General features: G+C 37.6%; 1 protein-coding gene across 1 annotated transcript; it reads right to left on the minus strand.

Moving 5' to 3' along the window:
- Positions 1 to 23,522: 23,522 nt before the first annotated feature.
- On the minus strand, positions 23,523 to 43,431 carry RGS13 (regulator of G protein signaling 13). The gene is made up of 4 exons (XM_026517355.3): positions 43,367 to 43,431; positions 39,722 to 39,783; positions 25,949 to 26,115; positions 23,523 to 24,483 (listed from the first exon to the last, which is right to left on the minus strand). Exons 1-4 carry the CDS (start codon positions 43,429 to 43,431, stop codon positions 24,298 to 24,300), a joined length of 480 nt encoding a protein of 159 aa, XP_026373140.1. The 3' UTR covers positions 23,523 to 24,297.
- Positions 43,432 to 72,089: the final 28,658 nt, after the last annotated feature.

The raw sequence follows: 72,089 nt of genomic DNA on the forward strand, positions 1-72,089 counted from the left end.
GAAACTGGATGAAGAGGGCGAAGGGGGTGGGAAGATGATTTGAAATTCTGAAGTTTCAGACACGCGGCAGCTGGGAGCACAAGGCCATATCAAGAGACAGATGAAGGAGGAAGACTGAATTTGGGAAGAAGAGGAGTTTGAAGATGTGAGGCAATCGATCCGCTTCCGGGAGCACTCATATTGCCGAGGTCCACCTGAAAACTGGGTATGTGGGCTTGGAGTTGAGGAGGATATACAAAATGAGAGATGTAGATTTAGAAGTTGGCCATGAATGTGGGTAATTGGAGATGAAATTGTTCAGAGAATTAAAGTGAAAAGCATCAAACTTCTAAAATATTTAAAATAGTTAAGTTAGGCAATTCATCAAGCTGTTCTGTGTGCATGTGTTTATGCGTGTGCATGCACATGAGTGGGTAGAAATATAGGGCAGGTTAAAAAGGAGCAATCAATGTATACTTTCAAAGTACTAATTTATAGCTTCGTCAAACCCATAGCTGAAGGTGTGAAAGACATAAGATCCATCAGATCTGTCTTTGACACAAAGCAGGTAGTCAGCCATGCTGCAGTCTACTGCAACTCTACCTAGGTAGTGCTAACTAAAATGTAAATTATTAGGTCCAAGGGGTTCTAGAAATCTCTGTGTGAGGCCTATATTCCATTATGTCAAATTCATAAAATAAAAATGCAGGTAGAATCCTATTTTAATCTTATTGATGGATTCAGATTTAAGTTACCATTATTACTAAAATATACCTGGTGAAGTAGAATTGTTTACAAATGTGAAAACACTGCATATATTTAAAAAAACCACTTTTGCTGAAAAACTTAAGTCATATCCTTTTGGTTTCTTCCTTGGGCAATGACTATTACCCTGCAAATAAAAACTTCCAAATATGAGGGGAACTTCTTTACTATTGAGATAGAAGTTGATGAGGAGTATGTTATTTAATAAAGTTCATTATAATCAGACAAACTAAACTTTTTGTTATTATTATACCAGCATATGAAGGACTGTGGAAATGGTCTTGTTTTATAGAACCACAGAAGGGTCATAACAGCATAGCAGGTGGATTTCCCAAAGTGCAATATGACCTTAATCCTCATTCTTCAGTAATGATTTATCCTCATTTTAAAAAGGGCTTGCCTGCCTTAGAAAACACAGATCTAGTCTGAGACCTGAGTTGAATTCCCAAGAGATACTTAAGCTTTCTGAGTTATTGTTTACTCATTTATAAAATGGAGGTTATAATAATAACAGTCTCCTCAAGGAATGACTATAAAAATCAAATATGTTTGTGCATGAGAAAGATGATGTAATGTTACAGAGGATCACTGAGTCAATTAATGCTATATGACGCTGGAATTTAGTATTTTGAAACTTAAGTGAGAATACTTACTATTTTCTTTTTCTTTTTCACTAGGATACCCTGATTTTTTTAAAAAGATTTTATTTATTTTTTATTTATTTTATTTGACAGAGAGAGAGAGCTTGAGGCACAAGCAGGCAGAGTGGCAGACAGAGGGAGCAGCAGGCAGAGGGGGAGGGAGAAGTAGACTCTCCGCTGAGCAGAGAGACCCGTGTGGGGCTCGATCCATCCTGGGACCCTGGAACCATGCCTAATGGACTGAGCCAGCCAGGTGTCCCTGTTTGTTTGTTTGTTTGTTTGTTTTTAATCCTGTTTTGTGTGTACTCCATGATTACCCCGTTTAGCTAGTGAATCAGTTTTTCTGAGCTTTATCAGTTTATGTAAAGAGCAATAATTTGGGGACCTGGTGAATGGAAAAGGGCACAATGACTGCAAAAGCATATGATGAAACAGGAATTACAGAATTTTGAAAATGTAACAATTGACTGGTTTGTGGTGGAATGTTGCTATGACTTCAGGTGTTTATACAGGTCTGCTTTAATCTCCCAAATAAGGTGGATTTTCTCAATCTATATTTAGCATTTCTCTTCTTCCTGGCAAGGGTTTTAGAAGATTGTCACTCACTCACTCAGTCTATTTTTAAAAAAAGATATTAGCGCTTCATGTTTTGAAATGCCTTCCAGGACAGGACTCTCTCCAGGTAGAGGAAATATTTAACTGAAAATAGTAGATGTAGTCATCCCATGCCAAGTATGCAGATTTTGGCTAAAATGCACTCGCTTGTCTATTGAACATTGTATTGTTATAGATCTCTGATATGTGACTTGAATCATACGGCTTTGTAAATATTTCGGGGAAAAAAATTTGACTAAGTATCCAGGGGGTGAATTTCCACTGCAAAAATTTCTTGGTATAAACTTAAAAACAAAAACAAACAAACAAAAACCCCTGAGGGGTGCCTGGGTGGCTCAGTCAGTTAAGCATCCAACTCTTGATTTCAGCTCAAGTCGTGATCTCAGGGTCATGGGATCAAGCCCCATGTCAGGCTCTGCCCTCAGCCAGAGTCGGCTTGTCCTTCTCTGTCTGCTCTCCCCCTGCTCATGCTCTTTCTCTAATATGAATAAATAAAATCCTAAAAAAAAAAATCCTGAAAAATTACTACATAATGATTCCTCTAGGCCTTAGACTGGCAGAGTAAGCCTTTCTTGCTTTGAAGGCAAGATAATTCAGCTGGTTTTAGCATGGTGTCAAGAAAATTGAGTTTGTGAATTTAGCTCAGGTAGGCCAGTTAGCTTCATAACATTACAGAATTACCTTTTTGTGAGTGCCCGTCATTGCCTTCACTGGGAACCAGGTAAGAAATGGAGACACATTAGAAAAATCTTTTCTCTTTCACTTTCCTGGGAATCTCATCATAGTACAGTGAAAAGAGGTCATAGGTTTCATTTGTACATGACAGGGCACTTTTCAGTATGTGAATTATAACATTCCCACTAGAAGTTCAAATTTCCACTTGAAGCATTTTTAAGGACCTTTAATATCCTTGAATCTATGAGAAGTTATAACTTATGGGGAAATTAAGTTCTATGTAATTTATTTTATATAGCTAAAATTATTTTACATTATTCATTTAAAGTGATATTAACTAAATAAATTATAGAACTTAATTAGAAATGTAAATTGTATATAATGTAGAAATTGACAAAATTGATTAATTAAAATGTAAACCCATTTAGATAGAATTAACCAACGACATCCCCTGAATACTGTACCTGGAATACATTTAATGCATAGGAAATATTTGCCCAATGATAATTTGTTTTCATGTTGATCATTAATCTGGAAGTTGTATTTTTCTCCATAGAAAAACATTAGCCCTCCTTCCTTTACAGGGAACTGACTAAAACACTCTTTGCTTTGGCACAAAGAGTCGTTGCCTCACACAGAACTCGGAATGCCACATAAACACAGGATGGGAACAAGTCTTGGTTAGCATGTGAAGCATGCAGCTGACATTTTGCAAAGCTTCTTTGCAGAGAAAACATTCCCTCCTCAGCTGTACCACAAGGCGGTTGAGTATACAGCTTGGAATTAGACAGTTCTGCATCTGAATTCCTGTTTGCCGTTTCCCAACTGTGTGACGTTTGAATCCACATAGTACCCGTAAGCCTCAATGTTCTCAACCACAAAATGATAGTACAAGGATTTACCTTGCAAGGTTCTATAAATGTGATACGAGACAATAGACGTAATATATTTAACACAGTGATTGGCAAATACTGAGTAGTCATTATGAGTAAATATTATTAGAATACAATGATAGAGCTCATAATTGAACTTTCAGTGTGTGAAAAAGAAAGATCCCGATGCTCAATAAACCCACATTCCATAATAGGCCAGCATGGCACAAAAGCAGCGAAATATTCGTTAAAGAAAACGAAGATGCAAAAAAACCGCCAAAAAAACCGCCAAAAAAACCAAAAATAAAACCTCTGAAAAACAACAGAGAGAGAGAGAGAGAAACCGAGACCAGAATGGAGACTATTCTCCTAGCCACATTAATTAAAGTGTTTTACCAGTTCCACTGTGAGAGGGGCATGGAAGTTTATTCAGATCCTCATTTTCATCCATTGAATACTCAGAGATGTTATATATATGATGGATGTTAGTCATTTATGTTATGCATTCCAACATATATAGTAATATCTCTATACATATCCATATATACCTTACTTATATTAGGGAATATTTATTGTCCTATTCTTAATTAAATTTCTGGTTATCTCACTCTCAAGCATAGGAAACAAACTAAGGGTTGCTGGGGGGAAGGCGGTTGGGGGGATGGGGAACAGGGTAATGGACATTAAGGAGGGCACATGATGTAATGAGCACTGGATCTTATATAAGACTGATGAATCACTGACCTCTACCTATGAAACCAATAATGCATTATATGTTAATTAAATTTAAATAAAAATAAATAAATTATAAAAACTAAAGTTCTAGTTACCTCATAAAATTCCGGATAATTTCACACAAAGAACACGTTAGGATGATTATATACACGTAACTGAACTAGGTGGACCCTACTGATCTCTGTACCTTTGTTAAGAGTGAGAAAACTGATGAGCAGTATGAGTAGCTTAGAGACTATACATTTGGAGTCAGGTATGCCTGTGTTTGAGTTCCACATTTTCTACCTAAAAAGTTGGACGATATTCTTAAATTCTCTGAGATTTTGTTTTCCCATCTATAAACTGAACATAACTACCTCCAAGGGTGGAGAGCATATTGTCTCAGAGGAGGTTTTCTTAGAGGTGGAATATCTGGCTGTGCTGTAACATTGTAAAATGTTTGATATAGGAGTAAAAAAAGGAGATGTAGAATGACTTCCATTGGAAAAGGAGAGGGGTGAGATAATCAATGTGCATCATTTATATTTAAAAAAGTAGATAATTCTCAAAGATCCTAACACATTATCTCAGTTGGGGAATATTTCTTTGCACTGTTAAATAAAGGTATTTCCATATAATGTTGCCAAATTTTTATCTCCTTTGTATTTTAGGAAAAACTGTAAAACCTTTCTTACATATTATAAACTGGACTTAGGTAGGACTACTTTTACATGATTCAACCTACCTTTATTATATATGCACAGATATATCATTGCATCTTCACAGCCCTTTATTAATCATTAATTTGTTGTATCTCCTGCCTTGCTGAGAACACCCATGGTTCACCTAATGTTGTATTTTGTTAACATTGGCTTTTATGATGTTCTTGATGTGATATGATAGGGGTTATTTTTAGGAACAAAAGAGATAATTTTTTTTTTTTTAGCTAGGAGTTCACAAATTACATGTACCCTTCACCTAATCCAAACAGCTTCATAGATTGCTGTGTAAATGGACCCTCCCACATGAATTTTTATTAAGAACTCTGTCTTCTGTGGGTGTTGATCTAAAAATTACAGGACTGCTTATACTCTATACTAACCTAGATGAACAATTTTTTAGCCAGCCTACCAACTAGTGATTTCTATAACTATTTTAAAGAATCAATGACTTTTATATATCCTGGTTTAATAGTTTACTTCTGTTAACAGGAGCCAGTTAAGTTGTAGAAAATTTTGACACCAAAATGTGTTGAATTTTTTTTTCTTCAGAGTATAAAACTTCTCCAGAGAAGGAACAGGTGTTAACCTGGTAATTTCATGGAAGAGTGATTTATACTTAATATTAAGGTATAGGTGTCACAGCAAATTCTTATAGGGCCAGGAAGGTAATGTAAATGAGTTAAGTAGGAAGAATTGGGAACTATAAGATAACCAGAGCTGTGGGAACTACAGTGATCTGGAAAGTGCATCACTGAACCAAAAAATCACTTCTGAGAGATTCATGTGGTTTTTTTTGAGGTGCTTGTTGTCTTAGAGGATGGGTCGTATGTGAGTAGGAGAGTGGGGGAGGTAACTTCTAAGACTGGGGGTTCATATGAGCAAAAATAAAGAAAAATAGCTTGGTGGCTAGGGATTGCCTTCAGGAGTAAGCCTAGTTTAGAGCGGTAGTGCTCAGTGTGGTTTTCCCTCTCTGGGACATTTGGTAATGTTTGTAGACATTTTTGCTTATCACAGCTGGAGGAGGGTACTCCTGGCATTTCATGGGTAGATACCAGGTATGTGCTGAATATCGTATATTGCACATCCCCCCCCAATAGAGAATTATCTAGACCAAAATGTCAGTAGTGGCAAGGTCAAGATATCCTGCTGTAGATGAATGTGTATGTTGGGGAGCAGAGGAAGGTATATTAAATGTTCTGCAATTTGTTGTTAAATACTTTAGCATAGAAGGTGAAAATTTAATCTATACCCTAAAATCCATTAGTTAACATTTGAGGTATCTTAGAAATATATACTCCAGAGGTGGTTTGTCAGTATATGAAAGATATGATGCAGTGGCCCCAAATTTAGAGCCCCAGGCAGGCAGAGAACTTCACTATCTTTATTTCAATTAATATCAGTTGCCTTATTAATTCATATAATGGATATTAGAGATTATTTTTTAGTCCATTAAATGAGGATGTATCAAGCTGGAAATTTTGTAGAGGCATGGCAGCTGGTAGTTAAAGAAGGCATGAAGATCTAGTGAGTACGGCAGACCACATGCTTTGGAAAGGCCCTGTAGGCTTAGGATTATGAACCTGTCCTATGTTCAGTTGTTCAGCAGAGGATATTGTTGCCTGACTCAGACCAGAAGGTTAATTGAATCTTGCCATTAGAATAGAGTAGAGGGTGGGGAGATGGGGAGATGTTGGTCAAGGGTACAAACTTCCAGTTATAACATGAACAAGTTCTGAGGATCTAATGTATAGGATGACAATGATAGTTAATCATATCGTATTATATACTTGAAAGTTGCAAAGAGAATAGATCTTAAATGTTCTCACCGCAAAAGAAAAGGGGAATGTGACAGAGGTGTTAGTTAGTGCTATGGTGGGAATAATTTTGCAATAAATAAATGTACTAGATCAACACATTATACATAAATACACAATGTTTTATCTCAATTATATCTCAATAAGGCTGGGGAAGAAATGGAAGAGCGTAGAATCTGCTTCAGGTAAATTTTCCACACGGAACACCAGAAAGAATAGAGAGGTGGACCTTCACTGAGCTTACAGAGCAGGTGATACGGCTGTTTCAGGGTCAAACATCTATTTGCATAGGTAGTAGAAACAACTCTCAGTCTTGCTTTCATTTGGAGGTACTTGGAGTGCCAAGGCTGTGAGAGAGAAGAAGTACAAGCTTTGTCTTTCTCTAACCATTGGTCACAACTAAAAACTACCAAAAAGAAAACACATTGTGAATTAAGAATGGGTCTAGGTTGGTTTAGTAGAGTCAGGTGCAGAAAACCTTGAAAGTGAGGCACAAGAATGTGTACAAGCCAGAAACTTGATGGGATGGGCAGTGTGAGAGCAGGGAATGATTAATTACTATATGTCTAAGATGAATAAAAAGAAAAAAATTGATGGTATGAATACCACAAGCTGTTAAAATAATAGATGTGATGTGTGAGGTGATGAGAGTCAAGATTCTGTTGGATTCAGCAGCGTTCAAGAAAAGACAAAATTGAAGAGTCACGTTGAAGGCATAAATAATAATCACAGCTTAAATTCATAGTTACTTGTTTTTTTGTTACTGTGCTAACAACCCCATTTCATGCATTATCTTACTTGAACCTCAGAATAGCTCTACAAGCTAGATATTATTAGTATCACCATTTTACCAGTGAGGAAAGTCAAGCACAAGAATTTGAGTGGCTTACTTAGGGTCACAATATTAGTAAGTGATGGGCCAGGACATGTGGAGACAGATTAGTACAGGTTTGCCTGGTGGGCCTGGTGTGATGGCTAGTTCCAAAATGGGTATATTGGAGATGAAGCCAATTTTAGTGGGGAATGGGGAAGGGTACCAGTGGCCCTGCCAGATTGGAGAGGGCAGAATGTGGTGGGAGTTGTTGGCTCATGGATGATCTGTCCAGAGGATCTGTCAAAGCTAAGCCAGAATAGACAGCCAAAGCAATAATTTCAAGAAATTAAATTGTCCTATTTTCCTGGATTTGAGTTTCTTGAGTAGATTTATTTAACTTTGAGTGATTCAGTAATTCTAGACTGCAGTTGCCAGTGAGATTTGCTTTCCTGTATGGGCAAGTATAGGAATTAAGCCCTTTGGACTCTGAAGACTTGCATCAAGAATACCAGTTAGGTGTGATTATTAAACATGCATGTCGGATATTCAGACCTACTAAAATGCAACATTTATGAAAACCAGGGCATAGATTTCTATAGATTTTAATCCCAGATGGTTTGGGTTGACTACAACTAATGGTTTTTAGATTATAGTATAGATCAAGCTTCTATTCCTTGCTTTATGTATGCCCTCCCAAACTCAGAAGGTGAGGCAAGGTCTTCCTTAGAATTCTGTGAAAGACTGTTGTGGTTCCTAGCTGGGGCTTAAAAGTATCTGGGGCAAAATTAAATGAAATCATTTAATCTATAGATTACAGTGACCTATAGATCACTCCAAAGTCACAATGGAAAAATAAAGGAAACTACCCCATCCTGTCTTTCATGTTCAAGCCCAGACACTGAAAAGCCAGTGGACATTCTCAAGGATCCTTCTTGTCATGTTTTAGAGACTCTTCCAGACAATTTACAAAATGGTATTTTCTTATAATGTCCTCATAATGAATTTGCTCTGATATTTATTTCCCTAGCAACTTACACTTCTATAAAAGATTTGTTCCATGTGATATCATATTCAAATCTATTTTTCTTGCTAGAGTAGAAGCCTCTTGAAGGCAAGGAATTTGTCTTGTTCGCAGTTATATTTTTAGTTCCTAAATTAATGTATAAAATATTGCAGGAGGTGAGAAATGAAACAAATCTCAGTTCCTGTGTCATGTGATACTGGGACCAAGCAAAAATTTTCATTTTTTGTTTTGCTCCAGGAAGCTAAGACCACAAACTGATTAAAACAGGTGACATATAAAAATGGGTAGCTTGTTCCTCAGGACTGCTTTGAAAAATAGCTTGCTTATCATACTCATTTCAACACCTCAACTTCACTGGGACCACCAATCCAAAGTAATTTCATTAACTCTTCCCAATCCCCACTGGTTCTCTGCTTCTTAAGAACTACCTTAAAATCATTCAGCATGCATCCTATAACCCTGTAACTGATATAACCTATAATCCTATAATTATCCTTCCCTGATTTTCTATCTTTGAAGATTTTAAGACTGCAAAAGTGGTGTACTGCTTGCTGCAGTAAGTTCAGGAAACTTACCTTTTTTTGATCAATAGGCATTTTTTATTATCTTTATAGGGGTTTTTGATGGAGGTAACAAATATTTGTTAAATTAATGAATGGGCAAGAGATAACCTATGGGATTTCCATTTAATTGATGAGGACACTAAAGCTTCATTAAAGTAAGTAGAATGTAAATTCACGCCATTCACTCTTTCTGCAAAGCACAATTTGCACATGGCTCTTTTGAGATTTCTTTCTTCCTTCAAGATTGCCTTAAGGTTGCTTAAACCTGGGTCAGCATGTGTTATTTGGGGGGTGAAGAAGGGGGATAAAGTATGTTTGTATCATGTGCATCATCTTGACTACCTCCTTTAGGGAGTGAACCTCAACTTGGGGGTTATGCCTGTTACTATATCACCAATTTGTATAGGAAACATAAGATATAGAGGAGTTCATGTGTCCAAATGAGAATATGAACTATGGAATATGAGAATATGGTGAGGAGGAAATACAATGAAGACTCTAGTGAATGCATTCTCACCAGGGGTGATGTTGCCCCCATTGGGTGAAAATTGGTTCTTGAGGGACAAAATCTCAGAAATTACAATGGTTTCTGGCCTTATGAAGGGCTATGGTTCATAACCAGATATAACCAGGTATTCATCTGAGGTATCAACATTTCGTGAAGAGGGGGCAATTAGGAAAACGAAGATGTCTAAGAAGGCTCCTTAGGGAAATGACAACAGAACAAAGGTTGAGAAACACTGCTCAAGTGTTTCTTCTAGATGGCCATGATTAAAAACTCTTCACATTCAGTTCAGAGTTTTCAAATCTAATACTGGGTCTGGTGTAATTATGCATGGACCCACAAAAGCCATTTGGTTGTCAAAAAAAAAAAAAAAACCCCAAAACTGAACATGTTTTAAAAAGATATTCTTAAGTAGGAAGAAAGAATGTACATACAGTAGCTAGGATTTCTTAGTACCTCCATAGGTTTGGTTATGTATGTTGTTAAGTCATAAACTTCAATGTATGTGTGTGTGTGTGAGAGAGAGAGATGTCAACTTTTCTAAGATAGAGGGCTCTGAGAACTTAGCAGACTCACCTGACCTTAATGATGGGTCTGGTAACATGAAATTCACAGAAATTTATTTGGTAAAGAGATTAATCTGGCTATACCAACACTTTGGCAGATGGTAGAGAAAACTACGAATGAAGTAAGTCGTCAGAGACCATGGTTTCCTTGCCCTGGAAAAAATAACAGGCCCCAATATTTACTGTACTCTAACACATTAGCAAGATGTACCAGTCAAAACTAATCAATCACAGCTGCTGGAGAGCAAATAATTAACATGTCTCATTATATTATTCACCCTCTTGGCGAGCAGAAAGACTTTATAATGCGGTCTCTGTGTGCTAGACTATTTGCATTGAATTTGGATTGTAGTCAGAAAATGCTCAAATATTCTCAAAACATTAAATGGCAAAAAATGCTGGTCTGCACTTACTGACAGAGGATCTACTCATTTCTTTCTAAATAATTAATTTCCAGGAACTATGAGGTACAAAAATACCATCTATATAAACATATTTTTCTGAGGTAAAACTATCCCGAAAAGTGGTCCTTTAAGCACCTTGACTTTGTGTAGGTATGATACAGGAGAGAAGACTTAGTCTATAATGTGTTAAAGACCATAATAATTTGAGTTTTTATGAAGTTATATTCTTTTTCTCCAGAATCCCGAGGTAGATTGTTATTTTAAACAGTGTTATTTTAAACAATTTAAAACTAACAATTATTGTGTTTCATACCTCTCAGATTACAGTATTAAATGACCACACTCTAGGCAGCCATATTTTCCCATTTGCATAAAATCAAAAAATACAGCAATATGAAAAAAATGTATTTGTGAACATTTATTGAAGGCCTATAATAGGCAGGTCAGTTTATGAGATACTTTACATGTATTATTAAGAATAATATAACCTTCACAGCAACTCTGTGAAGTAACTTTTATCCACTGATACTACTTTTTTAAAAAGTCTATTTTGGGGAGGCACTTTTAGGTTTACAGCAAAACTAGAGGAAGATTAGATAGGTGTGGTGGTGGGTACTGGTGGGCCTTGTAGTGCATGCCAAGGATTTTGGATTTTTTCCTTGAGTGCAATTGAGATCACTGCAGAACTTTGAAGAGTGATATAATCCAGCACATTTTCAAATGAAATCTGGCACACACGTGTGTGTGTGTGTGTGTGTGTGTGTGTGCGCGCGTGTGCACGTGGTGGGGAAAGTGGTAAGAATGGCGAGGTTGAAGCTGGAAGGCCAATTAGGAACCTATTGCAATAGTCCAGGCACAATATGGCAGTGGCTTGGGGTAGGTCAAAATAGTGAAGATGATGAGTAGTGATAGACTTCAGGATACATTTCAAAGGAAAGATGATGGGATTGACTGATGCATTGCACGGGGGAATGTGACAGAAAGAACAAGTTCAGGAGGCTTCCACAGTTTGGCCTAAATTTTTGTGATTCACACATTGCATTGACAATGGTTGCTGTGAACATTCAGAAGTGAGAGAGAGGTGATGTTCTAATCTGGGGTGATCATGGAGGACTTTGGGAAAACATGGTAGGACTCGAACTGGATATTGAGAGGAAGGGGTCAGAAATTTCAGGCTGGTGAAATGTAATGGGGGAAAGTGTAGAACTTGGAAGAGGCAACGATGTTTCCTGAAATGAGGAAAATTGAGGAGGGATAGACTTTGGAGGAAGATCAAGAATTTGTTTTTGGATATATTAGTTTTGAAAGTTCTTATTAGAACCCAAACTATTTACAGTTCCTCAAACATTTCATGCTCTTTTAATTTGTAAGAGTTGTTTGTCAGAAGCAGTAAACCAAGAACAGATAGTACTGTGCTCAAAGTACTTTATAATCTCTTTGTCTCTATTTTCTTTACTTATGATTCACATGTAAATGATTTCACCAATTCCAGGTCCTATTAGGAGGTTGTTTAAAAAAACCACTTTTCTCTCGCACAGTGATTTACTTGACAATGATTCTTTTACTCCCTGTTGTACTTTTAAACTGCCTGGTTGTTTTTCAGAATTATCACTAGCTCTGATATTTAGAAATCCTTGTCCACTATTTATAAAATATTTAGAAATCCTTGTCTACTATTTATCATTATTTATTGTAGAGTTCTAGTTCATTATGTTTTCTATTCATGTGATTTAGTTTTTTCCCCTGGAAATTTATATTACTTCATTAAAGTCATGACGCAACTTTAACATCATCTACTTCTTACTTATGGTGCCTATTTCTGAGTGCTTTCTCGTTATTCCTGGGGGATTCAAATACTTGAATGGAGATTTGTTACTGATAAAGAACACTTCTCCTGAAACAATGACATGAAGAAATAGATATTAACATTTTGTCTACTTGGTACTACACATGGGTTCCTACAAGGAGAAATTTAGCATAAAGGATAAAACTTGAGTTCTGATTTTTCCACTTGTGGCTGTGTGGCTAAAATAAATTACTTAACACCTCTCTCTACAGTCTCAGTTTCACCTGCTATACAGTAAGGGTAACAATGGAACCAAACTCATAAGCTTATTGGGAGAATTACTGGAGATGATACGCATGCAGTGATTGGTGCAGCACCTGGCACATAATAAATGCTTAATAAATTATATTATTACTATTATGATTATCATCATCACCAAAGGATAAGATACCACATCAAATGTAGCATTTACTCCTTGCAAGCCACTGATGCAGTTTTTGGTGGAGAACATAGTTCTCTCCAAAATTTTATAATATAGTTGCAAGAAATAGAATACTATTCTTGAAAAAAACAATAATAAAATATTAAAAAGTAGTTCAAGTAGTTCAAGAGAAAAATTATGACAAAATAACACAAGATTTATGGCCCATGAATTTCATTGATAATGGTTGCCATGGGCATTTGGAGAGAGAGATGGGATTCGAACAGGGTGTTAAGGAGGAACAGGAATTATTTAAAGAAAAGAGAAAGGGGCAGAAATCTCAGGCATGTGAAATTTAACAGGGAAAAGGGTAAAACTGGAAAAAGACAAGCTTACACAGAAACAGTATTAAGAGTGCTATGATTTCTATTAAGTAAAGAAGATTTTTTGGATCAGTCATTTTCCTAAAGTTCTATTAGCAAAATAAAGTATAAAAACTAGAAAGGTGAATTCATAACTCATAGGAAATAAACTTGAATAAAAAATTTCCATACTAAAGATAAAAAGTTTAGAAAACTTCAGGAAAGCGGGATTCCAAGCACTCCATATTCGAAATTTTAAAATTTATTTTTCTAACGGCGTAACTATTATGCCTGGGTTTTCAAGGCAACTGTTTGAACGTAGAGAAAAGTCTGTGCTTGCAAATAAAAAACTTCTAAGATCTTTGTTATTGCTACAAGTTTCAGGTCTTTATTTTAGAATCCAAAAGCCAAGACTGACCATTTGCTTTCTGTGCTCTTTCTAAGTGCTCCCTTGAGTTGCTGTTTGTTGTTCACAAAATAAGGCAGGGCCACAGAAATGCAAGTAAAACATCTTGGTTAATATCTCACATTTTTTTTACTGCTGCAATTGCTACCTAGGATTGAGGGTCAGATTGACTGAAATATAAAAATGATAACAGATAAGATAAAATACTTGGTGATATTTAATGCAAGCAATAAATTTCCATATTTTAGACATATAAAATTAGATGTACATGTTTTAATGATTAGAAGTTCCGCATGAGAGAACACGTGTTAGAAGACTGTTACTTTAAAGGGATGACAAATGATTAACCTTTGGTCTTGTAATTTGGAATTTATGAGGCAAGTAAATAAGAAAAGTGCATTTCATATGCGGGAAATGACAGCATGGAGAGAAGACATGTGGGTTCGAGGGGCTTGTAAGCAGTTTCTAATAGCTAGAGCTCACTCTGTGTGGGTGAGAGAGAGTGTGTGTGTGTGGGGGGGGTTGGATGTGAGAGAGAGAGTTGGTGGGTGTGAAAGAGAGAGAGAGACAGACAGACAGAGAGAGCCAGCTCAAGAAAGCATGAGAGAGCAAGCAAATGGTGAGACTGGAATGGTAAGCTACAGTAAAAGTTTTGGAGAGACATGTATCATGGTAGACAATGAGGGATTACTGAAGAACTTGGATCATATATGTTGGATAGTGTTATGGATGGGAGCCACCTCAGACAGAAGGGTGTTTCTCTTTCAGAAGAAAACTGTCACAATCCATGCAAGAATGGTGGGACTAAGAACTCAGGTAGCCATGAAGACGGCTTCATGAGATATTTATTTATTTATTTATTTATTTATTTATTTTTATTAATAATGATTTTTATTATATTATGTTAGTCACCATACAGTACATCCCCGGTTTTCGATGTAAGGCTCGATGATTCATTAGTTGTGTATAACACCCAGTGCACCATGCAATATGTGCCCTCCTTACCACCCATCACCGGTCTATCCCTTTCCCCCAACCCCCTCCCCTCTGTAGCCCTCAGTTTGTTTCTCATAGTCCATAGTCTCTCATGCTTCATTCCCCCTTCTGATCACCTCCCCTTTCTTTATCCCTTTCTTCCCCTACTGATCATTCTAGTTCTTATGTTCCATAGATGAGAGAAATCATATGATAGTTGTCTTTCTCTGCTTGACTTATTTCACTAAGCATTATCTCCTCCAGTGCCGTCCATGTTGTAGCAAATGTTGAGAACTCGTTCTTTCTGATTGCTGAGTAATATTCCATTGTATATATGGACCACAACTTCTTAATCCAGTCATCTGTTGAAGGGCATCTCGGCTCCTTCCACGATTTAGCTATTGTGGACATTGCTGCTATGAACATTGGGGTGTATATGGCCCTTCTCTTCACTATGTCTGTATCTTTGGGGTAAACACCCAGTAGTGCAATGGCTGGATCATAGGGTAGCTCAATTTTTAACTTTTTAAGGGACCTCCACACTGTTTTCCAGAGTGGCTGTACCAACTTGCATTCCCACCAACAATGTAGGAGGGATCCCCTTTCTCCACATCCTCTCCAACAATTGTTGTTTCTTGCCTTGTCTATTTTTGCCATTCTAACTGGCGTAAGGTGGTATCTCAGTGTGGTTTTGATTTGAATTTCCTTGATGGCTAATGATTTTGAACATTTTTTCATGTGTCTGTTAGCCATATTTAAAGTAGAGCAGACAAAACTTGGTTACTGACTGGTCTTGGGGGCAGAAGGAAAGGAAGGAGTATTGGATGACTCCATGGGTTCTGATTAAGGTGACTGGGTAGCAACATTTATTTAGCAAATATTTACATATTAAGTGTGTTTTAAACTATTTGCCAGGCTGACAGATTCTTGGCACATAAAGGTAACTGAGAGTTTAATGGAAGGGTAGGCAAGTGAACATGCAGTTATATTACAGGTGATAAGTGGTGCCATCCATTCTGAGAAAGAATACAGGAAGGAAAGGAAGCAGAGATGAATTACAAGGAGAAACGATGCATTCAGCTCTAGATGCAAAAAATTGAGAGAGCTCTGGAACCCCATGTGGCCATTGGGGGTTATGCTGCAAGGCAGCGAGGACTGGAGAAACAAGAATCAACAAGAATCAGAAAGACCTGGGCTTGAGTTGTTGCCTGGCTCCATCACTTGTTCAGCTTATGATTTCAGGGAAGTAATGATTTCTTCCTCTGAAAAATGGGATTCAGATCCCCCACCTTTCTGAGTCTTTGAGGATAAATGATGATAAAAGGGGGCACCATAAGTGGTCCCCAGGTGTGGTGGCATTGCATAGAGAAGGTCTGGAGTTCAGGTAAGAGATCTAGGCTGGGGGAACATACATGATCTGTGATGCTCGAGTGGGAGACGGGAAAACTGTTCTGGACACGGCTTGCTTAGCAAGGGGTGCCTCGGTGATTTCTCAGCATTTCTGTTGTATGAATGATTATTCAGTTCAGAATATTCAGATCATTCACTTCAGTTTGTCTGAATGATTTCCCTGACTTTGGGAAGACAGGGAATTACTGAAGACAATAATCTCTTTTAAAATCAGGTCTTTATGATTTTTTTTCTTCTAATGTACATAGGAGTGCACATTGCAATAGCTGTTGCTCATTTCATGGAAAGTATTTTCTAACTTGTGTTATCTTTAGGATGATACCTGCAGCCATCATTTTGGTGTCATTTGAATGATGACAATAGCTCATTTGAGATCTGTCAAAAGATCAATCATTACTTAGTCACATGAGAGTCCCCTCAATGTCAGAGGGTGATTTGCAAGCGTGTGACTGAAAAAAGTTGCAGTTTTGGTCTTTAATAAGCAAAAATTTATTTGATTTATGGGAAGAGCACGGATGTGAGTTAGAAAGTTCTGCGGGCTTTGTTTCTTGGTTTCTTGTTTCCTTGAGTGAACGGAGACAAGATTTTAATCTCTTTGAACCTTAGTTTTCTCAAGGTTAAAATGTAGTTAATAATAACTTCTTTGCGCATTTATCGTGAGACTTGAATGAGATAAGAAATGCAAAATGACTATCACAGTGCCTGACACCTAGTAGCTTCCAAGTTTTATTCCTGAAAACAGAACCTCAGAATCCTTTTTGTTTTTTCTTCTCAAAGCACAAGCATCGATGACACTTTTCACCAAAGCTTTAAGCTAATAATAACACTCATTTGTGGCAACCCTAGAAACAAACTGCCAAACCGAAACATAAAAACTGAGCTGGCACATACACTCCAATTTTAGATTTAGTTGCTTGGGATGTAACTTGAGTATGAATCACCTGGCGGCCGGGGTGCTATCAGATAATGTTATGGCGTATGAACAGACTATATTTACCTTACCCGTCTTCTATCATTCTTCTCACCAGTAGAGGCCTGTGAGAAAGAACTCAGTTACAAGTGCTGTCAGAGAAGCACAGTGAAGTGTCTGATACACCTAAATGCATTATTAATTAGAAGATGCAAGATGAACTGTCAAGAAGTCAAATTATCCAGTAGATTTTCCCACCTCTTTCTGTATGCCATTCCTTTTAAAGGATAAGTGGCAAACTAAGGATGTTTATAGATCTGGCATATTCCCTTCTTGCATTGAAAAGTTTCCTTTCCTTATTAAGAATGGAAGCTAACGAATTGGGTTTATCATTACAAGTGCTGCTTATTTACTATCCTAGTGCTCTGGGCAGACAGGGTGCTGATTTCTTTTCACTTTCCCCTCTTCTAGCATTTGACACCTTGAGGATGCTGCTCCCTCGGTTACACTCCTACTCCCTCTCTTTCCCCTTCCATATGTCATTTTGTGTTTCCCTTGCATGTGAACTCTTTCTTCCTTTTTGATTCTCAGAAGCCAGTACTTTCTAAAAGCACAATCCCTGTCTTCATGACCTCCCTTTCTAGGATCACAGCACTCTGCCAGGGACTGTGGTCCGCATATCCAAATCCATCAGCTCACTTACTCATGCAGCACTCTGGCAGAGAAGTTTCCATTACCCCCCTGCTACCGGATTTTTATTTGCCTGCCTGAATCTTACCGCTCCAGCACTGGCCCAGGGAGCAGCAAACACCCTGCCCTTTGGGCCCCACCACTCTTCCCCTCTATGTCTTGAGGATGAAAATAAAACCTGGTAGGATTGTTTGGAGGCTCAAGTAAAATGTGAAAATGAATTATTCTTTCTAAGGTCCATAAACTGCTAAAATTTGAAAGTGTCACTGATCAAATCCTTTTTATAAACATACTAGCTTATACTTGGATAGATGATCTAACCCCTACGTGGCTGGTTCCACATTTTAAGCAAAACTGTAGGGCAAAGCAACAATAACAGGTACTAAATGTTGGGGGGTATCTTTAGAAGGTGGCTGCTATGTGTATGGCTGGCAGATAAAACCACCTCAGATGAGAAAGATGTTGCTTATTAAAATTAAATAAAATGCTCTTATGATTTCCTATTTTATTTTCTCTGAATTCTTTGTCCATACATTCTAGATTCTTTTAGCACTTTTTTGGCTTTGGTGCTTCTAACGACATTTTTCACTATTTGCCCATACCTTTTCCTTCAGGATCTCAAACTGAAGATGCAGGCAGGTAGTACTGACTGACTATGGCCATGACCCTGGTCCTGGATCTCCTGCTTCTTTTTCATCCAGGATAACAGGGACAACTGCATGGTGAGGACCGTGACCTCCAACCTCTTGGCAGGCTCGTAGCTTGGGTCCTCTGCAATCACCTTCTGCTCTCATCCATAAATAATGTGTGTGTTTAAATACTATGTTTAAGCAACATATTTGCCAATTAAACAGAAGTTGTTTCATCCTATTACCAGAACCTGGGCATCATTACATCGGTTCCCTGAAAATTCTTCTTTCGAGCAGAGACCCAAGCATTGATGGCATTTTAAACCAGTTTTCATGAGTTGATTAGCAGTAACTAGAGATAGTTTTAATAGTGATCTTTCCTATTAAAACAGTCTGTATAGTAATGGCATTTTAAATTTGAATGCATATTTTTATATATTAGATCATTGCATATTTACTTTCTATTCAGCTTGTTTGTGGGAGGCCGTACTTATAATGATTAATGGTTTTGAGTTATATAATATGATTGTATTGATTATAATGATTAAGGTATTAGATGGTTAAGGTATTAGAGTTAGAAAAATCTTGGTTCTAGTGAGAGATACTGAAGGAGTTATTTAACTTCTCAAAACCTCAGATTCCTCACCCTTGATTAGGTTTGTCAAAAGGGAGGAGCATATGAATTATGTAGGGAGGATCCCTTGACTATTTTCTCCAGAGCATCCCCACCTCCCACCTTGCTACTCTCTATCCTATTATGTCGTTTTTTCTTTATAGCCAGTATGATTTTCTGTGATTACTATTTTATGACATAAAGACCATGTAAGCTCCTTGAGGGCAGACATGTTTTCTGCTTATTTTGTTGGTGACTTTCTATCTCTGACAACCATATTGGTATACGGTAGGTGCTCCATAACTATTTATTGAATGAGTGAATAACATATCCAAATACTTAGCATAGTACCCACTACATAGTAAACTCAATAAATAAGCTTTATCATTACTGTAAAGGATATGATGAGCTCCCAATGAGAATTTAAGAGTTGTTAATATGTTATCTTGTTCCTTAAGGTTTGATTGGGTCTTTTGGGTTTTTGCTCTCTGTCCTGTACGGTTTCACTATAAGATCTCTTCTGGTCATTGAATCAGCCATGCTAACAATTCCCAGATCTACATTTCTTTTTTTTTTTTTTTAAGATTTTATTTATTTATTTGACAGAGATAGAGATAGCCAGCGAGAGAGGGAACACAAGCAGGGGGAGTGGGAGAGGAAGAAGCAGGCTCATAGCGGAGGAGCCTGCTATGGGGCTCAATCCCATAACACCGGGATCACGCCCTGAGCTGAAGGCAGACGCTTAACCGCTGTGTCACCCAGGCGCCCCCCAGATCTACATTTCTGCTCTGGAATCCCACTTATGGCATGTAGGCACCCTATACTCAATCTGTTTCCCAAACCTGCTTATCCTTCTGAGCTGCTTTTTTCAATTAATGGCATCCTGTACTTATCCTGATGCTCTGATTAGAAACTTTGGATCAAACAGACTGAGGGCTTCAGAGGCGAGGGGGGTGGGGGAATGGGATAGGCTGGCGATGGGTAGTAAGGAGGGCACGTATTGCATGGTGCACTGGGTGTTATACGCAAGTAATGAATCATCGAACTTTACATCGGAAACCGGGGATGTACTGTATGGTGACTAACATAATATAATAAAAAAAAACCCAGAAACTTTGGATCAACCCTGGTCATTCCCTGTATCTGATCTGTTCACAATTTCTCCCTCTGTTTTCCTCATTTGCCTAGCTTAGGCTATCATTGTCTCTCATTTGAACTTTTATAGTAACGAATAAAATGGTTAAATTTTATCAAGCACAGTACAGGACTTTATATGCACATGAGCATATAAAAGGTAGGTGTTCTAGATGTTACTGCTATTATCATTTTACAGATGAAGAAAAAATAACGTTCAGAGAGATTAAACAGTTCCTTAAATTCTCACAGCTGTTAAGTGTTGGAGCCAGGATTTGGACTTAAATTGGTCTGATTCTAGAGCCTCCAACCATCTTTTAAATCTTCTTATGTGCCACAAAATTTCCCCTTTTCTACCCTTGTTCCAGTCTACTCTGTTTTCCCCTTTCCTCTGAGTGATCTCTTAATTATTCTTCAAGAATCATCTTAAACCTGACCTCTTATTTTCTTTCTAAATTCTGCTGGGTAGAAGTGGATGCTTCTGCTGGGACTCCATGGCACTGTGCACATGTCAACCTTGGCTGTTATTATTTTGCATTATGATTTTGTATTTTTATTATCAGCTCACACATCCTTGAGAAAAGAGCCTCACCTAATTAATGTTTGCATGTACTATATCTGTACTCAGTGGGAGCTAGGTAAAGTTTTGTTCAAAGAATGCTTCTATAAATACTATCTGCTGAAAAATTTCATACTTGCTCTTTTATTTCTATAGGAATGCTACTAATTTTTTTCCACAAAAATGTATAATTCGCATTTTAGAATACCTACTTTTTAAATGAAGCCCCCTTCTCCTTTGGTTTTCTACTAACAACATAGGAAGGTTTTAATAAGCAATTCCTTTCCATTTGTGTCCCCAGTTTCCACGTCCTATTTGGTATTTGGTGACTTCTAGTTACACAAATATCTTTGTTCTCTCAGCCTATTTTCCTAGGCCACCCTATAGGCCTACATTCTATTTTTCCAGTTTTACTTTCTGTCAGGCAACAGGTAAAGTGTCAACACTAGTGTTTCATTCTTCACTTACAGCTTGAATTTCAATCCCATTTTTCATCTTCTATGACCAGTAATGGGAATTTCAGGTCCTAGATATGGGGAAGATATTTTTGGGCAGTGGTATCTTAGGATTTTCTTCAAATCACACCCTATTATGTCTTTGGAGAAAGCTTTACATATCTCTTTTCTGTAATCGTTCTTCCAAAATTGGTAAAAAGTCTTTTGCAGTTGATGAAACTATGGTGTGACTGATGAATTATAAATAGGAAAGAGTTCATCCCTGCCAAGATATTTGAATCTGAATTGTACGAATCTCTGTCACTATCTTCTTTGGAGAAGATAAGATTTTATTTTTAGGCAGATACAATGAAGGCTTATCTCATACAGCTCCAGAGTTTAAAAATGTATATCTAAAAAAAGAAAAAAATCATAAATACATCCAGGTTCTGATATTGGAAATCTAACAATGTGTTTTTAACTTATTAATCTCAAAGCACTTATGAAAAAACAAATACCATGTAAAACTGTGTAAATGTGGGCATACCCTTATAGCCATTTGATAAGTATCATCAATTTTTTAATTATTTTAATAATTAAGGAAAATGAACAAGATTTAGTATGTTATTAGGTTAAAATGATCTGAAAGCTATTTTAACTGTTACTAACATAAAACACATATTTGCAATTAGAATTCTTGAAAAGATAGCAGTTTAACTTCTCTGTTCTAAAAAAAAAAAATTCAGGGGCGCCTGGGTGGCACAGCGGTTAAGCGTCTGCCTTCGGCTCAGGGCGTGATCCCGGCGTTGTGGGATCGAGCCCCACATCAGGCTCCTCCGCTATGAGCCTGCTTCTTCCTCTCCCACTCCCTCTGCTTGTGTTCCCTCTCTCGCTGGCTGTCTCTATCTCTGTCAAATAAATAAATAAAATCTTTAAAAAAAAAAAAATTTCAGAACTCCCTCAACCAACGTTAAATGCAAAATAGTTTATTATCCACTTCCTAATGAAAACATTGATTTTTGGAGGCATTCCAAAATGAGTCCAAGCTTGTTATAGAGAAAAAGAAAAATGAATACATTAGTAATGATATGTAGTAAAGCATACACTGGGTATGGCTCAGTCAAGTCAACTAGTCCCATGCCTTTATTTGATAGATGAGGAGAATAAGACCTACTGGCACTAAAGGTACAATGACATCAGGTGGGCGAACAGGAACTAATCCAGTTGCTTTGTACCTCAGTCCAAAGCCTTTTGTATCATGTTACCATGTGGCACCTTGTTTACCCAACATGAAGTGAAGGTGCTGGGATAGCTAAACAGAGGGACTGTATTCGGAACATAAAATCAGTATATAAGCAAAACTGAAAGTTCTGGACTTATCCTGTATTGGAACACAATATTCACCCACTGAAGGGGAGAGATAAGTAGTAAAGAATGCTGATTATTCTGATACCATTTATTAGTTATATCAGTGGCTAATTTAGTATATTTTGAATGATAAGGGCTCAAGGTCTTCTGGAACTGCTCAAACCATGTGTATTATTACCACTTATGAAGAACACTTCCTAAATATGTCTATAAATATACTCATTTCCAGTCAGAATGAGATGAAACTATTGAAACATGTGGATTTTTTCTTTTCTTTTTTTATTTTGGTTTATTATGGCTAAGGATCATCTTCAACTTCAGATATCTAAGATGTCAATCTGTATTCTTATACTGGTATTTTTAAGACAAAATAAAATTCAGTGAGCTACGTAAAATTGGACACTGTAGTAACACTTTCTACTTTAGCTAGAATCTGCATTAATTAGTGATATACTTTTTCACAAAAATATCTCTTGAGGGGCGCCTGGGTGGCACAGCGGTTGGGCGTCTGCCTTCAGCTCAGGGCGTGATCCCGGCGTTATGAGATTGAGCCCCACATCAGGCTCCTCCGCTAAGAGCCTGCTTCTTCCTCTCCCACTCCCCCTGCTTGTGTTCCCTCTCTCGCTGGCTGTCTCTATCTCTGTCGAATAAATAAATAAAATCTTAAAAAAATATATCTCCTGAGTACTTGCTCAGAAATAAACCCTCAAATATTTATTCTGTTATAAAAGCCCTTTGCCGATTGAGAAGAATTACAGTTAATATTCATTTTCATGTTATACGGCATAGGTTTATAGGTGTTTTAAAATACTAATGCTATTTCAGTCAAATCTGAGACCTGAGAAACACTTTTCATAGTAAAACTAAAAATCTTGAACAATATTTTCCTATAGTTAATTCTTTGGCAAAATGATATTAAATATTTTATGTGTTTTATTCTTCATCAAAAACATCGAATATTTATCCATCTGTATGGAATATTTATATGTTATGCTATATGCTAAACAAAACAAGTGAAATAGACATGAGTTGCTTCCTCTGGAATCTCCTAACAAACTCTAGGAAACTGCTATGACAGGACAGATAAAAAAGCGGTCTTTTGTTGGAAAAATAACTTCATTGTGTCTTTGAAAAAAAGCATAGATTTATAAGTTTTTAGTTTATATTTGGATTTATTGATTATCAGGACCATGATAAATTCACATTGTGAGGAAACAATACTTAAAATATAGGAACCAAATCTTCTACCCTCATATCAATATAAGAATAAATGAAGAATTTTATACATTCTTAATAGCTTAGAATCATCAGGAATTTTTCACATGTAGAAGATACTTGTGATATAGAAGTTTAATTATGAATATAATAGTAGGAAAATTTTACAGATAAAATATCTCTCAAGAACACATCTTTTTATTGCTCATAATATTAGACCATTGATTGTACTTCATATACTAAGTTTGTCTACTAATTGAAGTTATTACAAGCACTCCATCTATACGATACACTCACGCTAGAGACAACTCATACGGCTACAATTTTTAAAGAACTGATCTGTGCATTATGACAGCAAAATTTCACTTATAAGAAAACATCCATTAATTGACTACTGCGGTAAAAACTTTATAATATTGGTGTCATGAAGATCTTCCTTTTTCTTGTGTGTTAACTGAGCTATGTAGGCATGCCACAAATTGTGTTTTTCACGTTTTAACTGTTCTAGAGTCCCTCCTTTTGGGGATCTGTTTCTGTTTGAGAACTAGAAGAAATTAATTTGTAGTTTGATTTCTTCTATTTCATTCCTGTTCTATTTCTGATTGTATCTGTGTGTGTGTGTGTGTGTGTGTGTGTGTGTGTGTGTTAATCCAAAAAAAACAAAGCCAGCACTTTCAATACACCGTCTTCAGTTTAAACTTTTGAGTGGTAGTTAGGAATTGTTGTTGGGCTGAATAGTCTTCAAAAGTTTCTGGTACATTTCTGACTTTAGAAATCTGGGATAGGAATCCCTTTCCATGTGCGTATACACTATCCTTTGAGCCTCTTCAAAACACGTTTGAGTGGGTTCTTGAATATTCCTGATGATAGTTTCTCTTGTTGAACTGTCAATGTTAATCTGAAAAGTGAAATTACATGTAGAACATAAGTAGGTATAATTGAAGATAGAAACCATAATGGAAAGGTCTAATTTTCCCCCCTTTCCTTTTTTTTTTTTTAACTGGAAAAGGGTAATTTTGTCTGAAATTTCATAGATATCTAAAAAGACTTTTAAGAGACAATCTTTGCTTTTGTAAAATTAAACATCCACCTCTATATCCCAGGTTAAAAACCAAAACAAAACAGAAACACACAGCCCAAGACCAGGGAAATGTCAGAAACCATTGCTTACTTAGGCAGATGCAACTGGTTTGTTAGTGGAGTCTACAAACAAGGAAGTTTATGAGATGAAGGTCTCTTTTAAGGAAAAGGGAAGTTGGTGCTATTTTAAAGTTTATCTTTCTTAGTAGTCATGAATGTTGATTTCACTGAATATGCCCTGAGATGGGAAGAGAGTGAAGAGAAGTGGAGAAATAAAGGAGAGAAGTGGTTATTTCAATAAGCCAAGTATTTTCCAGATAATAGTTTTGAGGAACAAGTCAATAATGTAGGACTGTCTTGTGTAATAGGAATCTCATATATCATCATCTACCCTATTCCCTTGACAAGAATTTTTTTCCGGGAAGTATAATTTATTTCAGTTTACACTGTGAGTGGGGCAGAACTGAGATTTGAACCCAGAGTCTACAAGATAATAAGCTCTGTGCTCTCATCACTGCTATTACCGTGTATCCCAGATCCTATCATTTTTGCAGTAAAACCATTTTAGTTGTCTATCATATACATTTTTATACTCTCCTGATTACTTCCAAAAACCCATGTAATAAAATACATTATAATAAACATATAATAGCAAAGCAATTACAATAAAGATAAAAAAGAAATCAAAAGCCCTTTGAGGCAGGGCTGAATTTTCATTCCTTATTCTCTCTCCACCAGGAGGGGTCCCAGTGTGTCATGCACTCATGACTCTCTATTTTCTTTAGGACATTGTAAATGATTGGCGGTAGTATCAGTGTGAATGTTTGCTGATTTGCTGGTTTGGAACTGAGGTGAGCAGTGAGTTTGGTGCGAAGGCACAGACTTTTCCCAAACCACTGGGATTGTCAACATGCCAATGTATGGTATCTGTCGTTACCTCCAGCAAAGTTGATTCTTCTTACAAGGACTTCTTCTCCTTTTCTTTTTTTTAAAAGAAACTTTCCAGGAATTAAGATAATTTAATGAGAAGAGGCTCTGGAGCCAGACAGGCCTAACTTTGAATCCTAACTCTCCCACTAATCTGCCACATGACATGGAACAAGCTAATTAACTTCTCAGATTCTCAGGCTTCTTATCTGTAAAATGAGGTCAACAGTACTGACTTTGTAGCATAGTAGGAGATACTGGATATGAAGTGCCTGGCACATATGTGTGCTTGAGAGATATTGGCGCCCTCCCCGGGATGTACTGATTTCCATTAGCCATCACTGTCACGTAGTTACCTCTCTAGGGGACTGTGGCTGGATGTAAATCTTATAAAGCTTTTTTGCCCTAGAAATTCTGCTCCGCCGTGAGGCAATTTTCTTATAGGTTTCACATGCCATCCAGAATTTAATATTCTCGTCACTGTGCTCCATTTTTAAGTATGCTGCATAGACTACTGGACCATCTAAAAGTAATGGAGAAATCAGTTTATTTTCATGGGTCAAAATCATTAAAAATTCTGAACAATATTTAATGCAGGTTAAAACTAAAGTCTGAATCAAAGCTCCCAAATTATTCAACAAGTGAATATTATATCAATACACATATGCCACACACACACACACACACACACACACCCCACATCACACTTAGATCTATACATCTGAAGGATATTTTGACAATGCCAGTCAGTGGAGTGGTCATCCCTTCATTCCTTTCTTCTGAGTCACTCAGAGGAAAATGTCCACTGTGTGTCTGGCTTTGGGGTAGGAGAGGTCACAGGGACTCAGAAACAGGACTTAAGTTGGAACAGTGGACGGAGCTTTGGTCATGAAACTGACATGAAAAATCTAAGCCCTCCAGCCAAACCGGAGGGTCAGAACCAGGTTTAGAATCTCAACAGGCAGGTCAAGGTTGGAAGGAAAATATCCAATTCATGTGGAAGTAATAAATTGATCAGATTGTATAGCCTGGGGTGTTTCTCAGTATCCAGTCAGAGCAGGAGAACATGGATGGAGGAAAAGTTCAACTTTATATTCATGCTTTATGGTTCAAAGTAGAAATGAAGGACCAGGCAAATAATGGAATTCAGATAGGGGGTTGGAAACTATCACAAAATCGAGAACAAGACAGTAGGTATGTGCAGCACTACCATCAAAGGACACTTGATGCCAAAGATGGTCATCCTTCATTTTAGTCTTAAGCTGTATTTTTGGAGTGGGTAGATAAGGACATACATGTGGAAGGAGCTTTTCTTTTTCTTTTTTTAAATTTTATTTAAATTCAATTTAATTAACATGTACAGTATTATTAGTTTCAGAGGTAGAATTTAGTGATTCATCAGTTGCATATAACACCCAATGCTCATTACATCATGTGCCCTCCTTAATGCCCATCACCCAGTTACCCCAGTCCCCCTTCCACCTCCCCTCTAGCAACCCTCAGTTTGTTACCTAGAGTTAAGAGTCTCTTATGGTTTGCCTCCTTCTGTTTTCCTCTTATTTTATATTTTCTTCCCTTCCTCTATGTTCATCTGTTTTGTTTCTTAAATTCTACATTTGAGTGAAATCGTATGGTCTTTGTCTTTCTCTAACTGACTTATTTCTCTTAGCATAATACTGTCTAGTTCCAGCCACATAGTTGCAAATGGCAAGATTTCATTCTTTTTGATGGCTGAGTAATATTCCATTGTATAGGTATATTATATCTTCTTTATTCATCTGTTGATAGACACCTGGGGTTTTTCCATATTTTGGCTATTGTGGACATTGCTGCTATAAATGTTGGGGTGCAGGTGCCCCTTTTAATCACTGTGTTTGTATCCTTTGGATAAATACCTAGTAGTATAACTGCTGGGTCATAGTCATTTGTCTATTTGTAACCTTTTGAGGAACCTCCATACTGTTTTCCAGAGTAGCCGTACCAGTTTGCATTCCCACCAACAGTGTAAGAGGGTTTGGAAGGAGCTTTTCTGATTGAGGCACTATTTTGTAGAAGAGGGTTAGGCAAGCTCTCGCAAATCTGATACATTAACACGAATCTTTGTGAGGACCAAATATTCTCACTTTTGAAGATGAACACTCTCAGAACTTCTTTTGGTGACTGGGAAGTCTTTTGGCATATCTGAGAAATTGAATTGCTAAATGATGAAAAAAGTAACTTTTATTTGATAGAAATGTGTGTGTACGCACATTAAATATGTGACCAAGCATAGGATTTTGATTAACAACATTTTATTCAGTATTAACTGCCATATGAAATAATAGTAATCAGATGGAATAGCAATATAAAATCAAGTTTTCCTACATCTTCACATCAGAGATTAGGCTGATTTCTCTAGCACTAGAAAGCTTTGACTCCTTGGCTTCTACTGGCTTTGACAGCAGTGATACAGAAATAAAGATAACAACTAAGATATTTTTATTCAAGAGAAAAACTCAAAGAGAGGCAGATCCCCTCTAAGAAGGATTAGGGCTGGGGAGAACTGGCAGTTTGCAAGAAATGTGCCATCGTGAGAATACACAAAATTAGAGCATGTCTGATTATTATAATATAAGTAGCCTTCATGACATTGGGTGGGAAATGGTTTGAAAGGAATGTCACTTGAGTTGAGAGGACAGATGAGATGGAGATAGAGCATGTATAACAATGTAACATAGGAAATGATATGGATTCAATATTTCTACCCAATGGGGGAATATATCTTATCTTAGACGTCAAACAAGAAGTTTATTTTCACACCTACGGAAATTTAAGATGTGCCTTGCCTCATCACAGGCACAGAAAGCTGCGGCCAGCGACAATGCCTGTAGCAAGTGGAGCTCCTATTAGAGAAATAGCTGAATGGAAAGGCAAACCAACAAAACAAAACAAAACAAAACAAATCAAAACAGAAAGACATTTCTAGCTTAACAAATAAAGCTGGAAGCCAATAATTTCAGGTGTGTGTTGAAAGAAATGGAGTTCTATTTAAGAAAATAAAAAGCAATTTGATATACTTTGTACTTAGTAGAATTTTGACAGTGCTTCATGAGGAGCAGAAAATAAGAGTCCTAAAAGAAAGAAATGAGCTATGGAACAGGGAAAAAAAATGAGATACCAGATAAAATCTGTAGATCCTGGAATGAGAGTCAGTCACCAGGCTATTTGGATGGTTGAGTAGGTGGGTGGGTGGGTGGGGGAGAAGGGGATGACTTGGAAACCAATATTAGATTCTATGTTATAATATTCTGAATTTGTGTTTATATTTGTGTTTAGCTTAATTGTATAGTAAAATCTTTAGAGATTCTTATTTCAGAACCTGCCTGCATCTGCATTTGCCTTCTCTAACTTCTCGCTTGACTGAGTAGTGGAAGGATCTTTTGGGGTTGGCCAAATGGTTCAACAATTCTCAATATACCCAAGTCCTTCACTCATGAAGCCATCCATGCATTGCCGTTGATATTTTATATAGATACTTGCTATGGTAGATTATAGTATTGATCTTAGTCACTTCCTGCCCTTCTTATAGGAGGATTACACTTTCATGTCCCATTTTTATAGCCTTGCCCATTGGACTTGTTTTAGCCAACAAAATACATGCAAAGTGCCATGTACAGGTGCAAGAAGCTTTTAAGCAGAAGGTTTAAGCAGGTGGTCTGAGAAGGACACATTCTGGAAAAGAACTGTTCCTTTTGTCTGAAGGTCAGAATGAAGATGTGGAATACAGCTGGAGCTGAACCCAGTCCTTGTGTGACATGAACAAGAAATGAATCTTTCTTGCAAATTAGTGGGATTTGAATATGGTGTTTTACTGCATCATAACCTGACCTGGACCCAAAAGCCTCGGACCTGGATCACTTGAACCTCTTTGATATTTCAGAGAAGGTTCTGGTGCCTAGAATCAGTAGACTCACATGGCTGGTATGTTTTACAGAATTTTTATAAGTTAGTCAAGTAAGCAGCTGATGACGCATTTGTATAAAACTGTTCCAGGAATCTGAATAATAATTGAAGTTGGAACTGAATTGCTCAGTTGAGAATTTCTACTGACTCAGACAACAAGTGAACTTAAAGGTGGAAAAGCCTTTTCCAAGTCAGGCAGTGTGGCCCAAAGTAGCCCGTTCTGAAGTTGTAAATGATACTCCTTCTCGAGCATTACACTCCAGACACCATGATTCTCCTTGAGCAGAGTGAACAAGGAGAAACAACAGAATTGCTCATTAAATTGAGAAGATGGAAAAAATAGGTTTATGTCATATATAGTGCATGCTTTTCTCTTAAGAACGAGAGTGATACTTTTGGGACTCTAGCACGTTCTTTTTAAGCTAGTCACTGAAATTAGTATTTCTATGACACACAAGGTGACACATGTCAGTCTCTTGATGTAGAAGGAAACGTGACATTCCTCTTGGCTCAGTCAGAACAGTGGCCCATCTGTTCCAGGACTGTTTTCTGCAAGGGGAAAAAGCTTACACCATAAATTAAATCCTAACATTTTGCTATGGTGCAGTCTTTCATCAGAAATGTGCCTAAAACAATTTTAGATTTATTTTATTTTCAATCTGTACCATTTGGGATAATAAATTCCATAACTGTACTAGTCTCTATGTGAAGTTTTAAAGTAAATCTGCTTTACTGCAGTTCTCTAGTTTGGCTTCTATGATATTAATCATTTATGATTTTTCTCTTAACTTCTTTTTGCTCTGTTATTATAAAAGTAACTTAAAGTACTATGAGTTGTTTTTAAATACAGAAAACTTCTAATAAAGACAATAACGATTGTTGACAATTTGATATATTTCCCTTTATTCTTTCAGTCCTTTGTTAATGTTTAACTTTCTAATTAGCATTCATTCATCTACACAAACACAGATACACATATATTTATATATGGCATTATACTGTGAAAGCAATCTTGTGTCACTCTTTCATACTTAATATGTAGAAACACTTTCTCCTTTTCATTTTTAAGGGTCACATAGTAGTCATTTGTAAGGCTACCCTATATTATATTTAGCTACCCTGCTACTATTGGATATTTATATTGTTTCTCATTTTTATTTGTAAACTATTCTACATTGAATATTTGGTGTATAAATCTTTGCATTTGTAATTATTTTCTTAGAATTAATTTAAAGGAGTGGAATTCCTAGATTGACAGATGTAGTATTTTTGGAGACTCTTGATGCCTGTTATAAAATGGCTTTCAGAAGGATTTCATTACTTTTCATTACTAACGTCAGTGTCAGTGTCTGCTCACTCTATCCTTTCTCATCTGATGAGGGTAAAAGCAATGACTTGTAATTGTTTAATTTTGGATTTTAAAAATATTAATGCCCAAATATTTTTTTCTTTCTTATTGACCGTATCTTTTCTTTCTGTGAATTTCAAATCATTTGACCATTTTTTGCACTGTTAGTGTTTTCTGCAATTTTTCAGATCTCTTTATATATTAAAGACACTGTTATATTTATTGCATTATCTTCTATTCTTTTTTTACATATTATTTTTGATTATGATTTTTGAGAAGTATATGTAAACCATATAATCCGAAAAGCCTCAGTTCGTCTATCTGATCTGCCTTGAATCTTTTTTTGCACTTTTATCAGAGAAAAATCTGTAAAGCAAAAATCTGGCCACAACCCTTCATTTATAACCTTTCAACCTTTTCCCATTATTGGCCTCATAAGAAAAGCCAGACCTTGGCAGTGGCTTCCGGGCGCATTAGGCTATAATGCTCTCTGCCTCTCTAGCCTCTTCCCTTGTCACTTCTGGAGATATTCTTTGTTTGAGCCTTGCTCCTGGCCAAGCCGTGTGCCAACCCCATGCTGTTGTATATGCAGTTCCTTCTGTGAGGTGGGCTTTGTACTCTGATCTAGGACTAAAGTGAAGTATCTCAGTTTCTGGAAAAATTTCTCTGGGACACCCTCTGCCCCCAACTAAATGTTTCCTGTTGGTTGACAGCACCTAGTTCACCTTATTATAATTACAGTTCCGTCTCTCCCTACATCAGAGTCAGTTGTAGTTACCGGTTTACTTTCGATTACTCCCCCACTCACTGGCTCACCCTTTGCGAATTAGACCGCTGGTCTGTCTTCATAGGCCCAGTGCCTGCGCGCTGCCTGATACACAGCACGTACTGACCAGACAAATGTTTGTCAGTCCAGGCTTTTGGATTCCTCATGCTTCTACGTTTGAAAGTGATTCTCTGTAAGTTTTGAAAAGTGAAGAAGCAGGTGGTAATTATTCAGCATCCAGGGAGCACCAAAGACCAGAGGATTTTTACCTGGCGTGTTGCTACTTTTTTTTTTTTTTTTTTTTTGACAGTGAGACATGTCCTAATTGGACAGCGATGTGTCTAAAAGGCCAGGTTTTGTTGTTTTGTTTTTCTCCCTGCACGAGGAGATAGAGAAGACAAACAGTACTGAGTGGAGGGGCTGCGCCCGGCAGGCTCTGGAGGTAATGTGAGGGCTGCTGAAGGGAACCATGGCAACAGCAAGAGGTTAGCAGAGGGCAGAATAAATGATAGTGGAGGAAGCTGCCAGTCCACAGTGAGCAGCCCAGAATCTCTCACAGATGAAGAGAGCTGAGGGAACGGCTCTGCCTCTGGGATCAGGACGCACGTGACAGAATAACCACATCCATTAGTAACTTCTAATGTCGGCTTTGTGCCAGGGTGAGGATGCACCAGCCATAGGAAATTGGAGCAGTCTTCGTTGCCTTCAGCTGTATGATAATCCTATGGTGTCCAACCTGGCATTTCCAAGGCTGTTTGCAGGTGATTGTGGTAACTGAGAAAGCCAGGAAAGCATACAGTACATTGAAGGATGATTTTGACCCAAATCAATGCTGATGCAAACTCTGATTCAAAACACCTGCCTATTTAGAATGGCTTAACTCTATGTCTGCTCTGAGCGAACTGAAGAGGCCATAGAAAAATAAATATGTAACTGGGCTTTCTCACTTGAAATCATCTGGGCAAATTTTACGTGGGCACTCAATATGACCCAGTCATCCTACCAGCCTTCCATAATATCTTGGTTCTTTAACTCTCCAGAAACGATTTCATAGCTTCTCCTTTCCACATCTCTCCTCAGCTCTGTGCTGATGACCTTGCCTCAGACTTCACTGAAAACACTGATTTAATCAGGTAGAGATTCCCTCATCTTCTCCCTCCTTTCTAACTTTCCTCCTGAAAGGGGAACAATGTCCAAGCAGTTCTTTTTTGGCTTCCACTTTATTATGCTTTCTCCATGGCTTTCCATTTCTCTGTTGCTCTTACAATTGTCCTCACTCTCTTCTATGTCATCACTTTCTTCCTCTCTCATGGTTGCTGTCATCTCTAAGGAAGCTACTGTATTTCCCAAATAAAACCAAACACTGCTATTCACTCTATCTTCTCCGTATTGACCTCATGCCTCCTTCTGTCTCTACTCTTTTCTCTGCTGAGCTTCACCTCAAAACTTGTGTAAATAATTCCCTACATTGTCTGCCTTGCTTCCTCTTGTCCTATCCATTCCCACGCTCCTGTCAAGGCACCACCGACTTCCATACTGCCGTATCCAATGGTCACTGTTCTTTCCTCACCTCACTTGTCTTCCCAGCAGTCTTTGACACAGTTCACAGCTCCCTTCCTGAAATGAGCTCTTCTTTGCCTTTCATGATGATGTACTGTTTTGGTCATCCTGGAGTCACCTGATGCTCCTTTTCCATCTCCTTTGCTGACTCCTCCTCTTCTTTGGATTTGGAAATATTAGCGTGCACCTAGGCTGCACCTCTGGACCTCTCCTCTCCTCTCTCTGACTCTCCCTCTGAGTGATCTCACAGTCCCATGGCTTCGATTAGGGTCTATATGCTAAGTACTCTTGGCTTTGTCTTCCCTGCTGACTTGTTTACATGGTTTTTGGAAATAACCTTCCGTCTGGTCTCTCTGCTTCTTTTTTTCAGAAGAGAACCAGAGGGTATTTTTTATTTTGAAAAGGGGGCAGGGGCAGAGGAATAGGGAGAGAGAAAGAATCTCTGCGCTGGGAGTGGAGCAGGCACAGGACTCCATTTCATGACTCTGAGGTCATGACCTGAGCTGACACCAAGAGCTGGATGCTTAACTGACTGAGCCACTGCCCCACCCCTCTCCCCCCATGGTACCTTTAAAAGCATGTCCACTCTTGTTACTCTGCACTTTAAAGTTGCTCATGCGGCCAGTAAGGCTCTATACTCCTGTCATGATGAACCTCTTTGGTTATTTGAAGACACCAACCTCACTCGTATCTCAGGGCCTTTTGAACATGGTTTTCCTCTGCTTGGGCCCCTCTGCCCCCAGATCCACGCCTGGCTGGCTGTTTCTCATTGTTCAGCTCTTAGCTCAAATTTTACCCCTTCTGACTGTTGTCCCCCAATCATCCAATTGAACTGCCCTCTTATACCTGCCTTTCTTCGCCATATCACCTGGTTTTGTTTTCTTCAAAGCACTTATCACTTTCTGGAATTAATGTATTCATTAATTTATTTGCTTGTTTGTCTGTCTCCTCCCTCTAGAGGGAGCACATGAGCTGATCACAGTGACCTTGTAGGTCTCTTTCACCTCTGTCCCAGTGCTGGGAAGGTTTACCAGACATATGGAAGGACTGAATGAATCATCCAAGGAAGTTAGTTGCAGTTTTACTAATTTCTTTCTATTTATATTAAACATGCTTTACTCAAATGTCAGTGAGTGACCTCTACCTTCATCTTTTGAGATTTAGGGGAGATATATATATATATATACATACATATATATATATATATATATATACACACATTTTTTTTCCTGGCACCATTTAAATTATTTTTTTAAAAGATTTTATTTATTTATTCGACAGAGAGAGAGACAGCCAGTGAGAGAGGGAACACAAGCAGGGGGAGTGGAAGAGGAAGAAGCAGGCTCATAGCAGAGGAGCCTGATGTGGGGCTCGATCCCATAACGCCGGGATCACGTCCTGAGCCGAAGGCAGACGCTTAACAACTGAGCCACCCAGGTGCCCCTAATTAAAATTAAAAATAAAACTGACTAGTCAAAATTTTGATTTGATTATTTTTCACTCAACCTTTCCAGTAGGTAGAGCTGTAAATTTTGTAAAACCTGAGGAGGTTTTAGGTAATCGTTGGTCCCCTTGTCATTTCAAATGCACGTTTCTGTATCTTTTCTAGTTCTATTCGATTTAGCCATCAGAACTACAGATTTCTGCTAGGTTTAGCTAGCAGAAATACTCATGGGATTTTCTTTCTGTTTTTTGCCTTGATGATGCCTAACATTTTGATGATATTTTGAGGTACAGTGTCAACTTTTGGGTCAACATCATTTAAGGAAAAATTTTTGGTAATTCTCAGGTATTTTTATGAAGATAACTAATAGCTCTGACAAATTTTTTTCTGATCTATTTAAAAACTTATTACTACTTTTACATTCATTCGCAAATAATGTAACTCTCCTAAAAAATTGGGTGTTTGGAAACTTGGTGGACTTTCTATCATTTGCAGACTTGGAAATTTTGCAGGGTACTTTCTGCTTAATTCATTATGGAGATTTTTTAACGAGACCAATTTTTACACTAAATCCTGAGGAATCCTACGCATTATATCTCTTCCTTCAAAGAAGCATTTATCTCTACTGGACTTCTAAAACAGTTGACTATTTTTAAAGTATTGCCAGTCAGGCCTCCTTATCATTTTACAACAGTCTGAATCAAGTTCCAGCTCAGATTTGCCTCTTGTGAGAAGCTTTCCCAGGAGACCTGCCATCCCTCCCCATCTATCTTCACCCCTTAGCACAGACCTAGTATGTATGTGCTACAGACACACATTCTAGGCCTGTGCTAGGTGATCTGTTATTTCTAGTCTCCCTTTATAGTTGTTCACAAACTGCTTATGGTGCACATATATTTTATTTATCTTTAATTGTGGATGCCTTCAGGAAAGTACTTCTGCCGTCCCTGTATCATACACAGTTGGAACTCAACTAGACGCTTCACTGCTCAGGGATCACACCTCACACAGTATGCTAAAACTCAAAGCAGTTTGTTCTCAGCAGTTGTTTGAGCAATCTGTTCAGCCCCCAGATTCTCCGCCTTTCACATAGGGCACTTCATAAGTACACATTTTTCTCCAGTCACAAGCTGCACTTCGGAAATACATTTTAAGTGCTGATCTTCTATAAGGCTGTCCTAACTGGACCTTGCAAGTAATTTTATGTCAAAGAAATGTGTATCTATGTTTTTCTTTCTATATCTAGAACTTCCTTCTGCTTGTTGAATGTAACAATAGACTCTTCAAGGGAAAGGCAAAGCTTCATAAAACCATCTTTACTCTGGAAGCGAAAACCAAAACCGAACCACACCAAACCCAACCAAACCAAACCCTGCCAGTCAGCCCTTTATATAGCCTTTGGTGAAAATGTTGTCAACGGCTATTATTTTTAAAAAGTCTGTGTTTGCCTTGCCTTTGAAATTCCATTCAGGATGTTACTAGAAGTAACAATCACCATTCTCCACTTTACCGCAATGTGCTATCAATAGCAGGCTTCCCTGTTCTCTTCTGGGAGATTTTCAGTTTTGGAAAAAATCTACCTTTTTCCCTGTGTTATTTCATGTGGTACATGGGTGCAGGGAATTTTTTTTTTTTTCAAGCACATTGCCTGGTACCTAAGTGCTTAAGATTTAGTGAATGGATGTTGAGCACACATACTGTTTTTTTTAAATTAACTTGTTTGTCAATAATGTATCATTAAATAACATCTAGACTATTAGCATTCTTAATTTCTAACCGAGGTCTTAATTTTGACAGGGTTCTGTTCTTAAATTGATGATTTTCTTGGATCCCCTCTTCCCATGAGGAAGTTGAGCTTAGCTGTATTGTGACAGCTAGTACTTAATAGCTGTCCAGCAAACATCTCTTAAACCAATTCCTGTTCATCCATTGAGACCATGCTTAATACATTTCCTTCCTCAGCGGAACTGCATGTCTTAGTAATAGTCTTTTAATCTATGTACAAAGAGGTATCTACATATCTTAGCTAGAGAATGCATCATTTCACTAGTACCTTTGTTAATGTAAACATACTTTATCCTCTGGCACATTCAACTTTTTTTTTTTTTTAGTTTTATCTTTCTGATTGGATGTTCCAGAGAATGAATTGTTTTATCACCTTTTTAATCATGTAATTATTAAATTTTTACATGATTTTCACAGTAATTCAATTTCTCATAAGATTTGTATCCTGCTTTTGCTGGTTTTTATAAAGAGCAGTATGCTGTCTTCCTGTCCTCATCTTTCTGTAAACTTTGCTTATTCTTATGACACTAGATCTCTAAATAGCTAATTGTAGCTAGGCTCTCACTTGAGATCCTTACCAAACAATTAACTTTATTCACTTTGTTTATGAGGCCTTCAGGACTGGCACAGAAAGTTTTACATAATATGGCTTGGTGTTTTGATCTTTTCTTAACTAATATTTGTCTTGTATTTATTCATTGAACATTTATTGTATGCCCATTGGATACAAAGCACATTTTTAGTCCCTGGGATGGGAGATGAAAGGTGAATGTGCAGTGGTCTGTGTTCTCAGGGAATTTGAGATCTACTAAGAAAGTGTCTGTGGAAAAAATCCAGTACACTAAATAACTGTGCTTAGAACAAATAATAATACTAACAGAAGAGAGGGGGCAAGTATTTCCAAGAGGTTGCAGGAAAAAGGTGGAAGTTGAACTTTACTAGCCAGGATGGGCAGATAACAAAGTAGACAGGGGACTTTGCACCGAAGCTTGGAGCAGGTGTTTTGCAGGTGTAGGAAATGGAGCAAGGGTCACCCTGGTGAAGGGTGTGTCATGTGAAGGGGTGGAGCTGCAGCTAAATCCTAGAAAGTGTGTTTGAGTTTGGGTATAGAGAATCTTGAATGCCAAGTTAGAGATTTTGAACTTTTTGGTAAGCCGCAAAGAAAAAGGAATAATAGAGACACGCACTTTAGTACTAATTAAAATAACTACCAATTATTGCAAGCCAAATCTGCATTAGCCATTAAGTTAGGTGTTTTATGGCTAACCTGAACAATGGTGCTGAAAAGATGGGTGATATTATCCCCATGTTACAGATGGAGAATTTGAAACTTCGAGAGGGAGATTAACCTGTAATGTTGCAAAACATGGATTGCAAGGGGTTGGGACTGAAATCCAAATTATTTAGCAGAGGATCAATCAATATAGCTGACTGAACATATGCTTTTGTCTTTTCCTCTCGTTCCAGTGTCCTAAAATTGACCCAAAAAATATATTTTTAAAAATTCATAATCATGCTGGCAAACTGGATCACAAACTATGAGGCATACTTGAAAAGTAAAAGGCAGGGGTGATTCACAAGAAAACCATGGCCTCAGATGCTTATTGGAAAGGGCTGTTAGGATAGGTGAGAGTTCAGGTGTTGACCCAGGTCTGGAGGTATGGATCCCAGTACTAAGGAAAGGCCATGAAGTAATTTCCAAAATAGTTGATGAAGGTGTTCATGTAGGAGGAGCCAGGGTCTGGGTCAGACAGTGATAGCTGTCTCCATACTAGGAGGGGCCCTTCCTCAGAGAGAGCAGGAAGTGCCCCAGAAGTATGGCCACCCTCCAGGAGTAACAGGAAGTACTCTATCCAGAGTTACCACTGGCACATCCCATCAATTAAACCATCAACTACAGACGTAGTGAAGAGAAGGGCCATATGCACCCCAATGTTCATAGCAGCATTGTCCACAATAGCTAAACTCTGGAAGGAGTGAGATGCCCTTTGATGGACGAATGGATAAAGATGTGGTCCATATATACAATGGAATATTACTCAGCCATCAAAAAGAGCGATTACCCAACATTTGCAGCAACATGGACGGGACTGGAGAAGATTATGCTAAGTGAAATAAGTCAAGCAGAAAAGACAATTATCATATGGTTTCACTCATTTGTGGAACATAAGGGATAGCAAGGAGATCGGTAGGAGAAGGAAGGGAAGAATGAAGGGGGTAAACAGAAGGGGGAATGAATCTATGGAATCTGGGAAACAAACTGAGGGTTTCGGGGGTGAGGGGTGGAGGATTGGGCTAGGCCCTGATGGTATTAAGGAGGGCACGTATTGCATGGAGCACTGAGTGTTATACACAAACAATGAATCATGGAACACTACATCAAAAACTAATGATGTACTGTATGGTGACTAACATAACATAATAAAAAATTAAAAAAACCCATCAAGTAGCATAGCTAACTCCCCCTCCATAGTCAATAGGTGTAAGCAGATGAAATATTCACAGAGAGTCTAATAGGGAATCTCAAAGAAAAAGAGGTCTATAGGCAAAAATTAGCAAACATTTGATGGGAACAAACTCTATTTAAGAAAAATACCAAATTCAGCAAACAAGAGTTTTCTTTGAGTACCTACTACACTTTTTTTCTATACCTTTCTTCTGGTATTTATCAGTTTCTCAATTTTCTACCCAAACACAGTTGACTGCTCCCATGAATGCACACACTTCTTCATATTTCTTGCGTTGAGCCTATGACCCTATCTCTCTAATATCCATTTTTTGTTAACTTTCATTTATACCATCTGAATATTGATACTTACATACTATATGCAGACTTATACAAAGTCCCATTAGATCAGACATTGATAAATTTGAAAACTAACTCTGAGGAGTTTCAGAACATTAAGACTCAAACTTATTCTTACTTTTGAAAGCACTAAGAACAGCAAATTATTGAGTTTTCTAAAATTCTAACTTTAGAAGTCCATGGTAAGGCAGTATATTTCGGTACGTGTTACGATTTAAGCATATTTTCCAAGGGATTTTACACATATACTTGTGAAAACTAAATATTCCCAGTGACTAATCTTGTTTTAATTAACACCAAAGAAAATAATAGTGGTTGACATGAGAAACTATTTTCAGGTTTTCTTTTTTTAACTGGGGGCAGTTGCCATTTAGAAGGCTGTGAGAAGAGCGGTGTACATTCATCACCTAGTGTCGCCTTTTTCTGTTAGGAGTGAAACTGGCTAGTTATTCAAAGATGAAATATATATAATACTCACATTTTGTAGCCATCAGCTTTTCAAAAGACTGGCCCCACTGTAATACTTCCTCCAAAGTAATGCTTTGAAAAGAAACAAAACGTGCTCATCGCACCAATGTATTCTCAAGGTTTTGCTCAACTACATAGAAATATATGATCCTGAAAATAACACCAAAATATAGTTGTACTCTATTTGTGTGTGGTTTTGGATGGAAATTTACCATTCTGTGATCTTCTACATTTTATTTTTACTTTCTAAATTGTTAAAATTAAAAAAAAACCTGTGGAAGTAGTGTAAACTTGAAAATATGATAAGATAAATTTTTAAAAGATAAAGATCCATAGTCCTATAATTTCCTTATTCCCAAATTACTACTATTAATGTTTTGATTTACTTCTTTCCAGTGTTTTTGTTATTTGTGTGTTTGTGTGTTTTTAACTAAGAAGTAGCCATACTCTGAATGTGTGTTTGTGTGCATGCATACTTCGTGTGTGTGTGTATACATATATATGTATATATTCACTTTTTTTTAAGATTTTATTTATTCGACAAAGATAGAGACAGCCAGCGAGAGAGGGAACACAAGCAGGGGGAGTGGGAAAGGAAGAAGCAGGCTCATAGCAGAGGAGCCTAATGTGGGGCTCGATCCCATGATGCCGGGATCACGCCCTGAGCCGAAGGCAGACGCTTAACCGCTGTGCCACCCAGGTGCCCCTATATTCACTTTTAATAAGCTTTTTATATGTCATCACAGTTGTCTTAAAATCCATTTATAGTGTTATGAATTATAATTATAAAATTATAATCTTTGATAGTCAATGTGGAGTATTCTACGAGGGGGCATTCTTTTTTTTTTAAGATTTATTTATTTATTTGAGAGAGAGAGAATGCAGACTGGGGAGGGATGGAGGGAGAGAATCCTCAAGCAGGTCCCCATCAAGCACGGAACCCAACATGGGGCTCGATCCCAATCTCATGATCCTAAGATCATGACCTGAGCTGAAATCAAGAGTTGGCCGCTTAAACAACTGAGCCACCCAGGCTCCCCTATATGGGGGCATTCTATAGCTTACATATTAATTATTCTCAATGGGCATCTTGGTTCTTTCTCGTTTTTTATCATAAAAACTTGTGATTAAGGCTTGCTATGTTCACATAGGGTAATTGCTTACAGGCGGGATTAGTAGAAGTAGAATTAAAGTGGGTCAAGAAATGCACATTTTTAAGGTTCTTGGTATTAACTGCCAAACTGCATTTGGGTTTGCACTGTGTGCTGCTGGCACCAGTAATGTGTTTGCCATTTAACTATTCACGTCGTAGAGCTTATCCACAAAGTCTATTTGCATGCATTCATATAACAAAGTTAGTAACCCTGTACCTATTATATGCGGATATTTTCTCTATTATTTGCTGTATTTTTTTTTACATGCTCAGGTTTGAATTTTTGTTACAATGAATAATATGTGAATAAATAGTATCAAAACCATTTACCATTTCAAAAATATCTGTGAAAGATACTGGGTTTGAAGCTTCATTTCTGTTCATCTTTAGGGGCTTTGTGAGGTGACTTGGCAAGTGACTATGGAGTCTTACATATAAATCATTTTGTTTTTTCTCCTTTAAAATACTTAATGTGTTCATTGCCATTCAGTTTATGATTGCTTCAGTTTATGATTGGTTCACTCTTAATTTTCCTGTTTTCAATGACGTCCGATATCAGCTAGCTATAGATACAAGCAAGCACTGTCCATTGGCTACACCTGGTGTAGGTAGCACCATAATTGGTGTTGAGGGAACAGCCATCAGAATTAGGAGGTACTTAACACAATGAAGGAAGATTAGTCAAAGAGGTTAAAGAATGACCTAGAACATGTAAAAATATCAGGATTCTTAAAAAGGTCAAGTATCTTTTGTTTTCTACAAATTCGGATGGTTCTTGCCAGTTTTAGGTGGACTGTGTGCATCAGTACTGAGGCTTAGCAGTATACTGCCATTAAGATTGCTTTCAAAAAACATTTCCATGAAATGCTGTCTGACTCACTGTTCTTTTCTCTTATTAGAACTTTAAAAACAGTAACCTAAAGTAACCTTTTCCATCCAGTGAAATGGTAAGTGGTAAGCAAGTTTTGTGGCATGCCTCTCTGTTCCACCTGTTTGTTTCCATTATATAGGAAAAAATAAAATCTTCAACATGAGCGAAGATGCCATCCTTGTCTTGGTTTAGCTTAAAATAAAGTGTTGATACTTTGTTGGCGGGAGAATTCTTCTGTCTCTAAGATTCAGGAGATTTATGGAGATAGATCATGATCAGAGTGATTATGGTTGGGGTTAAAGTTGTGAATGAAATTTTGCTTGTAATTTTTTCTGAGTTTCTCATTTCATGCTGCCCCATGGCTATTCAGATGCCCATATGAGAGTAATTCTAAACATCTCTGTCCCCTCACCCACCCGGATTTCCTAATAAAAGCAGCGGATACAAAACAGAGGAGCATTCTGAGACCTCATGTCATTGTGGAAATAGGAATGAAGAGTGCTTGGAGTCTGACAGTCCTGAGTTCTAATTGCAGTGCTGCATTTGATAGCTTTTGGTTTTGCCTAAAATCTTTGAGCCCCAGTTTTAAAATCTGTAAAATGGGGATAATACCTATCTCTCAATGTTGTATTGAAAATTAGAGAAGATCATGAATGTAAAGCACCTATCAAACGACTGTTATCTACCAGCTTGCCACAAATGTGAATTCTCTCTTTCCTTAGCCTCCCCCTTCCCTGATGGTGGCTCTGCAAGGCAAGTAGAAAGAAATGAGAGCTCTGGTGGTGACACTCCATGGGAGTCATCAGCAGAAGAGATGGAAGCCATTCCCGAATTAGCCTAGTTCATCCTCCTCCCTGCATGTTCAGCACAGAAGCTTTGCCTGGTTGTTTAAAATGCTGAGCTTTGGGTTTTCTTGTCTCTTCCACCTACCACTGTAGCCTCCTCCCCACCTCACACAAATGCTTGTAAATATTTTTGGACATTTTGGTACTATGGGACAGGAACATACACGCCAGGAGCTCTGACCATAGCAAGGGAGATGTGGCCAAGACTGAGCACTCTGGTTAAACTAACATACAGTGATCCTCAGTGTGGGAATCCTTGAGGTGGAAAATCCAATCAAAGGATTTATTACTCTTCTCAGGCATTATGCATTCCATTTTAGCAATCACTGTTCCCATCCAAATGGCTGCATAGTTTAGTTTGGCAAAATATCCAAGAGACTCGGGAGCTTGGTAAGCATCTCGGTACCCCACCAGTCTCCCTTCTTCCAATTAGGCTTGAGGTTTCTGACACTTTGTAGATGGAGGGTTAGAATCATGAAAATATTTTGGATAAAGAATCTCATTTTAACATAAACAATATAAAATTTTAAAAAATCAGAGAGTATTTATTCATAATAGACCCTGTATAAACATCAGACTTGCTTAATTCTCAAGTATAAACCATGAATAATGAAAATGAAACCTTAGAGTAATACATGATTGCTCTTCTGGTGGAATTACTCATGTGTAAATGCAAATTTTACTCTCTGAACAGAATATATTAAATTAGCCGTTGAATAAATGTACACCTATTTATCATGTGATAAATATGCATTAGAATGGCCATAGAATTTAAATGCTACTTACTTTGAAGGAAGCCTCTTAGATTTGTCTCTGCACATCTTGCAAATCCAACAATTCCGCCTGCTCATTTTTCTAAAGCAATACAGAATATACTTAATGTAATTTAGTCATTTAAAATAATTATATGCTAGAGTCAATGTCTCAGGAACACAAAATTATAAATCATGAAAAAAATGAGCATGAGTTTTTTAAATTAATGGGATACAATCACTGGCGGGGGTGGGGAGGGGAGAGGAGAATAACATAACTCATCTCGTAAATATTTTTAGAAATATAGGTACTTAGAGTTGCAACTTTAGAACCCATCTGGGCCACTTATTCATCCTAATGGGGTCTGAAAAAATACAGCTTACTGAGACAGATCTTCCCATTTAGTGCCCACTGACAGTGAATTCAACTCCCAGGTCTTCCCTGTTTTGGGTAAATCTTAGTTTTAGAAAGATCTCTCAATATATTGAACAAGAATTTGCTTTTTTGTGATTAGCTGAAATAATGTAATAGCTAAATAAAAAAAATAAGATTCCTTAAGGGTGAATTCTGAGAAGGGGATTCCTTACCTTGTTTTCTCCACTCTTGGCAGTATAACATTGGCTTTAAAATTCAGGTACAGTTTACTCAGCCCAGGCTTTATATAACAGTGTATGTCATAAAGGGTTTTAAGCTCAGGACATTGAGAAAACAACTCAAAATTTTAAGAATAATTATATCTACAATTTATAATGAGAACTGGAAATATTTTGCTAAGCATAGATGCACACTTATACACAATGAATTATTAAGGATAACAGTGAGCTTTTATATCAATGAATTATTAAGGATAACAGTGAGCTTTTATATCAATGAATTATTAAGGATAACTTTTATGTCAGTCTTTATTGATTCATTTGAAACATCTGTTGAACACTTCTTATGTGCCAAGTTCTGGCTGCCAGTGATCTATGCAGATCCTGTCTTTTCCTCTTCCTAACCTCACTAGCAAGCAGTTAAAGTCCATGTGATGGGGACTTTGAGACAGGAAGTCCAGTGGGCCATGAGTACATGCAGGAGGAGAACCTAGCCTGACTTGGGAGTTGTTAGAGACGGCATCCCAGCACAGTGATAGCTGAGCTGGAACCCACAGGATGTGCAGGAATGTGCTGAGTGAAGGGGACAGGGCAGCTTGGGTAATGGGCCATGTCCTAATTGAGGAAATGAAAGGAATGTAGTCATCTCATGAATCTAGAATATGGCAGGGGGAGAGCTGAGAGAACAAACTAGAGAGTTAAGATTGGACCAATAATCATGTTCAAAAATACTCATTGCAGCAAGAAATCGATGAGAGATGAAGTTGGAAGACATGTGGAAGCTAAGCATGTTAGGCCATACACACCAGCAATTTCATAGTAAGGAGCTGGAAAATCATTGAGGGTTTTAAAATATGGACCAGACTTCTGACATTCAAGATTGTGTTTTTGAGTAGAATTGATTGTAATGGTGCAAGGGTGGAATCTGGAAGACTAGTTAGGAGACTGCCTGCAGGAGTGCCCATGAGAGTATTACAGGCTTGAATTAGGAAGGTAGCAGGAGAGATGGAGGGAAGGGGACAGATTTTAAATGTGATGGAGAACTTGATGTAGTGGCTGTGGAAGGTGGGAGAAAGACATGAAACAAGTTTGGATGAAAGATTTCACCTCAAGATAAAGGTGGCAGTTTTTGTAAAACACATAGGAGAAACCAAAAGAAAAGATGGTCCAGAAAGAGAGTTTGAACTGAGAAAAGCAGATGGACCAAGACAGATGACTCAGAGACACACTGAGAAAGTAAAGCCTGCAGAAGGACAATCAGAGTAATGTAGTATCACAGAAACCGAGGGATGAGCTACCAAAAAGCAAAGACTAGTCAGTTGAGTGTTAAGGGCTGGGAAGAGATGAACAGAATAAAGGACGGGGGCACCTAGGTGGCTCAGTTGGTTAAGCATCCTGCTCTTGATTTCAGCTCAGGTCATGATCTCAGGGTTGTGAGATTGAGCCCCACTGTGCTGGGCATGAAGCCTGCTTCAGATTCTCTCTCTCCCTTTGCCCCTCCCCTCACCCCTCTTCCCACTCCATGCACATGAGCACACTCTCTCTCTCTCAAAAATAAATAAATAAATAAATAAATAAATAAATAAATAAATAAGTAAATAAATAAGTAAATAAATAAATAAAAGAGAGAGAGCGAGAACAAAGACTGAAAAATAAACAGTAGATTTGCTAACAAGAAGGTCATCAAGAGCCTTGGTGAGAGGGGTTTGGGCAGAACAGGGAGAGCAGAAGCAAGAGGAAAGAAAACAAGAGGAAATGGAGAAATGTAGAACAAATGTAGGGCTGCTTGCACTTTCTTTCTCTCCTTTTCCCTCCCTCCATCCCTGCCTTCTTCACTGCCTGTTTCCCTTCCTTCCTTCCCTTCTGAAGCTGTGGACCAAACAGTAAACAGAGACAGAGAGGCAGGACTATGCTGCCTGGCCATTCTGGCCTGCAAATCTCCAAGAGTCTGGTTCAAAAAGTCTGTAGTGTGAGTGACATGCCCTGAGATTGGCAAATGATGTCCATGGAAAGAAGTTGTAGACATAGGAAAAAGGAGGAAAATCAAGATTTTCAGGTTTCTGGAAAAAAATTTAAAAAGAACTAGAATTCAGTCTGTGGGGGATGGAACATTGGAGAAGTGGAAGTAGAAGAAGAAATTGCTGTTTTCTTGTAATTGGAATAGGTGTAGAACTAAATATATTTGCAGGTTTGGGGATAAGAATTTATGGGTGTTGTGGTCTGATGGACTTCATTTTCTGTGTGGGTCTCTCCTGTAAGGAAGAGCAAGGGGCAAGGTAGCTAAGTATATCTACAGGAAAAAAAAAAACAAAACAGTTAGGACTCTTGTGATTACAAACTTAGATTCAAACGAATTTAAGCAAAAGAGAGTTGATTATAAGGATTACTCTGTGTGCAGTTAGATTCTGGATGGCCTTCAATGTTGAGCTCTATTCTGTTGAAGTAACAATTCACTGAGGTCTTTAAATAATAGTGTGATGAAAATAAGGTGTTTTGTTAGAAAGATAAATCTGACCAAAGATGATTAACACTGAAATAATTGAGGCTAAGAAATCTCTTACATTGACTGGCTGTTCATAACTGATCCTGCATATAATTGGACCCTGAATTAAATTTAAAAGATTCTTTATCTCTGTAATCACCTCTAAGATGCAGATTACCCAATGGCCCCCTGCTTCTCTTCTAAGCAGGAGGCTGGTAAAGAAGTTCCTTCAGTCATATATCAATACAATTAGTCATCCCTGTCTTCCCCTGGGCCTTGACTTCTCCCCTCTCTACTATATCTAACACTAGTTTTTATAGGTCACGTCTGCTAACTTGATGTATTAGAGCTATGTGCACACTTTAGTGATTTCTGTAACCAAAATTCATATCTATTTACAAGTTATCATATGTTTTTAGGAACTTTGTTGGAATTGTTTGGCAAAGGTAGAACAGGCTTAGTATGTAACACCCACGGAGGTCAGAAGCATCACAAAAGTAAAGTAGGGGTGCCTGGGTTGCGCAGTTGTTAAGCGTCTGCCTTCGGCTCAGGGCGTGATCCCGGCGTTCTGGGATCGAGCCCCACATCAGGCTTCTCCGCTAGGAGCCTGATTCTTCCTCTCCCACTCCCCCTGCTTGTGTTCCCTTTCTAGCTGGCTCTCTCTCTGTCAAAATAAACAAATAAAATCTTTAAAACAAAACAAAACAAAACAAAAAAACAAAAGTAAAGTAATTTCCAGATGCACTAAGAGTTTAGGGGGTTCCCACAGCTCTTGACAGGTGATCGAGTATATTAAAATAATTTTAGGCTCTGAAGCCAAACAAACATGGGCGTGAGTTCAGGGTCTTATTAGCTGTGTAACCTTGGGCATAGTAAGTAAATTCTTAGATTCTCTTGTCTCTAAAATGGAATCGTAAAGATTAGAAAAATGCTTGTACGCAAAAACTTTCTGTTCCAGTTAATCTGATCTTCTTTGAGCTTCTTGCACTCTGTCACTCAGGAAATATTTCCTAAACTCTCTTGTATGTACAGGAAACACACATTCTGCCAGACTGCATTCCTTCCTCTTTTTTAATTTCAACTCAGACCTTATAAATCTTCCAATTAACCTTATCCATTCTTCGGTGTGTTAGCACACTCCCTTGCAAATCTTCCTTTTCTTTTGTACCATGTTTCTGTATCTCTGTTGTTCACACATTATATTAGTAGCTGGGGTTCCAGCTTAGAAGTCACCGGGTCTCCTATAGCAGATCAGACACTTTTGGGTAAGTGTATCATATTGAAGGGACAAGGCTGCCAGGAAGGGTATGTCTGGCCAGAAGAGCTCTGAGAGGACAGCCCAGCCAGAGCTACCCCTTACAATTAGGTGGGTTGTGTCCTCTATGGACACATCTGGTCTGGAGGAGAGAAGAGATTTAAATCCACCTACAGTCCCCTTGAAAGCTATGGGCCTCCAAGTGGGGTTTCATCAATGTAGTGAAAAGGTCATCTTTTAAAATTCCAGCAAAGGCTCTGTATAGATCAGTAGTAGCCCTGTGTTCAGCTACATGACTGATTTAGAGGGAGGTTCTCTGGCCCACGTGGCTCATTAGTTGGGTGACATTGGAAAAGAGGGTAATATAAATATAAATGTATTAGAATAATGTTATCGGTATTTCTGACGTCTATAATCCTAATAGACTATAAATTCTCTGAAGTGATATGTTCAAAGGCTATTTGATAATCGTGTGTAAGTAGTTGTTTATATATTGTCTAGTATTCTAAGTCACACATTCACAAATTGATTAAATTATAGAATACTAATAGATAATGACATAAGAGCATCCACAATGAAATAAAGTATTTAGTGATAGAATTATGTAAAAGATGTATTATGCATAAAATAGATCACAAAGCAGTCTTGTTTTACAAAGGTCTTTGGTCTTCTAATCCATTAAGAAATGGAATTTTTTGAGGGAGTGTCCCAGTGCCAGAGTTCTGATCCATGTCCCTGCCCACCCACTGGAGCCCTGTTGTCCATCTTCTAAGCTTTCATAAACTGAATGTCCACTGCACCTCCTTCTTCTGATTACTACTGGATTCACTATTACTATTCACCACTCCTTTGCTAAAATCCCATAGAATACTCTCCATGTCCTCATAATGCCTTCTCCATTGAAACCAAGAGATAAATTCACAAATATTTAACTCAGTTTCTGATAATAGAACATATTGGCCCCCTTGAGCTTATTACTTCGTCTAGCCAAAACACTGCTTAAAATTATAGTTAAGGCTTAAACATGAAGGAAAAAAAGGAGATTAAACAGGAGACAAAACCCAACAAAATCTTTTAAACTAATTTTGGAAGATGGAAAGTAGATGAAGGAATAGAAATTAAAATTCTCATACCTCTAAAATGAGAAGAGAAAAGGTAGCCTTTGGAATGTTGTATGGCAAAATGAAGAAAATAAAATTCAGTCTGAGGAAAAAGAATTTCCAAAAATAACTAGTGGTTTAAAAAGAAACATTCGCTATCTTGCATTCAATAGTATATATCATTAAGTAATAGGTCTGTATCTAAATACCAAAATTTAGAGTGGAGGAGTGAAACCTTTTCACATTTATAATTGAGAACTTTTAGGAAATATTTTTGGTAATTCCAACAAAAGTAAATTAATAAATTTACTTGGGATTAGAGCATATGTGGTCATTTACTGGTAAAAATAAAAATTAACCTAAAAGAGTCCATAGAATTAAAATTTTGTTCTGACAAAAAGAGAGTTCTCTGTGAAAGAATGACCTAAACGAATATGATATAGAATTGATTTAAATTGGAGAAACTCACCAAGTTTCAAATCAAGAGTAATCATTTTTTTCTCATGTTAGTGGTATGATTATGGAAAAATTCCATTGACCTAAAAAGAAAATAATAACAAAACCAAAAAGATTATTGTGTACTTCCCAGAGATTTGGCAAAATATTTCTATAAATGCCTTGTCTTATATTTTAAGTAAATAATTTTTTCACTTTGTAAGTGCTAGGTTATGGTTATCTTTATTTTTGATTTAACTTCATAGATGGATATTGTAAAAATTCCTATGCTTTTTATTTGTATTTTCGATTGGTTCTTTAAATATTTTTTGTTTACCTTATGTTAACATTATGCATTAATTTGCCTGTCTTTTAAATTTTTCCATATCCTTTTGGTAAAACTAGTGTGTACTTTTATACTCTAAGAGTAGAGTATTTAAAACACAAAAAATGATTTTGTCTCCAATGTTTTCTCTTGATTATTCTAAAGAAAGCATACATTTCATCTATACAGTCTAATTCTTAGAGTGGTTATAAATGCTTTAGTGACGAATTGAGTTCGATATATGTCGTGCCAGAATAGATCCAAGTTTTCTCTAACATTTAAATGAAATCTTTTTCAAAGTAATATGAAAATAAATGAATTTTCTTCAATTTTACCTTCCCACATATTTAAAGGTTTTTATTATCCTGACAGACAGCTGATAAATTCATTCTGTTTAATATAATATCTGCATTTATGTGTGTTTCTTATGATATAGAATGTCACATAAAATTTAGAAAAACCTAGAGCAATTTACATTTTAGTGAGGTTTTGTTTGCCTTAGCACATAAAATTCTTGCCTATTAAAAAGCAAGTAATTTGTGTGTAGTTGTGCTTAGGCATAACATTAAGGATGAAGAAATTCCTTAAAATCAAAATTAACAATGCTGCGTGTGAATCTTGCAACAATCCATACCTGGAATCAGTACAGCTAATCAAATGATGAAACCAATTATTTGAAGTTGTATGACTTTTGAAGCAAAAAAGTCTGAGATTTTATAATATATTCTTATCTAAACATATACATCCATGTTCCCACACACAAAAACCACATAAAATGAAAGACCATATTCTAAATCTGTAATATTTCCTTTACTACACAATTTAGAAGCTTCATTTATACGTGTATGAGTGTAAGTATTTCTTAAGTATAGAAAACCTAGGCCAGGCAAGTATTTTTTAATTATAGAAAGCCTAGGCCAGGCAAACATGTGTTTAGTAGTTTGTTTTCTTAGAAGAAATCTAATACTTCTAGCAGTCCTGCTGTTAAAGTAAACATCCACTCCTTATTTATATCAAGCCAACACCATTGTATTCATCAACCATTTTATGGAATCTCATACTTACAAATATATCCTGTAGAACGGTCCACCATGCTAAATTTTATTTTCTATCTGTATGATCCTTTTGAAATCAGGTTCTGAAACTCCATGAGACACCCAGCATTCTGTTTTTCCTGGCATAAAATAACTTTACTGTCTCTATAATTACCTTTGATGGCACTCTGCCCTCTCTATGAATGTTCTGTTTTTACACATGTATCTATGCAAAGAGAGGTTTTGTTGAATATGGAAAGTAGTGCTGTGGGACTCGAATGCATTGCTGATAAAGAGGTTTTATCTAACATTATCAGCCCATCTGAAGTGATCAGATGATTGGAAGCAGTAGTTCTATGAAATTTTCAATGTAATATTCAAAATTTTTTCTAAAATAATCAATTTTTCTGGTTTCAGAAAAATTTTCTAGTTTAGCTTAAAGTAAAATCTGCCTATTAAAAAACAGAGAACTGAATATTAATACTAAGTAAGCTAAGCCTGCAAGTACTTATTATTAAATTATCAAGAACTATTAAAATCAATCTGTTTAGAATAGTCAAATTACTAAGGTCTTGTAATAACTGAAGGGGCTAAAAAGGGCTCTTTTCTAGTTAAACCTTTCTAGTTCCTTCAGCTGGTCCTCATAAGGGTGATTTCTGGACTCACCATTATTCTTCAGTTAAGATACCTATTAAAATCTGAACAGAACACAGAGCTCCAGGTGAGGATTAATGAACGCAGAGTGTGGTGAGATTGTTAATACCCTTGTCCTATGTCTAATCTAACCGTGTGTGTGTGTGTGTGTGTGTGTGTGTGTGAGAGAGAGAGAGAGAGAGAGAGAGACAGAGAGAGACAGAGACAGACAGAGAGACAGAGACAGACAGAGACTGAGACGGAGAAAGAGAGAAACAGAATGGTGGGGGTTGAGGAAGGCTAGACTAAAACAGCAGGAAAGGAGATCAGAATATGGTTGGTGGAGTATTTCTGAAAGTATTTAGGAGCCTAATGAGGTAGAAGATTATTTTTACTTATATTCATGATCTTGAGGTCCAAACCTAGAGAAATTGAATCTATCAAATCTAGAGGGTAAGTTTGGGACCAGAAAAGGCAGACAAACTTCAGAAAGTCAGAAGCCAACTAGATGTAGCAATGATGAAGGAAATAAAGGGCGAGGTTTGGATTATTTGTGAAGGATGCAGGTTGGTTGTTTGCTGATAGCACTCATTTTCATTGGTTTCTAGTTCTCCAATTCCTTCCCTACCTCGGGACATTTGGGAGTCTTTCTGGGCATTGTGCCTGAAATTCAGGAATGCTTCCTCTTTCTCTTGGTTTGGGTGCAATGAGCCAGTGGGAAGATTCTGAAAGTAACACCCTGTGAGAGTGCCAGTGGAAAGCTTGCTGAACAGAATAAAACATGAGCATCTTCTTAAAGAGTGAAAGTTGGGTATGAACAGGGCTGACTGAGGAGCCAAAATGGTAGTAACAGAACAGAATAGTAACAGAACAGTAACAGAGTAACAGAATGGCTAGGTAAAAGGCAGTCCTGGAAAAATTCCACAACAGGATGCTTGTGGCAGATATTGAAGCATTTTTAGTTTCCCTGGAAAAAGGTAGGCAAGGAATTAATAGGGTCAGAGCACTGTAATCCTCTGTACATAGGTGGACCCAACAGATTCAGAGATGTCAGGTAAGAGCAGGTAGCAGCATCGTTGAACTTTCACCAGTGCAGCGTGGCAAAGCCCTTTCCTTTAAAAGGGGGTCTTTGATGAACTGTGATGATCTGTGATCTATTTACTCCTGTGTGCTTTTACGCTATTTCTGTTTCAGCCCAACTAAGACCGAAGTTCAAATGTGCATAAAGAATATTTACTATTTTTGTCTTGTTAAAATCAAAATGAACCTTTTTTTAGGCAATCTTCTTTTTTTTATTATGTTCAATTAGCCAACACATAATACATCATTAGCTCTTTATTTTATTTGCGAGAGAGAGAGAGAAAGAGAGAGAGAGAGAGAGAGAGAGAGAGAAGGGGCAGAAGGAGAGGGAGAAGCAGAGTCCCCACTGAGCAAGAAGCCCAAAGAGGGGCTCGATCCCAGGACCTGGGTTCATGACCTGAGATGAAGACAGATGCTTAACCTACTGAGCCACCAGGCACCCCTCAAAATGAACTTTTTTACATGAATAGAAGAATGAAATGTTAGAAATTGATTAGTGGTGGTGGTGGCGGTTTAAGAAATAAGCTATTTACAGTGCATCCTATTAAGTTATATAGTTGTTGCCATTTATTCACAGTACCCTATGAACTTTTTAATATGGTCTATATATTTTAATATATAGTACTTAAAATATATAATTAATATATAACACTTCAATGTCATAATAAAATATTTAATCTATAGAGTTAATATATAATACTTTTAAATATAGTCTAGAAGCAAAATAAAGCACTGGTGAATTCACCCATAGACACTGGTGAGTTCTTCAGTGAAATGTATCCAATAGGCAGCAGTTTGTGCCAATGTTTTCATTCCCACATGGGAGAGATTTTCTAATGTGTCCATAAGTATAATCACTTGCATTGAGACCAATAGTTACTATATTAACTGTGGAATTGTTACTACATTAACTGCTATGGAGAGTTTTCTATTTCGATAGAGGTACAAACTTTTTGGATTTACTTTCTCCCCACTTGCAGAAGTGTATTTCTTTTCAAACTAGATTTTAAAACGCTATTCGGCAACTATTTCTGGCTATGCATGTCTGATACTTAGTGATCTAATTCGGAATATATTTTTGTATCCTTTGAATAAACTGAAAATTAGTTAGATAACAAATTATGAAAACATTTACCATGGTACTTAATATTTAAGTACTGTAAGAAAATGCTAGTTCCTGCTCACTAATTTAAGAAGAGAAAACACAAAGAAAGATACACTAGAACAGTATGTTGAAGGCCATATGTGATGTGAATATGTCCGATATTGTCTCCTTAGTCTTTACCGGAAGGTTTTTAAAAGGCAATTATTTTAGCTCTACAGTCCTTAAAGAACGTTTAAAAATTTTTTGTTTTTATTTACAATGATACAGAGTTTTTAAATAGAAACTTAAGAAACATTTGAGTTCTGTAGAGTGTTGATTTGTAGATAGTACCCTGCTCTAGGAAACCACTTGAAGTACTAGTTTTGTGTTTTTTGGTTTTTCTTTTAAATCAGACTCTTCAAATAAGAGATCTCACCGTTCTTCTGGAGTGAGCAGAAATGCGTGATCTGTCGCTTATGAGGGCCCACTTGCCTTTCCCAGATCCTGAGAAAGCCATCTCTGCGGATTTTCCCATGCTCCACCTCCAACCTTTGTGTCAGGATGACGGAAGTCTGCTCCTGCTTTTCCTGAACTCTGGATCTGCCTCCCTCTTAGCCTTTCTACTCTGTCCCTTTGGCCTGTATTTCCTTCCCATGTTGTATCTTTGCAGAGCAATCTCTGTCCTTTAGCCTCAATGTTCATATCTTAGAGTGTGGTCAAACATTCTACAACTCAGAATTGACTCATTCCCTTCTCTTGTCTTCTCTGGCATGCTGCCAACTAGAAACAATTTAACTTTGGCTTTTGCCTTGTGTAAACCAGAAACACAGTGACAATATAAATTAGAAACAGATTACTGAGCACCCCACACTGTTGCCAGCACAAAAATGCACTTAAATGGGATTTAAAACTAGCTACTAATTTTGTCTGCATGTATTCAAATGACTTACTCTAAAGATGCCTTTATTGCCATTGTGGTTCCTCCAGTAGTAAAGTCCACTCACTAATTCCCAGTCATTATAGCTTCCACTTGACTGGTGGCTCTAAATCCATTCTTTTGACTTTCCCAGGAAATTCAGTAATGCTTTCAAGGTTTCTGATCTCCAATTTGTAATTGAAAAGGAACAGCAGGCCTACTTAGTTTCCATTTTCTCCTGAGCACTTAGAGGTTGGTCTTTTTCTGTCTTAACCAACTAGATTCCAGGGGAATAGTTAGAATCTCATTGTCCACCCCCCACCCCCACCCTCGGAAGTGTATTTAAGGCAACATTAGCAACTAGAAAAGCGATGTTCTTTTCCTGGAAAAAAGAAGACAGCTTAAGTTGTTTAACTTGAACTGGGATGTGTCTTTTATTGTACATTCATGTTGTTTATCTGTGGAACCCTCTGAGCACAAGATTGAAGGTACATTTCTTTGAAGAAGATGTGTGTTGGCTTTGTCAGGCAACTCAGGCACTTCTGACCCCAGACTGCTCTGTTATTTTCTTGGCTTGTTGGCATGGGGAAAGGGTGGGTGGGGCGGGGTGGTTTCCTGGAACACATAGATAGGATAAATTTAAATTATAAATCCAGGAGAGCACATAATACCCTGGTATTATGCTGAATCCAAGTTTCCTTATTATCAGTCTTTGCAGGTAATTGGGTTTTCCTGTCTATTCTGTTACTGAAAATGTAGCTCTTTGAGTATCTGGCTCATTTTGCTACCTGGTACAGCCCAAGATCTTCTTTTCTGACTTGCAAAGGACACTCAAGAGCCAGCCCTCCAGGTAACTGAGATTAGCAAACGCTGAACTCCACTATATGCTAAATCCTGTGGTTTAGGATTCCCTTTGTTCTTCCTTGGGGATTTTCTCTACTTTTTTGCAAGTTTAAGTATACATTTAAGTTGGAGATGGTGGTATTTGTTATGTATTTTTTCCTAGCATTTCTAGGTTTCTGGTAGTGGAAGATATTTCAAGATATATCTCATCTACCATAATCCATGTTTTATTTTATATGAAATAATGAGATATATTCATTTTAAATAAGACCAACTGTAAGAAAGTATCAAGGAAACTGGAACTTCAGTATTTCTTTGTTATCACACATGGAAAGCACCATTATTTCCTTCTTTAAGGCACCATATATGCCTTAAACATACTGGGGCTACTGGTATGTGGTTGCAAAGCTGAGGTCTGTCTGGTTTCTCATCACCGAAACAATTCACTGCCCTTATTCTTTACATGAGCCTGTTATTTTCTGCAAGGTATCTGAATTTCCTGCCATGGAAGGGCAGAACGAACACACCTGTGTCTTGGCAATGTTTCCTGTTTTTTTTTTTTTTTTTTCACAGAGGTTAAAATGGCTCTGCTGCAGATCACTATTTAAAAACTTGTTTACAATCTTGAAATGAATCTATCCCCAGGGCAATGGTGATGTACCGCCCCATCTGACCCAATCGTGATGTAGGTCAATGTGATATCCAGGGCCTCAGGGAACTGAAAGGCTAGGTAGTGGCTCAGATGCAAGGCAATTTAAGCAAAGGTCTTTCCATCAGCTGGGAGGTGGTGGTACAAGAAAGGATAGAGAACTCAGGGCTGACTTGCAAGACTTCTCCCTTCTCTCTTTACTAAGGGAGTCTCTTATTTTTCTCAGACATGCTTCAACTGCATATGTGGACAGAGCACTGAGACTGGTATAGTAGATGCTCAATAAATATTTAAACAATTAATAAATATATCCTCTTTCTAACAAGATTCATCCAAAATAAAAACTACCCTTAATATTCCTTTAACCAATTTTCATTAATATAGATATTGTGGAAGGGAGTTTAGGAAGAAGGAGCATATTGTACAAATTTTCCCACATAGCAAATCTTCCTTAGGGATAGTCAGTCCTGTGTCTCTCCTGTAACCTTGTTATAAGCCACAATTAGTGTAGTAGTTAATGAGATACACCTGGAAATGCCAAGCTTTGTAAGTATAATTTGCTGAAATACGTATTTTTATGAAGCATGCAAATTTCAACAATGGAGTCCTTGTCTTTCTATCAAATAAGGAACTAGAATAAAACAAAGCAAATGTTTGTCTTTAGGATCTGAGAATAACATAATAAAACTATACCTTAGAACCTTTGGAAGGTCATGATATGCAAATAAGATTAGTTAAAACACGTTAAATTTTAGGAAAGGCAAAGAATTAAAAAAAAAAAACGTGATCCCAGAGCTTTAGAAATCCACTTTCATATGCTTTCCACCATAAAAAAAAAAAAAATACATTTTCCCCTAAAGTTTGAGTACCTGGTGGCTGCCTTAATAACTATAAAACTAGCCCATCAAATAATTTTTTTTCAGATATTGAAAGTATATTAAACATTTTTACATAGAGGAAGAGTAGTTTGGCTCAAACCAAATTATAAAGGAAAATGAAAGTAATTGCCATGATGAAAGTTGTAATTTTGGGGGCTTAGAATCATGTAAGGCATCTTGAATGCAGGACATCAGACCAATAGAAATTACCTGAGTGATTTTTACAGATGAAGCCAAGGAAAGGGGTAGAATGGGAAGCAGAAGGGGGACCAAGACGCAAGAAGTAGGACTTTATTTTGAAAAAGAAACATTTCTGGGCAGTAATTACAAACATTTGTTTTTTCCCAAACACATTTTCTTATTCCTTTTTTAAAGATATTATTTATTTATTTGAGAGAGGAGAGAGAAAGCTCAAGCAGGGGGTGGGGCAGAAGGTGAGGGACAAGCAGACTCCCCGCTGAGTGTGGAGCCTGATGTGGGGCTCGATCCCAGGACCTGGGGATCATGACCCGAGCCAAAGTTGGATGCTTGACCAATTGAGCCATGCAAGCACCCCCTAAACACATATTCAAACACGACAGAAAATAATATTTAAAAAACCATGAAACTTGTTTAAGTCTATTAAAAATTTCAAATACAGCAATTTAGGGAAAATGGCATTTTGAGAGGTTTTTTTTTTTTTCTATGTTGGTGGGCATTTATCCCATCTTATTGCTTTTCTTTTAAAAAAGTGTTTTTGTTATTTATCTGAGAGAATGAGCAGAAGGAGAAAGAGAGCACACAAGCGGTGTGGGGTGGGGGAGAGGTAGAGGGAGAGGGAGAAGTAGACTCCCCACTGAGCCCGCCGCGGGACTGGATCCCAGGACCCCAGGATCACGACTTAAGCCAAAGGCAGACGCTTAACTGATGGAGCCACCCAGGTGCTCCCATCTTATTACTTCTCTAAGTGAGTAGGCAGAAGATAAGTAGAAGTGTGAAATTTACATCAGTTGGTTGTTTTTTTAATACCTTGGCTGAACAGCTTTGTGAGAGACTTTTACAATAAGGGAAGTATTTCTTTATTTAAATCTTGGTGGTCTCTGTAAGAAGTTGAAAAGCTCATATCAGAGACATGCTTCTCCAACCCCATTTTAAAGTAGAAGTTCTATCAGAGAAATTTAAAGTTTAAAGGAACTTTAGAGATAATCTAGTTTAAATTTTTCATTTTATTAAACATTTTTTTTCCCTTTTACTGACAAAGACTCTGATCTCTTATGCATTGCCCCCAAATCACACAGCTAGTTGTGATATAGCTGAGGCTAAAACCCTGGCCAATAAATTTTGTTCTTTTTTTACTATAAGGTCTCTGATTCCCTTTCTGATTTACTTCTGGTTGGAAACTGAAGGATTATGTATATCTTACAGTCTCATTTCAAATTATGTAACAGCTGAGATTTTTTAGGCACATGTATCTATGTATCTATGCAATTTTCCTTTCTTTACCAGAAGGACATGTGACACAGATGCTGTAGTTACACAACTCTGCCCCATTCTTGCTACATTATGTTCATTGTAATTAATTAATTTCATATTGAGAAGTTGATCTTGCCACTTGATTGTTATTTCATGGTTTCTTTTGAGTTGAATAAATCTAACTTATCTGTCTCAAGTGATGTAGTTTGGGCATCATTCTCTAAAGAAACAGAGTATATGCTGCCTGCCTCCAGAAAATGATAAAATATCGGACAGAAAAATATAGAGTGAGGAATGATTATTCATACCGAGAAGAGTGATTATTTTACAAAAGAATTCCGTAAGGATTCCTTTAGTGAATCCCTCTGGTTTGAATTTCTGAAATTCAGATGATGCCCAGTATTTCCGGAACATAACATAGAGCAACATGTCTTTGAATTTTGATGATAAATGAAAAACACCCAAACTTTTCTAAATAATTCTAGCAGTTCAAAATGCTGGTTATATCTGATAATGCAAACGATAATATACTTACTAATATATTTCTTATTATCTTATTTTTACTTTCTGCCAAGACCCAGGTTGTTTGGTAGGATGAATGATCCTATCTGCGGATTGGAAACGGATCTAAATTGCTTAATTGCAATGCCTAGAAATACCCCAGAGAACCAAACATGCCTGAGAAAAGAGGGTCAAAAAAAGTATTATGAAACACTGGTAATTAAGGAATATTCCATTTAGGTCTGTTTTAAGTCAAGCAGCATTCCAAAGGGACCGTGTGGCTTTATTTTTAGGCTGCAGTTTATTGATTCGGGCTGTGGCCTCTGCTAATTTAATTGGCAAAGCTGCTCTCAGCCTACAGATGTTTTACTGGCTTTAGATAATGAGAAATTAAATGTTTTGTCTGTCATCCTGGAGAAAAGACACCATTACTCTGCCGAGGAAACTTTCTCCAGATTCAAGCCCTGATCCTAGGTGGACCATATACAAGGTTACTTGACAGATAACTGAGGTTCAAACTGTCCACATACTGTGTTTCCTTTGGCCAATTAATGATGGATAAATCAATAAAAATGCAGCCAGGATTTTGGAAGCCATTTTTGAAATGGGAGCATGAGTATGATTTTCCAGATAACACTGTTCATTGAGTGAAGTCTCCCTGAGGGGTTGTGAGGGGAGAATAGCAAATGTCAATGGTGTACAAGATAAACTTGTGGAGCTGAGGGATTGGCAAAAAAAAAAAAAAATCGCTTGAGGTTGCTGTGAGGAGAGAGGAAATAGTTCAGGGTTGATGAAGATGCTAGGGTGTTCATCTGTAGAGATATTTAGAACTCAGGAGGGGATGCAGGGGGTCAGGGGCAGCTCCATGTGCATGTGACATGGCCCACAGTTACCCGGGGCCCGGAGCTTGCTTAAATGCTCTGTTTATAATTTCTTTTTTAACAAAGAGTCTTTCATTTCCATTTTGCACTGGGCCCCACAAATTATTTAGCTGGTCTTGCTATAAAGGCACATAGATGGCTGGGGATAAATATCAGAGGTAGGTTTTGTGTAAATTTCAATTTGGGCTATGGAAAATTCTATTTTCTAGAATGGGGTTTAGAGGGAAGGCATTTAAATAATCCTCCTACCATTATGACTGGATAAGCATCAGGAGGGCATTTGACCATGGAGTTGCTGAGAATGGAGAGGCGATGCTTCTGGTGGAGTAAAGGCGGGAGTGGTAAGGTGGGATGGGGGAGGCACAGAGCTAGGGCTGGGGTTCTGGGTGTTAGTGGGGAGAAGCACAGCAGTGGCTGATAGGTGAGAGATCCATAACGGGACGTTACAGTTACCCTAATCAGGAGGCCTTATGAGTCCATAGAATTTGGAGAGTTACATGGCCTTGACTCACTTGGTGCTCAAGAGAAAGTCACTTGACATTCTGTGTTTCAGATTCCTTATCAGTAGGATGGCTTTTCATACTAGCTGCCCTCCAACAACTAACAGTTTTAATGTGATAGGATCTGTCAAGTGCTCCAAGCTCCTAAGAGATAGGCTCTCTATCAATCAGCACAGCCACTTGTTCCTTTAACAGAAATAAATTTGGGGTCTAGTAGAGTTGCCTGGGAGGATGTGGTTCTGGTTCAAAGAAGTTTAGTAATTCAATTGTTCTAGTTAGCAGTTCTTTAGGAAGATATCTTTTTTTTTTTTTTAAGATTAATTTATTTGAGAGAGGGGCTGGGGAAAGAGGGGGGAGGGGCAGAGACAGAGGAAGAGAGAAACATAAGTAGACTCTGTGCTGAGCACAGAGCCCAAAGCAGGGCTCCATCTCACAACCCTGAGATCATGACCTGCGCTGAAACCAGGAGTCAGATGCTTTAACCGACTGTACCTCCAAGGCACTCTAGGGAGATATCTTATAGGTAATAGCCATCCACCTCCCCACAAACACCTCCAGTATATTATCTGCTCGTATATATTTCCACATGAAGTTAAGTATGGGGTCGGACCCAAGACATTAGGTCTCTCAGATATTGTAGGTGGGCCTTGCTTAATCTGGAAGATCTATTAAAATGATAGTCTGTGAGCTCTCAGGGGCATTAGAAACAATTTAGGTCGACTTCTTGAATTTTCAGATGACAAATTTGAAAGAGAAAGGGATATGAATGGCTCAGGTCTCACAGCTAAGTGTGCAGATCTCTAGTGACTAGAGGTAGTAGCTTCTGCTTCAGGGCTTTTCCCTTATACCACATATGTCTTGCAGGCAGTCAGGTCTACTATTGGTATATTTGAGGAGTTCTGTTGCATTCCGTGTTTACAGATGTTCCAAGGTTATTATGGAGTGTTTAGCCATCAGGGTAATACCACTACTACTAAATACGATTTATATAGGTCCTGCAATGGGCATAGTGAGCTAAGGACTTCCCCCAATCCTTTTAACAACCTTAAGAGGTAGATCTTACTATCTTCACTTATCAGAAGAGGAAATCAAAACTCAGTATCTCATGGCTCTTAATTAGATCGATTTTAGGACTTCATCAACCTTCCAGCAGTTTTCAGCAGCTGATTGTCTCAGAGGAAACCAGTGCATTTAGTGGGAGATCTTTCATTCTATTCCTCCCTGCTGAGCAAGAACCACTAATTACAAGTATGTTTGTTTATCTTACAGTATTTTGTCTTTTGTTACATGCGTTAATTCATGATGTTTCATTTCACTGTTTTTTCCAGTTGATGACATAGAAGCCTTAAGTTATTCTTCATGATCCAATCTCCGAGTTGGAGAGCTTACTCACCTTTACAGAGAATCCAGGTGAGAGAAGTGGGGGTGAATAAGAGCTCTGAGCGTGCCACTTTAGGGAAATATAATGGTGACCAAGACATTTAGAATTAGGCTACAGGTCAGAACATGCACTTGTGCCCCTCTGCTGGTGCAGAGAAGAGCGGACAGAGTTAAGAAGAGGGTAGTAGATGCCAGTCTGGAAAAGGAGATGTAGAGGGGGTGTGCCCTCCCTCCTGCAGCCCTTTGTCAGCCCTGTTCAGAGGCAGAGAATATGGCCCCTGGAAATCAACTCAAGGCCCCTCTGTCCCAGCTGTCATTTGCGTCAAACAGCGAAGCCGCTAGACTTCATTTACCTAAACTCGTGTTGTTTCTTCCTCAGAACATTCTTGGTCGGGTAACGTTGCTGTAAGTACAGTGAAGTGTAAAATAGCCAAACAGGTTCCTCTTTGACAAGTGGAGTACAAGTTTCTCATCACTCCCCAGGGGCCACTTATAATGAGAAATTGGTCTTGTGAGCTTTGAAACTTTTCCATCCACCACCTTGTATGTCTTTCATTATTTTGCCTTTTAAAATTAGCATGCTATTTTAGGAAATGAAGAAAGGTTTTAGAAGCGTAACAAGGGCATCTGCTTTGCAGAGTCCCTGTCTCTTCACATTGAGTTTTAAGTTATTACCCAAGATAGGAAAATATGCAAATGGAAGGCATGTATATTGACTACGCTTTTGTCTTGAGGCTCCTCTATAAATCTAAAGGGTGGATATTTTGTGTGTAGATTTGATTCCTGTTTCTCCATGAGACTGTGCTTGTGGACCCTAGAATGTGGCATGCCCTAAAGGGATGATGATTCTCTGATGTGGTCATATGGTCCCTGGCACCTTAGTCTTTAGCCCCAGCACTGGACTATGAAATAGATTTTATTGTTAATAATGACTATACTTTGTAGGTACTGAGTTGCCACTAAGATTTGAAGGTGTCAGAAGAGTGAAAAAAAAGTCTTTTATGATTCCATAGGTGTCCCTTATTTGGGCCCTAAAAGCACTCTGTACTTGCTTCTGCATTACTGGGCTTGTCACAGGTGCTACATTTGCATGTTCAAGTGTGTGTCTCCCTCTGGACTCTGAGCTCTGGGAGAGTAGGACCTATGCCAGTCTTATTCATTATTGGGTCCTCAGAACAAATTAATGCATGGCCCTCAGCTGGCACTAAATAGGTATTGGTTTAATTGAATTGGTACCTTTAATTCAGTATTTTTTAGTACCTTTATTATGCCAGGCATGGTAAAGAGTTCCTTAAACACCTATAATCCTCACAGTAACCACATGAGAGTGTTATTTTGGTTTTCCTATTACAGAGAAATTATCTGAAATTCAGGGTAAGCAATGTGCTTAGGTCATACAGCTGAGTTACGTATAGTTTGGAACTGGATCTATATGACTGCAAAGAACATGCCTTATCTACTATACCACACTGTTTTCTATATCAGAAGGTAGAGTGATATAAAAATCATCTCAGATGCTGAGGGAAACTGCAAAATATGAGAGACATGGAGAGCTTTGTAAGATACTCTGGCAAAGGAACATTGATAGGGATGTATTCACTTCAAAATTTTCACAGAGAAATTCTTTTCATTGAATGCAAATATTTCTTGCTCCGGGGCACCTGGGCAATTCAGTCAGTTATTGTCTGACTCTCGATTTCAGTTCAGGTCATGATCTCATGGGTCATGGGATCAAGCCCCACAAAGGGCTCCACACTCAGCTCAGAGTCGGTTCAGATTCTCTCTCTTCCTCCCCACCCTCCCCCCACTTGCATGCTCTCCCTCTCTCAAGTATATAAACAAATCTTTAAAAAAAAACACAAATATTTCTTGGTCCTTAGACAAACTAGATAAAGCATGTTTGTTCATTTTTCTGCCATTTGAATCGATATTCATGGATATTGTAATTATAAGTGAGGATGGCATACCAAAACTATTTTATTTAATTGGTCTTATTGAGCACTTTCTAATTCTGAGAATGACACTGGGGGAGATTGGGTGTTGGAGGCAGAATGGAAAACACAAGTTAGTAAATATACCTTTTATTTTCAAAGGTGTACAGTATGATGGGGAATAAGAAGGATAATCAAATTACTACATAACAAAAGAGAACATAATACATGTAATAAAAGTGGTACAATATAGAGATGATATAAAAAGAATAGGTACTTATATCTGGCTGGTGATAGAAATATATTATGGAAGGGGTAGCATTGGGATGGCTCTTGAAAAATGGGTGGGATTGAACAGTTTCATGTGTTGGATATTTGAACATTTAATAAAGACATGGTCTCTGCCTTTAAGAGCAACCAAGACTCCGTGGCAGAAATGAGTATGGAGTATCAACAGGTCAGAGAACAGTGGACTGGAGAATCCAATTAAATAATTACACAAGATAACATTGAAAAAATAACGTGGGACTTTGTGTCTTTCTAGGGGAATAGTAAAGTCTTCCGATATGGGTAGCCAGCAGCCAGGGAGCCTAGGATTTTAGGTTACGTTGATCTGGCTCTTGAAAGTTTGTTCTAAAAATGGATCTAAAAGGGGCTTTTAGACGTATGAAACTCAATTAACGTAAGCTCTGGTACAGTGACTCAGTTTTCTTGGGAAGTCAGAGTGCTTTGAGTATGGAATCCACAGGGTCTGTAAAGGGAAAGGATCCTTCTTTAAACAGTGGAGTATGTTGTTGTACTATTCATCAGAATTGGCAAAGAAGAATCAGGCAGCATTTGGGTTGGATTATACAGAAATCACGTCAAAGACTGAATAATTAAAACCACTTGAAAGGGAAGTTTGTTTTTCCTCTTGCAGTGAACATATGACTCTGGCACAGAAATGTTTTTCTAGTTAAATGTTGTCTCATTTCCCATTTAAGATTTGTCATGGTAAATAATCTTTCTCAAATGACAATAGCTTGAATGTAAAATATAGTGGGTACTGCCTAAATACTAGGCAGTTGGTTCCCTTTGGGATCAACTAGCTTTTCCTTTGATGAAGATTGTAAAACGGAATAAAGCAGCACACATAATCAAATGCTAGAACTGTTCCCATGGCAAGGGTGGCCAGAAATACTTTTGCTAATAGAAGGTAAATGGGATGGATATTAAAGATGTAAATTAGCTGCACTGTGGCAACAGCTTTTTCTACAACTCTGAGCTCCTCCATTCATCTCCCATGTGTACAGTTTCATGTTGCTGGCTACGAACATACAACTAGTGTAAGAGAAATATTTTTATTCAAAATGATCAACAACTTATTGTTTTTAATAGCTTTGTTGAGGAATAACTTACATGCCATTAAATTCATTCATTTTGATTGTAAAATTCAATGATTTTCATAAATATGTACAATGGTGCAACCATCACCACAATCTAACTTTAGAATATATCCATCATTCCCAAAAGGTCCCCTGTGCCCATTTGCAGTCTCTCCCGAGCCCCTGATAGTAGTCTAATTTCTGTCGCTATAGATTTGTCTTTTCTGGACATTTCACAGTAATTTATTCTTGAAAAATTTCTATGAATTGGTGACTGTGAGGAGTATTTTTTTTAAAGTAAAGCATATTTCCTGTTTTCAAAAACCTGACAAGTAACTAGGAAAGGTGAGATTAACATTGTACTTTTTCAGAGGTGAATGATAAAGTTAAGGGTTAAATTCTATATAGGGCTCACAGATACAGAACTAAAAAGGGGCAAGAGCCATACATGTAGAGAGATGAAGAAATGAAACAAATTAGGTATCAAGACATTTCACCAGAAATGTCTCATTCATTTGGATGAAAATGTTTGGTTGGATAATATGATAATCCTTCCACTTTGTTTTTCAATGAGGAAAGAGATATATATTATGATAATTTTAAGTCAATCCCGAGTTGTAGTTGATCTTGAATTTAAATATTGGACTTGATGGGGTGCCTGGGTGGCTCAGTCGGTTAAGCATCTGACTCTTGATTTCCTCTAGGATCATGATCTCAGGGTTCTGAGACGCAGCTCTGCATTGGACTACGTGCTGGGCGTAGAGCCTGCTTATGATTTTCTTTCTCCTTCTCCTTGTTCCCCTCCCCCTGCTAACATGCTTTCTCAATGAATGAACGAATGAACGAATGAATGAATATTAGACATGTTGGGTCAGGTATTTTTGGAATTGGAAGAACACTTAACACACGTCACAGTGAAATCTATCCTGGCCATATGTATGAGTGCAGAAAGCCTGCTGAGCAAGTATTGAGAATTCATAGGCTACTAGTGTCATATTACACTCTACAAGTTGTTGTCCATGCAGTTCAAGGCCAGTGCTCTGCCCTGCTGTGGTCAATAGTTGGGACAGGCTACTCTCTGTCAAACAGTACTCTGTTTAAGGAAAGAGGGTGTCTTTTAAAAGAGAAAATAGATTTATTTTCAGACTTCTTGATCACATTTCTGGACAAGCATGTTTTATCTAATATATTAGTTTGTCAAGGCTGTTGTAACAAAATACCACAGACTGGGTGGCTAACACAACAGAAATATCTTGTCTCACAGTTCTAAAGGCTGGATATTCAAGATCAAGCTGTCGGCAGAGTTGGCTTCTTCCGAGGGTGTGAGGAAGAATCCGTTTTGTACTTTTCCCCTCAGCTTCTGGTGGTTTGCTGGCAATTTTTGCCAGTCTTTGACTTATAGAAGCCATCAATACCACATCTCTGCCTTCCTCCTCACAAAATGTTCTTCCTGAGTGCGTGTCCGTCCCTGTGTCCACATTGACCCTTTCTGTCCTACCCTGCTACAGCAATATTTTATCTTAACTGCATCTGCAACAATCCTATTTCCAAACAAGATCATATTCAGAGGTACTGGGGGTTAGGACTAGATTCATATGTTAAATATGAATCTTTGGGGAACACAATTCCAGCCAGCACATCTAATAATGATACTAAACAATATGCACATAGCACAGAATGTACCAAGCACTGTTCTGACAAGTACTTAGAAGCATTAACTCATTTAATCCTCATAAAACCCCCACAAGATAGGTACTACTATTATCCCTTCTTTAAAGACTAAAAAAAAAAAATTGAGGCACAAAGAGGTCATTCAGCGAGCAAATGTGGATTTGGGGTTAGAACCTAAGCCAACTGGTTGCAATGTTCTGTGCCACCGTCTAGGTATTTGTAAATTGTCCAATGGTTTTTACATTATTTAATTCATAGATGGAGAGTTTATGACCCTCATCTCTTAGGATGGCATTATGAAAGGAATTATAGTCATCTACAGAATAATATAGAATGTATAGATTCAGAATGGTGCTTGATTTCCCTGTTAAAGAGAGAATATGTTAAACTCATGAACTGACTTACTATAACATGTATATAGTTATATTAGGTTGAACCATATAAAATTGTCTTTTTTTTTTAAAAGAGGGAGAGGGAGGGTGTAGAGCAGAGAGAGAAGGAGAGAGAGAATCTTAAGCAGTCTCCACACCCAGTGCGGGCTCAGTCTCACAACCCTGAGATCATGACCTGAGCCAAAATCAAGAATTGGACGCTTAACCAACCGAGCTATCCAAGTGCCCCAGAATTGTTTTTTTACAAGGTAAAAAATGCCAGCAAATTAATAATCTTATATGATTCAAGCCAATATCTCATTTAGTTTAAAGCCAACTTTTTTGGCTTCCAAGACTTATCTCTTCTTTGTTGATAAAGCAGGCAAATCATCTCATTTCTTTGGAATTTCCTTTACCCTTCCTGTTCACCCCAACCTATCTCAAAATTTCAAGAAGTCAGACTGGTGGTTTTCTTTGCTTCCGGGAAGAATGTTACCCAATATGCAGAGAGAAAAAAGAGGGAAAAAAAAAGATGATTATTGGCTTTTGAAGTTTAAACACTTAAATTAGAGTATAAAGTATAGATTTTGAGGGCAATAGAAATGATACCTCTGGGGCGGTTGGGTGGCTCAGTCATTAAGCATCTGCCTTCGGCTCAGGGTGTGATCCCAGAGTCCTGGGATTGAGCCCCACATCGGGCTCCCTGCTCTGCTGGGAGCCTGCTTCTTCCTCTCCCATTCCCCCTGCTTGTGTTCCCTTTCTCACTGGCTGTCTCTATCTCTGTCAAATAAATAAATAAATAAATAAATCTTTAAGGGAAAAAAAAAAAAAAGAAATGCTGCCTCTGTCCATAGATTAAATAAAGATTCTATTGTAGAAGGAAATAAAAGTCTGGTAGCAGCAAGAAACCTATGTTCTGGGGAGATTGTGAGTCAGTTACTGAGCAGAGGCTGTGCCTGTCCGCTCAGGGCCAATTCTGGAAGAGGTTAACAGGATAATAGAAATGTGTCCTATTTCTTGGTTAGTGCCATGGAAAAAAACAAGACAGTTCTAGGACCACATGGTCTAAGTTATTTTGTGGTGATAAGTTTCATTGGCTTATTTCATAGTTAAGTCTAACTTACTTGTATGAACAATATGTTTACTTTAGAAAAATGAAGTTTTTGCACACTTGAATTTGTTGATTGATATTTAATTAATTAATTAATTAATATTTAAATTCAAGTTAGTTAACATATAGTGTGCTATTGGTTTTAGGAGTAGAATTTAGTGATTCATCACTTACATATAACACCCAGTGCTCATCCCAAGTGCCCTTCTTTATACCCATCACCCATTTAGCCCATCCCCCACCCACCTACCCTCCAGCAAACCACAGTTTGTTCTCTATATTTAAAAATCTCTTATGGTTTGCCTCTCTCTCTCTTATCTTATTTTTCCTTCCCTTCCCCTATGTTCATCTGTTTTGTTTCTTAAATTCCACATATGTTGTTTTTTGATAGATGACAAAGAGACACTGTAGATTTTAGAACAGTCTGAAAAAGTTATTTTAGGACTTTTTTTTTTCATCCTACTGACTATCCAAAAAATATCTAGATGGTGAAAACTCATCAGTAGGTTGTATTTTGAGGCCTACTTGCAAGTCCATTATTTTGGATTTGGCATGTCCTCAGACAAATCTTTTTATATGAAGAGTTCGTTTCCAAGACAGTCCACAAAAATTTAGATAACATGTAATATGAATTTTCATTTATGTGGATGTGGTATTTTACAAATTGTAGCAATCACAGCATTCATGGAGATCCAGGAGTTCTGCAAGAATTTTTAAATCTTGCATTTTCATTTTTTAAAAAAGATTTTATTTATTTATTCATGAGAGACAGAGAGAGAGGCAGGCAGGCTCCCCACGGTACAGGGAGCCCAATGCTGGGCTTGATCCCAGGATCATGACCTGAGGCAAAGGCAGATGCTTAAACAAGCTGAACCACCCAGGAGCCCCTTGTATTTTCATTTTTATGACAATCAAAAAATTATTGTAATCATATTCTGGATCATCTAAATAAACACCCCATTATGTGATTCTCAAAAAAAAATTCCACATATGAATGAAATCATGTAATATTTGTCTTTCTCTGAGTGACTTATTTTGCTTAGCATAATACACTCTAGTTCTATCCCTGTTGTTGCAAATGGCATGATTTCATTCTTTTTGATCACCAAGTAATATTACAGTATATATATCATGTATGTATGTACTATATACACGTATATATATATACGTGTATATACCACATCTTTATCCATTCATCAGTCAATGGCCATTGGGCTCTTTCCATAATTTGGCTATTGTTGATACTGCTGCTATAAACATTGGGGTGCATGTGCCCTTTGAATCAGCATTTTTGTATCCTTTGGATAGATACCTATTAGTACAATTGCTGGGCCATAGGGTAGTTCTATTTTTAACTTTTTGAGGAACCTCCATACCATTTTCCAGAGTGGCTTCACCAGTTTGCTTTCCCACCAACAGTGCAAAACAGTTCCCTTTTCTCTGCATCCTCACCAACATCTGTTGTTTCCTGAGTTGTTAATTTTAGCCATTCTGACAGGTGTGAGGTGGTATCTCGTTGTGGTTTTGATTTGTATTTCCCTGATGATGAGTGATGTTGAGCATCATTTCATGCATCTGTTAGCCATTTGGATGCCTTCTTCAGAAGAGTGTCTATTCATGTCTTCTGCCCAAACCTTGACTGGATTTTTTGTTTTTTGGGGTGTTGAGTTTGAGAAGTTCCTTATAGATATTGGATACCAACCCTTTATCCATAATGTCATTTGCAAATATCTTCTCCCATTCTTTCCATTGCCTTTTAGTTTTGTTGATAGTTTCCTTCACTGAGCAGAAGCTTTTTATCTTGATGAGATCCCAACAGTTCATTTTTGCTTTTGTTTCCCTTGCCTCCGGAGACATGTCTAGTAAGAAGTTGCTGTGGCTCAAAGAGGTTGCTGCCTGTGTTCTCCTCCAGGATTTTGATGTTTTCCTGTCTTACATTTAGTTCTTTCATCCATTTTGAATTTATTTTTGTGTATGATATAAGAAGGTGGTCCAGTTTCATTCTGCATGTCACTGTCCATATTCCCAACACTATTTGTTGAAGAGACTGTCTTTTTTTCCATTGGATATTCTTTTCTGCTTTGTCGAAGATTAGTTGGTCGTACAGCTATGGGTCCATTGCCATTGATCTATGTGTCTGTTTTTGTGCCAGTACCATACTGTCTTGAAGATTACAGCTTTGTAATATAGTGTGAAGTGCATAATTGTGATGCCTCCTGCTTTTCCTTTTCCTTTTCAACATACTTTTGCTATTCAGGGTCTTTTCTGGTTCCATACAAATTTTAGAATTTTTTGTTCTAGCTCTGTGAAAAATGCTGGTGTTATTTTGATAGGGATTGCATTGAATGTGTAGATTGCTTTGGGTAGTATAGACATTTTAACAATATTTTATCTTCCAATCCAAGAACATGGAATGTTTTTCCACTTCTTTGTATCTTTTTCAATTTCTCTTATAAGTGTTCGTTCTATCATTTTCAGTGCACAGATCTTTTACTTCTTTGGTTAGGTTTGTTCCTGAGTATCTTGTGATTTTTGGATTCCTTAATTTCTCTTTCTGCTGCTTCATTTTTGGTGTATAGAAATGCAACAGATTTCTGTACATTGATTTTATATCCTGTGACTTTGCTGAATTCATGTATCAGTTCTAGCAATTTTTTTGGTGGAGTCTTTCAGGTTTTCTAGATAGAGTATAATGTCGTCTGCAAAAAGTGAAAGTTTGACTTCTTCTTTGTTGATTTGGGTGCTTTTTATTTCTTTTTGTTGTCTGATGGCTGAAGCTAGGACTTCCCATACTGTGTTGAATAACAGTGATGAGAGCAGACATCTCTGTCATGTTCCTGACCTTAGGGGAAAAGCTCTCAGTACTTCCCCATTGAGGATAATATTAGCTGTGAGTTTTTCATATATGACTTTTATGATGTTGAAATATGTTCCTTCTATCCCTACTTTCTTGAGGGTTTTTATCAAGAAAGATGCTGTATTTTGTCAAATGCTTTTTCTGCATCTATTGAGAGAACTGTATGGTTTTTATCCTTTCTTTTATTAATGTGGTGTATCACATTGATTGATTTGCAGATATCAAACCACCCCTGCAGCCCAGGAATAAATTCCACTTGATCATCGTGAGTAATCCTTTAACGTACTGTTGGATTCAATTAGTTAGTATGTTGTTGAGAATTTTTACATCCATGTTCAGGAATATTGGTCTATAATTCACCCTTTTAGTTGGGTCTTTGTCTGTTTTGGACTCAAGGTAATGCTGGTCTCATAGAATGAGTTTGGAAGTCCCCCCCGCCCCGTTTCTATTTTTTTGGAACAGCTTCAGGAGAATAGGTGTTAATTCTTCTTTAAATGTTTGGTAGAATTCCCCTGGGAAGCACCTGGCCTTGGACTCTTGTTTGTTGGGAGATTTTTGATTACTGATTCAATTTCTTTGCTGGTTATGGGTCTGTTCAAATTTTCTATTTCTTCCTATTTCAGTTTTGGTAGTTTATATGTTCCTAGGAATTTATCCATTTCTTCCAGATTGCTCAATTTGTTGGCATATAATTGCTCTTAATATTCTTTTACAATTGTTTGTATTTCTGTGGTGTTAGTTGTGGTCTCTCCTCTTTCATTCCTGGTTTTATTTATTTGGGTCCTTTCTCTTTTCTTTTTGATAAATCTGGCTAGGGGTTTATCAGTTTTGTTAATTCTTTCAAAGAACCATCTCCTCTTTTTATGATCCATTCTCCTGTTTCTTTTTATTTCTATATCATTTATTTCTGCTCTAATCTTTGTTATTTCCCTTCTTCTGCTGGTTTTAGGCTTTATTTGCTATTCTTTTTCCAGCTCCTTCAGATGTAAGGTTAGGTTGTGTATTTGAGACTTTTCTTGCTTCTTGATGAAGGCTATATTGCTATATACTTCCTGCCTTTGCTGTATCCCAAAGGTTTTGGACTGTCATGTTTTCATTTTCATTTGCTTCCATGTATTTTTCTTTATTTATTTCTTCTTTAATTTCATGGTTAACCCATTCATTCTTTAGTAGGATGTTCTTTAACCTCCATGTATTTGTGGTCTTTCCAAATTTTTTTCTTGTGGTTGAATTCAAGTTTCATAGAGTTGTGGTCTGAAAATATGCATGGTATGATTTCAGTCTTTTTGTACTGGTTGAAGCCTGATTTGTGACCCAACATGTGGTCTATTGTGGAGAATGTTCTATGTGCATTTGAAAAGAATGTGTATTCTGCTGCTTTAGGATGAAATGCTCTGAATATGTCTGTTAAGTCCATCTGGTTCAGTGTG

Source organism: Ursus arctos, unplaced genomic scaffold (genome assembly GCF_023065955.2).
Source record: "Ursus arctos isolate Adak ecotype North America unplaced genomic scaffold, UrsArc2.0 scaffold_2, whole genome shotgun sequence".
Taxonomy (NCBI): domain Eukaryota; kingdom Metazoa; phylum Chordata; class Mammalia; order Carnivora; family Ursidae; genus Ursus; species Ursus arctos.

Excerpts from the sequence above, each read along its gene's own strand:
- RGS13 (XM_026517355.3), bottom strand. The coding sequence starts at position 43,431 with ATGAGCAGGCGGAATTGTTGGATTTGCAAGATGTGCAGAGACAAATCT. Across the intron at positions 26,116-39,721 it reads AAAGCTGATGGCTACAAAAT|ATGGTCCAGTAGTCTATGCA; the intron begins GTGAGTATTATA and ends CATTACTTTTAG. Across the intron at positions 24,484-25,948 it reads AGCCACAGTCCCCTAGAGAG|ATTAACATTGACAGTTCAAC; the intron begins GTAACTACGTGA and ends TTCACTTTTCAG.